The following is a 65,446-nucleotide window of genomic DNA, read 5'->3' as shown; positions in this document are numbered from 1 at the left end:
AGCATGCTTGCTTTTTTTTTTTCCTCCCTTTTCTTTATTCCTGTTTTCTTTATAGGGCCATGTGACCTATGGAAGTTCCCAGACTAGGGGTCAAATCAGAGCTGCAGCCATCAGCCTACGCCACACCCACAGCAACGCCAGATCTGAGCTGCATCTGCAAGCTACACCATGGCTCACGGCAACACCAGATCCTTAACCTACTGAGCAAGGCCAGGGATCGAACCTACAACCTCATGGTTCCTAGTCGGATTTGTTAACCACTGAGCCATGACAGGAACTCCTGAGTTGGGGTTTTAAAGGCCAGTATAGATTACAGAATGGGAGGGGGATATAATAATCATACCAAATCCTTACTGAACTATGTAACACGCGGTGTAGTTCAGCACTTCACGCTCGGTAGCACACGTCATCCCCAAACCCTATGAGACTGATAGATGAATATATTACCCCATTTGACAGATGAAGAAACTGAGACCTAGTAAGATTAAGGGATTGGTTTAGGAGGCTACAGCTACCTACGTGGAGGAATCCAGATGTAACCAGCTGTGAGACAGCAAAGTGAGGGATGAAGACGGTATGGATGGCAGAGCAATGGAAGGCAGAGAGGCACAGGATTTGATCTGTTTGGTGAAGGGGAAGCTGACAGGCTGCTGAGGGCAAGGCAGAGGAGGAAACTGAAGATCAGCTCCAGGGTTTCTGGCTTTCACCGCTAGGTGGGTGCCTGACAATTCTAACAGCCACAGGTCTTTGGGACAGTAGAAGCTGACATTGGAAAGAAAGCTCATTTCATTTTTTTTTTTTTTTTTTTGCTTTCTTTCTTTCTTTTTTTTTTTTTTTGCTTTTTCGGGCCACACTCTCAGCATGTGGAAGTTCCCAGACTGGGGATTGAATCGGAGCTACAGCTGCCAGCCACAGCAATTCAGGATCCGAGTGGAATCTGCAACCTACACCACAGCTCACGGCAATGCTGGATCCTTAATCCACTGAGCGAGGTCAGGGCTCGAACCCGCATTCTCATGGATCCCAGTCGGGTTCATTAACCATTGAGCCACGAATGGGACTCCTAGAAAGTGCTCATTTCTGCTGAAGGAAATAGTTTCATGTGATTCATGTGGAAGCCCCAGTTCAAGAACGAAGGGATGAGAACCAGGAAGGGGTGAGGTGTTTTTACAGATCTATCAGGTCTTGGGGACCTTCCATCTGAAGCTACTCTAATTCTGAGATCTTCTTGGGCTGAAAATGGAAATGCGTGACTTCTCAGGGTCTCACTCTATCCCCCAAGATCAAGTCCGAATTCCCAGAGAGCATGCACGCCCGGTATCTGAGCCATCTTATCTGCCCTTCTCACACGCTTCCCCTTGTAGCCCAACCTGCTGCCCGGCAGGCAATTCCTCCAACAAGTTCTGTTCTTCTTCCTAGTCTTTGTCCCTTTTTCTTGGAAAGCACCTCCCTTGGCCCCTCCTCCCTTCCTCAGGCTCTTTCACCCCTCCGATGACAGATAACTTCCACTTCAGTGCTGTGTTTATATGTCACCCCTTCTGGGATGTCACCCCTGCTGGGAAGCTTCCTCCCACCCACCCCCACCCAAACCCCAGCCCTAAGGCTTTGGATCTTCTCACCTACTTGCTGCATACTTCTCAGAATCAACAAAATTGTGTGTATTTAAGCCTCATCATGCACCAAGCACTATAATTAAGAATCTCCGTATTTCCCTACCTAAGAGGGGCATTTACGCCCCAGGAGGCACATGAAATGTTCTTAGGTGGACTTGAATTTTTACAGCTATGCATTTGTTTTGATGTTCATTAGAGGAAAAAAAAAAAATAGGACTCTCACATCAAAACCACGATTTCACAAATATCACGGCTTCGTAAGCCAAACAGGTGGCAATGTTAATGAAATAATTATAGAGGCTGCAGAGAGATGGAGCAAACACTGTAAAGGAGAGACGGCTAACTCCTGAAGGTTTGGGGGCATCTCCGGTCATCCTGACAACCACCTGTGAAATCCATACCCTCACATTTCAGAAGTCGCCACCCAAAGAGGCTTAGTAACTTGCCTTAGGTCACGGTCTTAAGGAGAGGCGAGAATGTGCTTTGGGGTTGGATTGATTTCTCCCGCCCTGGCAAAGCTCACACCCTGGCTTTGTCTAAGTGTCTGTTCCTCTCTCTGGGCAGCTCGAGTTCCTTGGAAGCAGGAAGGAGGCTTCACCTTGTCGCATTCCCAAGGCCAGCTCTCGCCCAAAGCACAGTAGAATTTACTAAGATTCTGGGCAAAGAACCAAAGGCTGCAGCAGTGACAGCTAGGCACAGTATGCAAAGCACCGGCACAAGTCACAAGCTTTTTCACTTAATTATCCCCACACTTTTTTTTTTTTTTTTTTTTTGGTTTGGTTTTGCTTTTTAGGGCTGCACCTTGGGCATATGGAGGTTCCTAGGCTAGGGGTCCAACTGGAGCTGTAACTGCTGACCACGGCCACAGCAATGCCGGATCCTTAACCCGCTGAGCGAGGCCAGGAATCGAACCCACATCCTCATGGATACTAGCTGGGTTTTTAAACTGCTGAGCCTCAACGGGGACTCCTCAATGGTCTTTTTAAAAAGCATGTTCTCTTCTCTTCTAATTACAGCTTTGTCAGGTCCTGTAGGGCTGCTGTGTGCTATGCTCATCCCTGCTGTTTTCTGTTTTCTTAAAGTTGCATTTTGGTTTCATTTTGATAAAAGAATACCTAGGAAAGAATTCCTATATTTTCATAGAGATAGGTCTTTCTGTTGATCCTAGTTGTAGTATTAATATTGATTTGAGTGCTCGGCATAATTTGTGCTTTGGGGAACTTATTAAAATGTTTTTGTTGAGCATATATAATTACTTTCAAAATTATCTGTGAGTACTAGAAGAGCTTATGTTTGTAGAAAAATATTTATCTATTAAATTGATCTTATTGGTTATAAAATTCAGACTTTTAGGGAGTTCCCACAGTGGTGCTGCAGGAACAGATCTGACCAGTATCCATGAGGATGCAGGTTCGATCCCTGGCCTTGCTCAGTGGATTAAGGATCAGGTGTTGCCATGAGCTGTAGTGTAGGTCGCAGACACAGCTTGAATCTGGCATAGCGGTGTATAGCCTGGCGGCTACAGCTCCGATAGGACCCCTAGCCTGGGAACTTCCATATGCCAAGGGTTTGGCCCAAAAAAGAAAGAAAAGAGCATAAAAACCCTTGTGAAGCGATGCCCACTACCGCGTTTTGGATTGGGACTAGAAAGTGAGTCACTCGTTAGAGGACAACATAATAGTTTGTTTCCTAAAATGCCAACAAGCGTGGGCAGTGTATCCAGTACGACTGCCATGCACATTCCCTCAATACACTTTGAGGCGTAACTCATGCCACGTAGAGTAAACCACGCCCCGGGGCTAAATGTTTACATACATTACCTTGTTTGAATAACATTTGGAAGCCAAGGGTTTCTGTCTCCTATTCCAGGTGAGGAAATTGACATTGAGAAAAGCTAATCGATGTTTTTGTAAGTGACAGAGCCAGGAATGGAACCCAACTTTTCAAATGATCCCAAACCCAAAAGTAGCGGAGTTCCCGTCGTGGCTCAGTGGTTAACGAATCCGACTAGGAACCATGAGGTTGCGGGGTCGATCCCTGGTCTTGCTCAGTGGGCTAAGGATCCAGCATTGCAGTGAGCTGTGGTGTAGGTTGCAGATGCGGCTTGGATCCTGCATTGCTTCTGATGTGGTGCAGGCCGGCGCTGTAGCTCCTATTCAACGCCTAACCTGGGAACCTCCATATACCCCGGGTGTGGCCCTAAAAAGACCAAAAAAAAAAAAAAAAAATCATAAAATTCATGTCACTGTTTTTGGCTGTGCCCATGGTACGGGGAAGTTCCTGGGCCAGTGATCAAACCCAATATGAGCCACAGCAATGACAGCACCCGATTCTTAACTCACTGAGCTACCAGGGAATTCTGCTTAAATTTTAAAATTTCAACTTAGAATAGTATTAAATAGCAGGTTTTGTTTGTTTTGCATTTTAGGGCCACACTTGGGGCATATGGAACTTCTCAGGCTAGGGCTTAAATTGGAGCTACAGCTGCTGGCTACACCACAGCCACAGCAACACAGGATCTGAGTCGATTTTGCAGCTTACACCAGAGCTCACAGCAATGTCAGATCCTTAACCCACTGAGTGAGGCCAGGGATCGAACCCACAACCTCATGGTTCCTAGTCGGATTCACTTCCGCTGAGCCACAATGGAAACTCCACGGACTTTTTTAAAGGACAAGAGACTGTGGAAGAAGGCAAAACTTGATACTTTTAGCACCTATAATGGGCACCTTCCCCACTTTTTGAATGAGGGGCTCCTCAAATTATGTAGCTGGTGCTGCTGGTGAGTAGTATCCTTAAGTGAGGGAAAAGACCTTGAAATTTCAGGAAAAGGGAGTTCCCGTCGTGGCTCAGTGGTTAACGAATCCGAATAGGAACCATGAGGTTGCGGGTTCAATCCCTGGCCTTGCTCAGTGGGCTAAGGATCCGGCATTGCTGTGAGCTGTGGTGTAGGTTGCAGATGCGGCTGGGATCCTGTGTTGCTGTGGCTCTGGCGTAGGCCAGCAGCTACAGCTCCGATTCGACCCCTAACCTGGGAACCTCCATATGCCGTGGGAGCGGCCCAAAAAAATGGCAAAAAAAAAAAAAATTTAGGAAACAGATCCAGAAGGCTGTTATTTCGGCAATTAAGTTTTTGTCACTAGAGGCAACCCACACTTTGTTGAGCTTATCTTTATTTTTCACTTCCCACAACCAGTAAAAAAATACAATAAATGCGGGTACGAAGATATAATTTTTAAAAATCAAGAGTACAAAGAGGGCTATAGCCCTGCCCAGGTTTAACTTACATATTTACAGGCTGTGTGGCATGGGTGTGGCTGCAGAAGCAGAATTACAAAATATACAAAGGTGGTCTTTCTCTTAGAAGGTCCGGGAAGGGTCAGTATCCCCAGCTGTTAAAGTGATGGAGAAGCTAGGAGGGGGGAGCACAGGGGCTTGGAGCACGGCTGCTCTGACCCTTTCCCAGACTCAGCTGAAGCTCACTCTCTTGGGAGAACTGGGTTTGAGGGGGAGCACACCCCTTGGGCCCAGACTCTGCCGTAACCTGATGGCCATGGGGCTGTGAGCAGTCCAGCTGTACCCCGGTTACCACCCTCAGTGAAAAGTTTGGAGCTTTGAAGGCATGGAGAGGACAGAAAATCAAAATTCATCTACCAGTGGGAATCTGGCGAATGTCTGGAAAGAGGTTCTGGCTAGATGGATGGATGGAAGGACAGCTCGGTGGATGTAGGATGGGAGGTGATCACCAAGAGCTGACCCAGACAGGCATCCAGCACAGGGAGGGGAGGGGCAGAGGGAGGCTAGAGCTGTCCCATGTTCAAGTGCTCAGTGGAGGGGACCCAGAGAACCTGCATGTCTTATTCCAAGATTCAACAGGGACGACTGTTATCCTAGCACTAAAAAAAGTGTAGCTCCAGGCTCTTTTAGCCAAAAAGTCTGCCAATCTGGCTTATAAATTAGCCAGATTGGAGTTCCCGTCGGGGCGCAGTGGAAACAAATCCGCCTAGGAACCATGAGGTTGCGGGTTCGATCCCTGGCCTTGCTCAGTGGGTTAAGGATCCAGCGTTGCCATGAACTGTGGTGTAGGTCACAGACACGGCTCGGATCCTGCGTTGCTGTGGCTGTGGTGTAAGCCGGAAGCTGTAGCTCCGATTGGACCCCTAGCCTGGGAACCTCTATATGCCCCAGGTGCAGCCCCCAAAAGCAAAAAAAAACAAAAAACAAAACAAACAAACAAAAAAAAACCCACAAAAAACAAAACACCCTTGGCGGCAAGTGAACCATCTTCCCTAAAGGTTGGTTATTCCCTGGTCTCAGCCTCCATCCATCTGCCCGCTCAGGGTCATCAGGGGTCAGGACCACTCTCTTTTAGGAAGCTGGAAGCACCAGGTGAGCCACTTGGTCTCTTCCGAGTCCAGTGACACCATTTCCCTTGAGCTGGGCTGTTCTGGGGCCAGGACAGCAGGGAGCAAGTACTCTTGGTTGAAGCCAGTGTTTGCTAAGACAGATGACTGAGCTGTATTGCAATAAAGAAAAGAATGTGTGTACGCATGCACCTTTGAGAACCTTCCCTTGGGGCTTTTCCTTTGGAAGAGGATGCATTGAGTCTGGGAAAACATGTCCTATTGACCAACCCGGTCCGTGTGTGCAGGGGCAGGTGTGATTGCCTCTCTGGCCGGGTTTCACTGTCTAATTCTCTTTCGGTGTGTTCTGCACTTTCCCGGGTGTGGGGGACCCAGGGAGCAGGGGACTGAGGTGCAACTACTGCTCAGGCTGGTACACAGGGCTAAGGGAGTGAGAGTCAGGGTGGATGTCATTTCTCAGTGGGGGGGAACCCCCCCTACCAGGTGGAAGGCACACAGAAGCCGGAGGGAGCATGAGGCTGTGGGCTGTGGGGACCTCCTCTGGTCTCTGGGCAGCCCCTTCCTACAAGGGTGTGATGTTGCAAACAGTCTCGGACCTGGGGGCCCCGTCCTGGGCTTCTTTGTCCATGGCCGGGTTATCAAAAGCCTTGGGGGACTTAACGGTGACGTCCTGCACCTCCTCCAGGTCTTCACAGCACTTGCAGCAAGGACAGCACTTGGAGCAGCCACACAGCATACAGCAGACGCGGCAGCAGCAGCAGCAGCGCTTCCCACAGCACCTGCCGAGCGCAGTTATCACCTTGTCCCAGGGCTCCAGCGAGCGCATCCACAAGGGGAGGAATTTCCAGTTCTGGAGCTTCTGGGGCAGGGCGCGTGGGCACCGGGACTGCAGGAGCTTAATGAATAACACCAGGAGGATGAGGAAGACGATGGGCACCCCCACGCCCACCAGCACCGGCCAACCAGCCTGCGAGAGGCCAAACACCGTCAGCGGGGTGAGGAAGAAGAAGAAGCCCAGGTAGACGATGGCGAACCAGCGGTACTTGGATGAGATGTTGCCCAGCCACTTGGCCAGGAAGACGGGCAGCCGGGCAAAGGGGATTGGGTACCACAGCACGATGCCTGTGACGTTGAAGAAGAAGTGGCACAGGGCGATCTGAAACGCAAGAGGTTGGACAGAGAGGTGAACGGTCTGTTGTATAGCGGGGTCAGGGAGCAAAAGGTCTCATAGCTTAGCCCAGAGAGGGAGCCCCATTATCTCAGGGCCTGTGCGTCTGGGCAAGGATGGTGACTGGCTGAATCAGGGCCCGAAGTCCTTTAGGCCAAATTTAACAGTGAACTTCAGGAGTTCCCGGCGTGGCTCAGGGGAAACCAAATCTCACTAGCATCCATGAGGACAAAGGTTCGATCCCTGGCCTTGCTCAGTGGGTTAAGGCTCCGGCATTGCCATGAGCTGTGGTGTAGGTCACCGATGCAGCTCTGATCCGGTGTTGCTGTGGCCGTGGTGTAGGCCAGTGGCTGTAGCTTGGACTTGACCCTTAGCCTGGGAATCTCCATATGTCACCAGTGTGGCCCTAAAAAGTAAAAAACAAAAAAACCCACAAAACACAAAAAAACGGCCACCCCACCTTGGTTCAAACAACCACTGGTGACAGGGGTCTGAGACCACTTAAGGAACAGATGGCTTTGACTATTCAGGTAAGTCTCTCTGGGGCTTCTCCACATAACGGTGTGGACATAAGAAAAGCTTGGCTTGGTTTCTTGGCTTCTAGAAACCACCTGCTTGCAAGACCCTGCATGGGGTTGGATCCCAGCCCACAGAGCCCCTGCCCAATGCAGCATGTCCTGACCTGGAGGGCGCTCTTCAAGGTATCTCCTGGGCTGGCCAGGGCGGCCAGGATGGCGGTGGTGGTGGTGCCGATGTTGGCACCCAGCATGAGTGGATACATCCTCTCGATGGATATCACACCGATACCTGCGGAGGGACAACAAGCCGCCTGTGACATCAGCCCGAGGGAGACAGGAGGTGGTCGTGGTGGCCAGAGGGAGACCCAGGAAGAAACTCACCCGCCAGCGGGGTCAGAGTCGACGAGAACACGGAACTGCTCTGCACGATGAATGTCATGCCTGTTCCCACGAGGATGGCCAGGTAGCCAGTCACCCAGCTGAAGGGATAAGGGAAATCTGGAAGACGGAGGAGGAGAGATGGGTCACAGTCCTTCTAGGAAAGGCGTGGGTGGGAGGCACTTTCCCAGGACCCCCAGGGGGCAGGCTGGGCCAGAGGGTCAGGGCTCTCAAACTAGATTTGTGTGTGTGTGTGTGTGTGTGCATGTGGGATCTGAGCCATGTTTGCAAAGTACACTGCAGTTTGAGGCAATGCTGGGTCCTTAGCCCACTGTGTGGGGCCAGATATGGGACCCACATCCTCATGAATACTAGTTGGGTCCATAACCCGCTGAGCCACAACGGGAACTCCCTCAACCTAGATTTTTAGCATTCTTTTATCTTGCATATTCAGAAGGTGGAACCAAGGATGTGCATATCTATTGCGAAGACTAAAATCTATTCACTGGAAGTCTGAACGCGGAACCCACCTGCTATGGATGGAAGGTGTGCCCCCCCCCACACTCTCAGACTCGTTATGTTGAAACCCCAAGCCCCAGTGTGACTGTTAGGAAGCGAGGCCTTTGGGAGGCAATCGGGTGTGAGGTTGGAGTTGCATGGGTGGATCTGTGCCCTTTTCTAAAAGGAGAGCTTGCTTCCCTCCGCTTTCTCCTCCCGCGAGGATGCAGGGAGAAGGCGGCCATCTGTACACTGAGAAGTGGTCCTCGGCAGAACCCAACTGTCCTGGCCCCCTGACCTCGGACCTCCCGGTCTCCAGGACTGTGAGAAATAAATACTGTTGTGGAGCCCAGCCAGTCCATGAGAATTTGTCACATCAGCTGAATTAAGACATCACCCAAATAACCACCCTCCTCCCCACAAAGCACTTGGAGTGCCCCGACCTCCATCGTTCCTCCTGTCCTGGCCTCCTACACCCCACTTAAAGGAGCACCAAGGACTGCAGCATGCAGAGGTTCCTGGGCCAGGAATCGAACCCACGCCTCAGCAGTGACAATTGTGGATGCCTAACCCACTGAACTGCCAGGGATCTCCAATAGGCAAGTTTGTTTTATTATGCTTTCCTAAACTTCCATTTAGCCTAAGCATAAATTTTACGATCCTAAAAAGATAAATAGCACCACAAGGGAACTGTTTTGGAGGGGGGGTTGTTTTGTTTTTTTCAGGGTGAACTTGTCACCCTTTTCCTAAGGGATCCTGACAGACCCAGTGAAGTCCCGAGCAAGCAAGCAGGAAAACTGCCAGGAAGGGAAGCGTCTCACAGCTCTCTGGATTTGCACTGGCTCTTTCTCAGGGTCTTGCAAACATGTGAAAGCTTGTGCCTTCTCCCCAGGCCCCACCCAAGACGCCAAGGAAGATTTCAAGGGCAGGTGACATCTTACCTTCTGCAATTTATCAGACCCAAGAGACAAACTCCTTGTAGAGACCATTGTTTGGGGAGAATCAGAAGGAGGTGCCCTGGTGGGAGAAGCCCAGGGATGCCCTCCCCTAGGAGGTTCAGGATGCTTACCTGTGTTGATAGTCTTCTTAATGACCACAGCTACCTGCCCTTTGAGCAAAGAGCCTAGGACTTTAACCATTAGGACCAGGCAGCTACAGAGGACCAGCAGGGCAGTTATCACCAGAATGGTACCCACAACCATATCCGGGAGATCGAAATTCACAAAGATGTGTTTGCCTGAAGAGACCGTGGAAAAACTCTTGTTAGGAGGGTGCAGAGTCCCTCTCAGCCACAGTTGTTTATTTCCTGTAATTTATTCCCACACCTCCTTCTGTCTTGAGTAACAAAATCTTGGTCGTCAGCTTGATACACACAATCAAGTAGCCCAGGATAAAGACAACACCTCCCAGCTTCCCTTGAAGCTAAGTGTAGCCCTGAGGGTATGTTCCGGCCAATGGAATCTTGTGAGGGTGAAGGTGAAGTGAAATCCAGGCCTCCAGCCCCATTCTTCTTTTTTTTTTTTTTTTGTCTTTTTTTGTTGTTGTTGTTGTTGCTATTTCTTGGGCCGCTCCTGCGGCATATGGAGGTTCCCAGGCTAGGGGTTGAATCGGAGCTGTAGCCACCGGCCTACGCCAGAGCCACAGCAACGCAGGATCCGAGCCGCGTCTGCGACCTGCACCACAGCTCACGGCAACGCCGGATCATTAACCCACTGAGCAAGGGCAGGGACCGAACCCGCAACCTCATGGTTCCTAGTCGGGATTCGTTAACCACTGCGCCACGACGGGAACTCCCCAGCCCCATTCTTCTATGTCTAAATCCCATGCTGTGCTTTATTCACAAAACCTACAACAAAGCGTTCAAGGTTCAAGGTGGGTAAGATGGGCAGGTCAGAGTGGGAGCTGTTGTTCACTGTAAGACTCCTTGTTATATTACAAAATCCCCGTGTCCCCATGGTGATTCCAGAAAGGCATAGGTTATATCAATGGGTGTATAGCACCGAGAACATGGGAGGTGAAAGTTCACTTGATTCTCTGAGGTACACCACAACTGGAGGATTAAGGTATGCTGCTTAGAATTCACGCAGGGATGCATGAGAGGAGGAGAAACAGAGATATATGAATGAGAATAAGAATAGTTAAAAGGAGTTCCCGTCGTGGCGCAGTGGTTAACGAATCCGACTAGGAACCATGAGGTTGCGGGTTCGGTCCCTGCCCTTGCTCAGTGGGTTAACGATCCGGCGTTGCCGTGAGCTGTGGTGTAGGTCGCAGATGCGGCTCGGATCCCGCGTTGCTGTGGCTCTGGCGTAGGCCGGTGGCTACAGCTCCGATTCGACCCCTAGCCTGGGAACCTCCATATGCCGCAGGAGCGGCCCAAGAAATAGCAACAACAACAACAACAAAAAAGACAAAAGACAAAAAAAAAAAAAAAAAAAAAAAAAAAAGAATAGTTAAAACTCATGTCTGGGCCATAAAAGATTCCAGGGGAATAGCAGAGCTTCTCAAAGAATTGGTGCATTGCATCACGCAGGTTCATGGCTTTGTTGAGTGCTACAGCCCCAGTGCCTGGGGTACATTGGGGATCATGACTCGAGGGTGAATATATCGTTCTGTGTGTGCTCCACCCCTACTTCAAATAGGGCTGTCACCTCCTGAAAGTTACTGCCAAAAGATACCGAAGCACACGGAGGGAGCACTTGGAATCTGTTGATGAGTTCTGAAATCAGTATGGAACTCCAGAACAACTCTGCCTCAAGTCCTAGTTCTGCCCCTTACAGGGGGATCTTGGGCCTGTCTGTTCCCTGTCCCTACGCTTTACTTGCCTCGGCTGGGAAAGCCCAGCTCCTTGGTGTAGGATTGATGCTCAGTAACCCTCATGGCCCTTCCTTCCTTCACTTACGGGGGCTCCACAGATAACAAAGAGCCCAGACGGCCCATCCCAGGGGCTGAGGCTGCATGAGGTCCACTCACACTTGGCAATGTTCTCCTTGTGGCTGATGTTCTTCATGGTCCAGGTGTACAAACCATCCGTCCAACAGAGGGAGGGGGAGGTGCAGTTCTCAGGTGAGGGGACGGTGACATTCTTTTCCATCTGGATGACAAACATGAGAAATGCTATGTATAGTTCACAACCCTCACTTCTGCTGAGGGAGTGGTGGGCACTGCGGGGCATCAGGAGAGCCCTGCATCAATTTGTGCCTCCATCGGTGTGAGGCACGGCTTCCACGGGCCCCTCCATAAACGGAGGTAAGGACCAGTCAGCGATCAGCCAAGAGACATGAAAATAACCAGGGATAAAATGTCCACGATGTGGGCTGGGTCTGTCCGTCCTTCTGCATATGTCTATCCATCTAGCATTCAAGGGTTTCAGGATTCTCACTGGCTAGTTTTGGTTCTCTGGGCATCCTCAACTTTTCTTTCTCCTTATCTTTGATTTGCCCAGCCTTTTGCTTTATCAGCTACACCCACACCCAGCCATTTTCCTAGAAACTTACCACACTGGTGAAAGTTTCACACCAGATCTTGATCATACTCTTGTTTCGGGCTGATTCATCACTTAAGGCAATTTGGTGGAGAACGGTTTTATCCAGCTGAGGAAGGCAATGGACAGAAGAGAGTCGGCAAGTCCTTCGGAATGACGTGGGACCGACAGCAGGGAAGCTGTTAAGAGGGGCTCTGAGGACTGTGAGCCCCTGCAGAGGCGAGCGGGGCGGGGATCACTCTATCTGCATTCGCAGGGCCCGGCACAGCGCCTGGATGTTGGTAGGTGTTGCATAAACACACTGAATGATGGTAGGAACAATGGACCAGTATCTAGGAAGCATGCAGTAGATATTGGAGGACAGAAGGTAAGAGTCAAAGAGCTAAGCTCAAGTTGGCCCCTTCTTCCCAAGGCAACATCTGCAAAGCCATCTTTCATTTATTTCAATAATATGGACAGAGCCTGTAGAGCGGTGGGATGAGATGGAAGCAAAGGCAGGAACCACGTCCTCTTTGGCGGGGAGTAAGGGTACTGTTTCATCAGTGAGCCCCGCCAGTGGTGGGAACAAAGGGCTCCCATGTCCTTGGGTAACCATCCCCCACTCCCACCCCCAAAAAGATGAGACACATGGTTTTTTTTTTTTGGTTTTGTTTTTTTTTGTCTTTTTTTTTTTTTTTTTGCTATTTCTTGGGCCGCTCCCACGGCATATGGAGGTTCCCAGGCTAGGGGTCCAATCGGAGCTGTAGCCACCGGCCTACACCAGAGCCACAGCAACGCAGGATCCAAGCCGGGTCTGCAACCTACACCCCAGCTCACGGCAACGCTGGAACCCACTGAGCAAGGGCAGGGACCGAACCCGCAACCTCATGGTTCCTAGTCGGATTTGTTAACCACTGCGCCACGACGGGAACTCCGAGACACATGTTGAAGTCAAGGAGGCCAATTACTCCGTCCCGCTGAGTGTCAATCTCCCTGGGCTCTTCCAGAGGCAGCCGAAGGGCAGTTCACAGACCCTCACCCATCTCTTCCATCTCTGCTTGGCTAAGCGGGGATGTGGGGCGGGGGTGGGGGAGTTAGCACCTTTCTCTGAAGGAACCCAGGTTACCTGGACGATGAGCTTCGTGAAGGGATCAGTGATAACTTTCAGAAGTTCTGGGGCATCCTCTCCACTCTTGAAGTGGAAGCTCTCCACCACCATGCTGGTCAGGCGCTCCAGGTAACCGGTGGCTGCCTCCAGAGGCAAGAGCACCAACACGGAGAGCCAGTTGAAGAAGTCGTGGACAGTGGCCCCTGCAAAGGCCCTGCAGCAAGGGAAGGAACACCACCCCGAGCCAAATCAGTCAACCAGCCTGTGGGCACCAATCACCTAGGCAAGTCGTCACTTGTATCAACTGCCAGGTGTCACCTCTCTGTGTAGGAACATGCGTACAATCCTTTCATTCTCACAGCAATCCCCAAAGTGGGTGGTCTTAATATTCCCATTTGGCAGATGGGGAAGCTGAGGGTCAGCAAGCGTGAAGGAATTGAAGACCACTGCATGTGCTCTGGTTCCTGGATCCTGGTTTTCCACTGTCTGGCAGAGTCCCTCCCACCAAAGCTGACAGTCCTTAGTTGGCTCCACTTGGGAAAAAGGGAGCTAGAGGTGGTTTGGCTGCAAGAATTAGCTCATCGAGCACTATTTGAAAAAAAAAACTTCAAGACCACTTTTGAATCCGCACATATTGAAGACAACCCAACCCTCCTTTTGGAAAGATGGGGGCCAGTCGTTAACCATCAAAGCCTCCTACACAACTGAATTCTTAACTTTAAGATCTTGAGACTTGTTCAAACATTTAAACAGCCTCCACAGGAAACAAAGCTGACATATACCACAATTTTCAACTGAGAAGGTTCAAAGATGCCCCATGAATTCTGTCTTATCTCCAGCTTAAGAAACTCATTTAAAAAATGGCTCAGTCAGAGTTCCCGTAATGGCGCAGTGGTTAAGGAATCCGATTAGGAACCATGAGGCTGCGGGTTCAATCCCTGGCCTTGCTCAGTGGGTTAAGGATCCGACGTTGCCATGAGCTATGGTGTAGTTGCAGACGAAGCTCGGATCCCGAGTTGCTGTGGCTCTGACGTAGGCTGGCGGCTACAGATCCTATTAGACCCCTAGCCTGGGAACCTCCATGTGCTGCGGGAGCAGCCCTAGAAAAAGCAAAAAAAAAGACCAAAAAAAATAAATAAATAAAATAAAAATAAAAAATGGCTCAGTGGGTTAAGGATCCAGCGTTGCCATAAGTGGCAACAACATAGCTCACAGACGTGGCTTGGATCCAGTGTTGTTGGGACTGTGGCATAGGCCTGTAGGTGCAGATCTGATTCGACCCCGAGCCTGGGAACTTCCATATGCTGCCAAACCAAAGAGGACACAGAACATGAACAAACAGAAGCAAATAAACACATGGGGGAGAAACCCTTGACCTCACTAGTAATAAAAGAAATTTGCAATTTATTTATGTGGAAGCACAAATTTCCACTTACCCTATTAACTAATACGTTACAATGTTAACTTTTTCTTCCTGGAGAGGATGGATTAAGTTTTAGGATTTTTAAGACATTTTCATACACTGCCAACACAAAGTGATACAAATACTTCTTCATAGTTTGGCAAAATATTTAAAGAGCCTTATAGTTGTTTGAGATAGTAATTATTGTTCCAGAAATCTATCTAGGAACAAATTACCTGGATGGAATGATACCTATTTCCCAAGATGTTACTGAAAGCATTCTATTTAAATATCCCAAACAGGGGTGTGTTAGGTCAATTGTATTCCTATGTACAAGCACTCTCAAAGATTTTTAAAGGTTGTATTCCATGTATAGTTATTATAAAATATTGGCTATATTCCCTGTATTGTGTAATACATCCTTATAGCTCATTTTATACCCAGTAGTTATGCACTTACTCCCCTCCCCCATCTGGCCCTTCCCACTGCCCTCTCTCCACTGGTAACCGCTCATATCTGTGAGTTTTGCTTCTTTTGTTTTATTCACTAGTTTGTCGTATTTTTCCGTCTCCACACATAAGTGATATCACATAGTATTTGTTTCTGTCTGACTCATTTCACTTAGCATAATGCCCTGCAAGTCCACTCATGTTGCTGAAAATGGTGAAAATCTCATTCTTTAAGGCTGGGTATAGATCATATGTATATATCACATATAACACATGTACCGCATCCTCTTTATCCATTGCTCTGGGGATAGATATTTCCATAACTTGGCAATTGTAAATAATGTTGCTCTGAATATCGGAGTGCATGTATCTTTTCAAAGAAGTGTTTTTGGGTTTTGGTTTTTTTTTTTTTTTTTGGTTGGGGAGTGCTTCTCTATTTTGACAAACTCTGGAAAAAGCCCAGCACCAGTTAGAAGTGAGCCTGCGAAATGTGCTTAGTTTTCACATTAACATGCTGGAAGAAAAGGGTTCTCTTTGCCTGAATTCACCCCTCTGCGTCCCATTTTCAGATCTCACTCATCCACAATAAAGGCTCCTTTTTGCTTTTTATTGGCATGTGAGTGAAGAACAAAGAAAAAGTGGCATGGGTTGAACCGGCCCCAAATGGAAGCTTTTAGGAGCTTATAATGATTTCTGATTAAGTGAAACTATTCAAACTGGCCTTGTTTTAACTACACCACTCAGTAGGTCAAGCTTCGGGAGGGAGCCGGAGTGTGCAGGGCACCTTGCTAAGAATTTATCTCATGATCGTGTTAATTCCTTTAGACAGCGTGGTGGGTGAGAAATACGTTATCCCGGCTCTGCAGGTTGGGGAGCTTATTTAATCCACGGGTCAAAATGTGATCTCAGTCCCCAGCTGTACCCACCATGGCTTCATCTCACAAGTCTAGGGACAGCGACCCAGCTCCCATTGGCCACTTAACGGCAGTTAGGACAATGTGGTCTTGACACCGATGGGCCTGGTGGTGGCTAAGGCTTAACGTGAGCCTCCTACCTTCTGAACTCATTCCGGTCTCCTGCCTGCAAGAGAGCCACGAGGGTGTTGGTGATGGAGGTTCCGATGTTGGCTCCCATGATGATGGGGATTGCAGAGCGCACGGTCAGCACTGGAGGGAGAAAAGGCTAAGCGAGTTAGCAAGTTTAGGAAGGTCACTTGGCCATGTTTCCGATGTGGCCCAAGGCAAGCTGACATCTTTCGGGCTGGTAATCCACTAAAGCATCAGTTGTTTTTTGTTTTTTTTTGTTTTTTTTTTTTTTTAGGGCCGCACCCAGCAGCACATGGAGGTTCCCAGGCTAGGAGTCAAGTCGCAGCTACAGCTGCCAGTCTACACCACAGCCACAGCCACATGGGATCCGAACCACGTCTTCAACCTGCACCACAGCTCAGGGCAACACCAGCTCCTTAACCCACTGAGCGAGGCCAGGGATGGAACCTGTGTCCTCATGGATGCTAGTCGTTTGTTAACTGCTGAGAACAGTTTTGGGAACTCCCTAAAGCATCAATTCTTGACCTCATTAGGGTCTGCACCTCACTGTGAATCTGACAAAAGCTTGGAAAGCTCATTATAGAAATATGGACACATACAAAAAAAAATTCCAGTTTATAATTTTAGGGAATTCAGACTCCAGGAAGCCCTTCTGTGGACCCTAGTTTTCAAGCTCCTTCGTATCCCTCTGCTCTCCTGCTGCAGGTGCAAGCCTGGCTTAATGGAGACCAGCAAATAATGTGGAAGGACTTGTATGTTATAGCAAATTTGCAGCACTCTAATTTTTTTTCTAACAAAATTAGTATACTGCCACACATTCTAACATATGAAAGTAACGTATTTGAGAAGTGATGAATACTTTTTTTTCTAATCTGGCCAGAAAAGTTCTACTTAGCATTCGGGCTGAAACGTAACTGGTTCAAACCAGTCCTCCTCCCAGAGTGTGTCTCAACTTAGGGCAAATGTTGAGCAGGTTCCAGTTTGGAGTATCAGCTGCCCAAGCACCGCTGCCCTAAAGCTAACGCGTGATGTGATTACGTGGCTTTATTCTTAGCTCTGAGAGCAGTGATAGAAATGTTCTAGATCGACCCGGTCCAGCATGGCAGCCACTAGCCCTTTGTGGGTGCTGATTCCATGAAGTTTAGCTGATGCAACGGGGTAGCTGGATTTGGGGTTAAAAAAAAGAAGAAAGAAAGAAATAGCCATATGTAGGTAATGACATTTTGGACTGGACGGCACAGTTCTAGAGAATTCAGAACTGAATCTTTAGGCTTTAGATGCAGCCATGGGAATGAAAGGGAGGGCTTCCTAGGACCTAAGCGGAGTACATCACAGTTGGACAAGACAGAAAGTAATGGTGACCAGTCTGGACACATTCAGAGGCAGCCCCAGCCTCCCCGGCTGAACAGGGAAATGCCTGGGTCTGGGCTTCTGGGCGCCTGGACTCACGGGAAGAGGCCACCATGCTGACGACGATGGACGTGGAGGTGCTGGAACTCTGAATCAGGACTGTCACCAACACCCCGATCACCATCCCGGACATGGGGTTGGACATAATAGAGTTGCTGGTGAAGAATTTTCCGGCCACCTTTCCTGAAAAACAAACCCGTGGCCACGTGATGGGGGTTAGGTGGGTGCTGAGTGACCGTCAAGGCAGCTGCTGGTCAAGGCAGCTGGCTGGGGGTTGGAAAGCCCAGCCTCCAGCCTGGCTGGTAGCGAGGGCATCTGGCTTCCTCGGGCTTCTCCCCAGGGCTGCTCTGACGCTACGTCTCTGAGTCTGCGACCTAGTCCCCCGCCCACTCCTGCTCCCCTTGTCCCCCTACCCTGCACCTTCCCATCCTTCAACCACATCCACCGGTCAACGATGGCTCCTCTAGGCCCCTCTGATCAGGAATCTGGCCTTAACTCTACTTGGCCCAATGAGTCCCAGTCTATCTCCTGAGGCCCCTCTTGCCTCTGCAATATATACATATACATATATATATATATATATATATATTTTTTTTTGCTTTGTAACAATTTTATTTTCTTGCAATATATTCTTAATTCCGAAGATTGATTCAAGCGAATCCTCCCATTCTTCTCCATCTGGCCCCTGAATCCCAGCCCCTAGTCTCAGCCTGAAACTGACAATTACTGGGAGCATCATGTTTCAAGGTGCCTCTAAGACCATCAAGCCATCTCCTAATTTTTTTTTTTTTTCGGTCTTTCGTCCTTTTAGGGCCGCACCCGTGGCCTACAGAGGTTCCCAGGTTAGGGGTCGAATCAGAACTGTAGCTGCCAGCCTATGCCACAGCCACAGCAACACAGGACCCAAGCCTCGTCTGTGACTTACACGACAGCTCACGGCAATGCCGGATCCTTAACCCAGGGATCGAACTTGGTTCCTAGTCGGATTCAATTCAGCTGCACCACAATGGGAACTCCTAATTTTTTTTTTTTTTTTAAATGGCTTCATCTGCAGAGTATGGAAGTTCCCAGACTAGGGGTTGAATCAGAGCGGCAGCTGCCGGCCTACACCACAGCCACAGCACTGCAGGATCCAAGCCTCGTCTGCCACCTAGACCACAGCTTGCAGCAATGCTGGATCCTTAACCCACTGAGCGAAGCCAGGGATCGAACCCGCATCCTCACAGATACTAATGAGTTTCGTTTCCACTGTGCCACATCGAGAACTCCCAGACTCCACTTCTGGGTCCCCTCACCCTACACAGCCACTCAATTCTGGGAGGTGTTTAGGCAACTTCTGTGGACTCAGAGTCCCCCAGGACAGGGACCCCATTCTTCTCCAGCAAAAGGCCAGCTTTAATTTTGGGTCATTGCTTTAGCCGAAGCACACTGTTATCCAATCCGCTCCTTGGGTGGGGAGGCCCAGAGACAGCAGGGATCGATCTCTCACTTAAGTCTTGAGGTCAAACAGCTTCCTGTCTAGGGTTCATGGGCAAACGCAAGGAGCTGACAGCTTGGCACCGGCTCTAGCCGCCTCAGCCAGCCAGTCCTGGCCCTTTGATAGGGCTTGGCTCTCTCTTCTATAAAACGGGGGCAGGATGTTACAGATGATCGGAGGTGGCTTCCAGTCCTAAACCACTCCTGAGACTGTGGCTGGAGAGGGCTTGCTGAGCTGCGACCTTCGGAACCAAATCCGATGACAACACCTCCCCCCACCAGAGACCTTTGACCTTTCATCCGTACCTCCAACCAGGTGGAAGGCGCTGCTGAGCACATCCAAGGAGCACACGAAAAAGTAGAGAAATACCAGAATCAAGATGAACTTCCCAATCCCTTGGAAGACACAGAAAATCTTCCCTTTGGTGTCTCTCTCTGGGGGAGAGGAAAAGGCAGGAAAGTTTTGAGTGTCTGAAACACTGAGAAGGTGACACTGAGCTCAGAACCGCCCCACCTCCGCCCACCCCACCAGGCGGCTGTCAGCTCTTCTGGGCAGCAAAAGCTAGAGACAGACGGGCTTCATCCACCGGCTCACGTTTCAAAGCAATTACGACTGCAGTCCATCTGGTTGAAAGCTGTGGCGAAATGTCTCGGAGGGACCTGGCTCTGGGAGGAGGGGCTGGTGGGGTCTGGGGACACACAGGCCAAGCAGGTGCCATGCCATGCCCGGCTGAACCAGTGTCACTGATGAGCCGGTTAAGAGCACTTGCCCCCTGCCAAGTGTGGGGTCAGGGATAATGGCTCTTCTAAGCACCTGGAGAACAGCACGGAATATTTCTATAAAGTGGCCACAAGGTAGCAATTACAGCCTCCATCTGGGGAGGGTTCGGGCGCTCATACATCCTGGAAGGTTCAATCCTCGGTCACTGCCTTCTCTACCCACTTTCTGTGTGTGCTGTTTTAGGGCCGCGCCTGCAGCCTATGGAAGTTCCCTGGCTAGGGCTCGAATCAGAGCTGGAGCTGCTGGCCTACACCACAGCCACAGCCACAGCCTCACGGGATCCGACCTGCATCTGCAACCTACACACACCACAGCTCACGGCAACGCTGGATTCCCTATCCACCGAGCGAGGCCAGGGATCAAACCTGCATCCTCATGGATACTAGTGGAATTCATTTCCCCTGCACCCCAACAGGAACCCTTCTACTCACGTCCTCCCTCCCAGCCATCTGACCCTCACACACTGCAGGTAGGAAATGAACAGAGGTGCAGCGTAACGTGTCTTTGTAAGACTTCCCTGATGCCCCCTCCGCTGCTCTTGGGGCCTCATCTGTTTGCTGCGCACCCACAGCACCTGACAGGACCTGACCTGGTCCAGCACCAAATGGATTATGAGGAGCAGCAGAGGGTCTGGTCTGGTTATAACCCCAGCGCTGGCACATCTGTTGAATAAATAAAAGAACAAGAGACGGACCCCAGCCATCAACAGGCGCTTAACTCTTAAGCCTCCAAGACTGGCAGGTGGCATCCCCTAGTGAGGACCTTTGCCTGGACCATGGAAAGGGGAGGAGGACACAGAGGAGGTGACACTGCCTGCCCCGCTGGCCTCATTCTTATTTTTTTTTATTTTTATTTTTTTTTGGTATTTCTTGGGCCGCTCCTGCAGCATATGGAGGTTCCCAGGCTAGGGGTCGAATCGGAGCTGTAGCTGCCGACCTACGCCAGAGCCACAGCAACGCGGGATCCGAGCCGCGTCTGCGACCTACACCACAGCTCACGGCAACGCCAGATCGTTAATCCACTGAGCAAGGGCAGGGATCAAACCCGCAACCTCATGGTTCCTAGTCGGATTCGTTAACCACTGCACCATGACGGGAACTCCAAGGCCTCATTCTTACCTGACCACTTGATCCCTGTGTTCTTAAGCTCGGGCAGGTCCCAGGGATCCTCCACCTTTGGGGGCTCCTCCACCAGAGCCATGGCAGAATGGGACGGCTGGAGTTCAATCTTGGTGCCAGGGGTGCCGGTATCATCTGCCCAAACAAGCAGCAGAGGCCATGAGCAATGTGGAACCAGGCCCAGATCTCCCGGGTCCTCCCTGGGGGCCAGCCCAGGCGGGGAGGGGCGGCACTTACCTTTGTGGGTCTCCTTGCCTTTCGTGGTGCACTCCTCAGAGTTAGGCTGGGCATTTTCCACCTCAGGCCAAGGAGCCATGGTCTGTGGTTGAGAAAAGAGCTTAAAGCAGCAGCTATGGAAAGCGGTACAGTCTTCATGACAAGAAGAGCCAGTGGTTGCAAAAACTTGGGGGGGCTAAGCGTGGACCCTGAAGCACCAAACTTCAGGCCTCCATAGGCCTCCCCCACCACCCACCCAGGCTGTCACCAAATCAAACCACTTCTTCCCACTTCTCCATTCTAGCCTCAAATCCACATAGCAGGTGAGTCTCTTTTGTTTTGTTGTTGTTGTTGTGTCTTTTTAGGGCTGCAGCCTAAAGCTCCCAGGTTAGGGGTCAAATCAGAGCTGCAGCTGCCACCGCCCAGCTCAGCCACAGCAACACCAGATCTGAGCCACATCTGCCGCCTACACTGCAGCTTGCAGCAATACCGGATCCTTAACCCACTGAGCAAGGCCAGCATCCTCTCAGACCCTATGTCAGGTTCTTAACCTGCTGAGCTGCAACAGGAACTCCAGGTGAGCCTCTCGACGGCTTGGCCTGTCTTGACTCTCTCCTTTAGTCACAAAGGGAAGTTGCCCATCAGCTTCATCCACTCAGAGTACGCCAAGTCCCCCCAATTTTCCAGTGGGTTCCCCATCTGCTTCTCATTAAGGGACAAGTTCAACTGCAGATCGGCACTAAACCTCCTTCGCCCCCGTGCTATGTGACTACGTTAGATCTGGTTCAAATCCCACAGACACCACTTATCAATAGATGCAAATCCCTTTATGCCTGAGCTCAAAGCTGAGGGGGGGTTCCCCATCTACAAGCTGGAGAGCATGCTCCATGCTTTGCAGGGTTATGAGATGAATGGTGCTGCCTGCAAAGTGCCTTAGAAACAGCAGCAGGGATCACTGGCCTGGAGTAACGACCCCTTCTTTGTCAGAATCACATTGTCTGCAGCCTTTGGCAGATGTCCTCATTACCCATTTTTCTCAACAAAGCCTTTCTCGGTTCCGCAGAGAGGAAGGAGGAAGCCTGGCTCCCAACACGCCTGCACGTCCCCTACTCGAAGTCCTTGTCCTGGCAGACAATGCAGCCCAGAGGACTGGAAACAAACAACTCACAGAAGAGTTAAGTACAACTGGATAAAATGCTTGTTATGAAATACGAGCCTCGGAGTTCCCACCATGGTGCAGCGGCAACGCATCCAACGAGTATCCATGAGGTTGCGGGTTCGAAGCTTGGCCTTGCTTAGTGGGTTAAGGATCCGGCATTGCTGTGAGCTGTGGTGTAGGTTGCAGATGCAGCGCGGATCTGGCGTGGCAGCTATATAGCTCTGATTCGACCCCTAGCCTGGGAACCTCCCTATGCCGCAGATGGGGCCCTAAAAAGCAAAAACAAACAAAACAAACAACAACAAAACAGGAAATGCTTTAGACGGATTAGGAATAAAAAGCACATTTATGTCCATTCACCACATGCTCTCAATAGGGATCCAGAAAAGTTCCACGGTGTTCAGAATGGATGGCAAACATTGTCTGTGATTTTTATTTTCTTCTATCTGAAATGTCCACATTCTTCTAGGAGATGCAGCCCAGCCCTCAGTCCCACCAGAGTCGGATGATGGTTCTGGGGCCCCTGCACTGTTACTCTTGTTCATATTGACGACGCTGGGAGCTAAAAGAAGCTGATTTTGTGAGTCCCCAACGTAAGATGATTGCGTGAATTTGTCCAGCCCAAGGAACTTTCTCCATGTCCCCTGTGCAACGGCAGAGCATGACAAACCAGCTCTTTCCTTTCTTCTTAAGCAGCACGCACGCGGCCTTCGCTCCTCTAATGCCTCTTACCAATCCTGTAATAAGTTAGTGCTCTTCCCACTGTTCAGATGAGACACCAAAGCACCCAGAGGGATGAAGCCACTTGGCCCAAGGCCACAGGCATGATTTGGGAGTTCCTCTGACTCCAGAGTCCATGCTGGCCGCTCAATTACCCCATGACCTGGACCACTCCTGGAAGGAGTTAGGTCACAGGTTAAAACCATTGAAACTGAGATATTTGATTAATGGCCCAATTCTAGGCACACGGAAAAGAGGCTGACACTCTTGGTGGAGGAAGTCGCCGTCCATTTACTGCACACAGACATCAGGGAGGAGGAACGAGGCTCCCGTGGTCTTGAAGCATTTCCCACCCGGACATCTGTACACAGCCCTCGACCCACATCTGAACCTCCCATCTGCACTGTTCATGGGCTTCTTACAGCCGTCAGCACTCGGACTTCACCACAACCCAAATCCAACTCATCTCCCCAAATCCACGGCTCTGTGGAACTTTGCTGTGCGTGAATCTTGCCATCATCATCCCAGAATCTCCACGTCATCTCTGACAGCCCCCAAGTCTAGCCAATGCCAGGACCTACTGATGCGTCTCCATTCAGGGTGTCTGGTTCCTGAGCCACCTCCCCAAGTGGAGCCTCGGTCTCCTGACTGGACCGACACAGCAGCCTGTTTAACTTGTTTGAGCACCAGCCTCTTTCTACAGGTTCACTTCCCCAGGAGACAGCTGTGATCGCGTGGACTCAACTCCACGCCCCCCCAGGGAGCCCTCTCCGCTGTTCACACCCTCCTAAAATTGGGACCCTGAATCCTCTCTGCTCTCGCCCAGGCAGGCCCTCCCCGCCCCATCTTCCATCCCTTAGGCTCGCCCCACGCCCTCCCTCCCGTTCCTCTGCCTGAGTTGCCCAGGCCTCTCCGGTCTTGCCTCCTCTGAGTGTCCCACACTTGGGACTCATCCGGCTCCATCGCACACCACACCACATCTTTTAGTTGATTCCTGATAACAGCAACTACCATGTAATGAGTGCCAAAGAGATGCCAGGCTCGTGCTGGTGCCCCACACATATTTCATTCAGTTTTTACGTAAGAATGGGGCCATGAGCATGGCCATCTGCAAATGCAAAAACCTGGGGCTCCAAGATACTTAAGCAACATGTTCAAAGTCACTCAACAGGTGAGTGATAGACCAGGTTTTTGTTTTTGTTTTTTTTTTTCCCCCTGTCTTTTTAGGGCCAAACCTTCAGCATATGGAAGTTCCTAGGCTAAGGGGTCAAATCAGAGGTGTGCTGCCGGCCTATGCCACAGCCACAGCAATGCCATATCTGAGCTGTGTCTGTGACCTACACCAGAGCTCACGGCAATGCCAGATCCTTTAACCCACTGAGCAAGGCCAGGGAGGGAACCTGCATCCTCAAGAATCCTAGTCGGGTTTGTTACCGCTGAGCCACAATGGGAAATCCCCAGTGTGTGTGTGTGTTTAATTTTTTCATTTTATTTATTTATTTATTTATTTATTTATTTAGTCTTTTTGCCTTTTCTAGGGCTGCTCCTCCGGCATATGGAAGTTCCCAGGCTAAGGGTCTAATCGGAGCTGCAGCCGCCAGCCTACACTAGGGCCACAGCAACGCAGGATCCGAGCTGCATCTGCAACCTACACCACAGCTCACAGAAACGCCAGATCCTTAACCCACTGAGCAAGGCCAGGGATCGAACCCGCAACCTCGTGGTTCCTAATCGGATTCGTTAACCACTGAGCCACGATGGGAACTCCAACTTTTTCATTTTATTTTTATGTTAATTTTATTTTTTTCTTTTTAGAGCTGCACCTGTGGCATATGGAAGTTCCTGGACTAGGGGTAAACCTCGTGTGATTATCGATGAACATATTAAAACAAGCATGGGCATATTATAGTACACAATGCAAATGCACATATATTACAAATTAAAAAAAGAAAACAGGCCACAAAGAACTGCTTTTAGCTTGCAATCAGCTGTTCTGGGTACAGAACTCCAATGATTCATCTATCTGGCTCACTGCTCTGGAGGGTATTTTGAAGGAAAAATTTAGAAATTGTGACCTTCCCAGTTCCCATCATGGCTCAGCAGAAATGAATCTGACTAGTATCCATGAATCTGACTTGTATCCATAAGGATGCAGGTTTGATTCCTGGCCTCATTCAGTGGGTTAAGGATCTGGCGTTGCCATGAGCTGTGGTGTAGGTCGCAGACATGGCTCGGATCCCGAATTGCTGTGGCTCTGGCATAGGCCGGCAGCTGCAGCTCCAATGAGACCCCTGGCCTTGGAACCTCCATATGCCTCAGCTACAGCCTTAAAAAGACAAAAAAAAAAAAAAAAAAAAAGGAACTTGTGACCTTCTACCAGCTCTCTTCTATAATCTTAATTCACTCTGGAGTTATTCTCCTATTCTTATGTATATTTACACTGTCTTGTCAACTAGAATTCAAGTTTTAGAGGGCAGGAGTCCAGTGCTCAGTAGACCACACAGAAGGCATGAACATTCATGAATGGAAGTCAACACATGGGGTTCGACGAAGGAATGTAATGAATGGAGTTCCCATCATGGCTCAGTGGTTAACGAATCTGACTAGGAACCATGAGGTTTTGGGTTCGATCCCTGGCCTTGCTCAGTGGGTTAAGGATCCAGCGTTGCCGTGAGCTGTGGTGTAGGTCGAAGACTCAGCTCGGATCCCGCATTGCTGTAGCTCTGGCACAGGCCAGTGGCTACAGCTCCAATTCGACCCCTAGCCTGGGAACCTCCACATCTGCGGGAGCAGCCCTAGAAATGGCAAAAAGACAAAAAAAAAAAAAAAAAAAAAAGGGGAAGCTGCAACCTGGACGTTACAGCAGCCCCCGCTTGGGAAATGCCCATTAGCAATAAGATCTAAGAGCGGAGATTATCTGCTTTACTTGTTTATTTACCTCTTTCATTTTTGCTTTTTAAGGATGAACCTGCAGCATAATGGAAACTCCCAGGCTAGGGATTGAGTCGGGAGCTGCAGCTACCAGCCTACGCACCATAGCAATGCCAGATCCTTTAACCCACGGAGCGGGGCCAGGGATCGAACCTGAATCCTCATGGGTATTAGTCAGGTTCATTACTGCTGAGCCACAACGGGAACTCCTCTGCTTATTTCAATTGCCTTCACTGACTGGATTTATTTCCTAGTGAATTGGGAAACACAGTTCCATCTAAGTAACTCATAATGCTAAGCAATGGCATAGACAGACACCCATTTCCACTGATCTGGACAGAAAGGAGTTCGATATGGTCTCAAGGGACCCAACAAGCCAGGATGCCTTGAATACTTCCTCTGTGTAAGGCCTGTGCCAACTTCCTTCCTCTCCAGGTCCTTATTTATTTTTCATCAGCATCTCTGAAGCAAAGACACCTTGGTTTTTTTTTGCCACCCTGTCGCACATGGAGTTCCTAGGCCAGGGATCAGATCCAAGCCAGTTTTTTCTTCTTCTTTTTTTTTTTTTTGGTCTTTTTAGGGCTGGACTAGCAGCATATGGAGGTTCCCAGGCTAGGGGTCTAATCAGAGCTATCGCTGCTGGCCTACACCACAGCCACAGCAACACCAGATCCAAGCTGCATCTGCCACTTACGTGACAGCTCGTGGCAATGCTGGATCCTTAACCCACTGAACAAGGCCAGGGATTGAACTTGCATCCTTATGTGGATACTAGTCAGATTGTTTTCACTGAGCCATGATGGGAACTCCCAAGCCACAGTTTTGACCTGCACTGCAGCTCTGGCCATGCCAGATGCTTTACCTCCCTGTGCAGGGGCCAGGAATCGAACCCTCTGGGTTCTGGCCCTGCAGAGCCACCCCCGATCCCGTTGTGTCACAACAAGGAATCATTCAAGGGCAACTTTCTAATGAAAGTCTCTTCTCCTTCCTGAAAATCTTGCTTCCCCTACTCCAAGTTCAGCTGTTTGTCACGAGCCCCAGCCCCCTTTAGAAATACTTTCCCGATGAAGCAACCATTTCCTCTCCTTCAGTTGAGTAGGCAGGCCCTCCTTATCCTCAACTTCTGCAGCCAAGGATTCAACCAGCCACAGACGGAAAATATTCAGGGGAAAAAAAATATCCCAGCAAGTTCCAAAAAGCAACAGCTGAATTTATGGTATACAGGCAACAATTTCCATAATGTTTGCATTTTATTTATAACTAATTACATAGTATTTACATTATATTAGGCATTATAAATAATCTATCTAGAGATGATTTAAAGTTACACTGGAAGGGACTGGGAATGGGATATGATATTCTCACTGAGGTATGTGCAATGATTGGCCACCGGGGCCCTGCTGTATAGCGCAGGGACCTCTACCCAATATTCTGTGATAACCTATGTGGGAAAAAAATCTGAAAGAGAATGGATGTGTGTGCACGTATAATTAAATCATATTGTTGTACAGCAGAAACTATCACAGTCTTGTAAGTCAACTGTACTTCAATAAAACCTAAAAAAAATGGCAGTTCCCTGGTAGCCTGGGGATCACTGCTTTGGATCAGATTCAATCCCTGGCCCAGGAACTTCCACATGCTGCAGGCATTGCCAAAAAAAAAAAAAAAAAAGGTATACCAGAGGATAGCATTATATGCAAATATTCTCTCCCCCTCTCTCTGTCTCTATATACATATACATATACATGTATTTTATTTTTTTGTTTATTTGTTTATTTATTTATTTATTTTTGGCCACCCCTCAGCATATGGAGTTCCTGGGCCAGGGATCAGATCCCAGCCACAGTTGTGACCCAAGTCACAGCTGTGGCAGGGCCAGATGCTTCTTGGGCCGGGATCGAACCTGCGTCCCAGCACACCCAAGATGCCACCGATCCCTTGTGCCACAGTGGGAGCTCACAGTACTACATTATTTTATACAAGGGACGCTAGCATCCGCAGACTGCTGTGTGGAGAGGCAGACAGGAATAACAATACTTCATTTTCTGGTATATTCTTCTACTCCACCATCATTCATGGGCATTCACTGTGGTAGAAGCTGCAGGTAAGGAGAGGGGTGTGGCTCCACACAGCTAAGGGGCAGGCAGCCAGGACTGTGATCTGACCCATCACAGAGCCCAGCACGGCCCCAGGCCCTGAGTGGGGGGACCCCGCAGATGCGGAGCAAAGGAACACATGGAGCAAACGCCTCGTGATCAGCCCTGAGACCAGGTAGCTGTTCTCTGCTGACCCCATGGCACCTGGCACACAGCACCCAGAGAGAGAACCTCATGGTGGGCGAGGGAGGGCTTTGCAGTGACCCTGAGCCTCGCCAAGCTTCAGTTTCATCATCTCAAAAATAGAGATATTTCTTTCTCATTGAGTGTTTGTAGGACTCAGTAGTGATTAGTGATTAATGTAGTGATTAATGAGCGTAGGCGAGGCCCTGAGCAGAGTGCCTGGCAGAGGAAACTCTCAGAACTTTGTGAAATGAGCCGCGTCAGAACAATGAGCAGCCTCAACTCCACTTTGCCTTCATCTCAGCTTTCATCTCAGTGCGCAACGGAGGGACCTCAGTAAATAATCTGTGCAAAAGGGAATCCAAAGCATGAAGAGAAAAGGATGTGTTTGTTTTGAGATGAGGTTCCTAAGTGATCTGTGACCTCATTTTTTTTGGATATTTTATTTATGTATTTATTTTCATTACAACTGGTTTACAGTTATAAGATAGCTCTTCCCCTTTACGAAGAAACTGAGCACAAAGAAATTAAAGCCTCACAGCTACCTGGTGATGGAGTCAGGGCTTGAACTCAGGGCTGCTTGCTGGCTCCAAAATCTGGGGCCTTTTCCTAGGACTCTTGGCCAGGGAGGAGTTGGTTATCCCCCAGGCCCCAAAGCAGCAAGGCGCCTCAGGCCCTGGCTCTGCGGGGCTCTGAAGGTGCCTGGGAGAGAGGGCTGGGCTCCCATCTCCACAGGGGTCACGCGTGCCTCAGCCAGACAGCTAGAAGTGCCAGCCAAGAATGCTCTAATGACAGCCTGCTGACTCCCCCCACAAGGGCTCAGGCATGTCCTTGGATTTGCCTGGAGGCCTGGATTTCAAAGCCCTAGATTTGCCAAGTGCCAAGACTCTTAGGAGGCTCAGCTGAGCAGGACAGGCTGACACTGAGTGGGCAGGACAGACGACGTAGCCTGAATCTGAAGCCACTACTCTCAGGGGAGTGGCAGATGCTGGCCAGTCTAGAAGCCAATTCCCTTGGGAGGGGACTTTGGAGGCCAGCAGGGGTCCTTGGAGCCCTTGGCCCCCTCCAAAGGTTTTGTCCCATCCCCGTTTCTCAGACCCAGCCATCCCCGTTCCCTCTCCCTGCCCCCCCCCCCCCCCCGGAGGCCCTTGCCCTAAGGCCATATTCGAGCATCCTTTTGCTACCTGCCAGGGAAAATCATGGCTTTCAGCAGTTTGGTACTAATACCCAGGACAATTTTTATTGCCCAGGCCCCAAATTTCCTGCTATGATTGCACATCTGCTCCCTTGCCGCCTCCCCCTCCCCAACCCCAAGCGCCTCCACAGTTGAGCTGACAATGGGGATAACTCTTCTGGGTCAACTTCCTGCATTCACAAGTGTACTCGATGCCAAGAACTCTTGCAGGCCAAGAGAGGGAAAATAAAAAAATGCCCGGTCTTTCTTGGACCTGGGCAGCGAGAAAATAGAGAGCCCCTGGCAGGCATCCAACCCCTACACTCTGCATTGTTTGAGCCTCTCCACCCAGGACCTGTTCTAGGGCTGCCCGCACTCAGTACAACAGCAGTTCAAGGGCATCTGAAGAAGGCGGGGATAGGAGGGGGCATGGGGGTGGGGGCAGCGTCCTGCAGAGAGACCAGGACACGCATGTATTTGCCCACCAGACCGTGACCTCCACAAGCACGGAAAGGCTGACCTCAGGCCGCAGCACGCAGGTCAGGGTCTGCCAGCCAAATGCTTACTGAGCGTCTTGTGCCAGACCCGGTACACAAACTTGTTTAATCTCACGAGTCCTTGATGTATTTGTCAGTTCACTTGAAGTATTCCTACCTCCGTACCAACGTTATCCCCACTCTACAGAAAAGGAAAATGAGGCACAAAGAAACGAATTGCTTCCACCCACACTAAGCCTTCAGACGCAAGGCAGATTCGGGTCGTCTGACTTCCTTGTTCCAAATAGGCTCAAGAGAACATTGCTTGCATTTGGACCCTGGCCCAGGAACTCCACACGCCATGGGACAGCCAAAGAGAAAAAAAAAAATCTGGGGGAGTCCCCACTGTGGCTCAGTGGGTTAAGAACCGACTAGAAAGAAAAAGAAAAAGAAAAGCAATATTTTCTTTCTTTCTTTCTTTTTTTTCCATTTTAGGGCCAAGTCCATGGCATATGGAAGTTCCCAGGGTAGGGGTCCAATCAGAGCTGTAGCTACTGGCCTACACCACAGCCACAGCCATGCAGGATCTGAGCCGCATCTACTAACTACATCACACCTCAAGGCAACGCCGGATCCTTAACCCACTGAGCGAGGCCAGGGATCTCACAATGGGAATTCCTAAGAAATATTTTCTTATACAAAGAATGACCAAGACTTCAAAAATTCCTAAGAGGGCAATAGTTGCTTCCTTCAGCTTCCTTTAGTCAGCACAGAGCACAATAATCCCTGGAGGACATGGTGGTGGAATCAGAGACAAGGAAGCCATTGGCTCAACTTTGTCTTAATGAGTTTAAAGACATGCACTAAGAGGATTTTAAAGACATTTACTCTATGGCTTTAAACTAGGGCCCTATTACCAAACCACATCTGCCCACCCTAATGCCTTTTTCTTTTTTTGCTTTTTAGGGCCCCACCCACGGCATATGGAAGTTCCCAGGCTAGGGGTCCAATCAGCGCTACAGCTGCCAGCCTACACCACAGCCACAGCAACGCCAGATCCGAGCCACGTCTGCAACCTACACCACAGCTCATGGCCACACTGGATCCTGAACCCACTGAGTGAGGCCAGGGGTCGAACCCGAAACCTCATGGTTCCTAGTCGGATTCGTTAACCACTGCGCCACGAACAGGAACTCCTAGTGCACTTTCAATTGGTATTTTTGATACTTTAAAATATATCCTCTAATTAACATATAGCTATATTAATAATTTTGCACTATACCGAGGAGATTAGAAAAGCTAATTTATAAAACCTAAACATCTTAAACATATTGTAATCGTTTTTCTTTTTGTGCTTTTTTGCTTTTTAGGGCCACATCTGCAGCATATATATTAAAGTTCCCAGGCCAGGTGTCAAATTGTTGCTACAGCTGCCAGCCTACACCACAGCCACAGCAGTGCCAGATCTGCACCACACCTATACCATAGCCAGATCCTTAGCCCACTGAGCAAGACCAGGGATCAAACCCGAGTCCTCATGGATACTAGTCAGGTTCATTACCACTGAGCCACAATGGGAACTTCCACTTTTTGCATTTTTTTCACTGGGATGGCCTGACTACTCCCTGCTGATAATACCTTTCTGTCTCCAGGGTGGAGGGAGGGGGAGGAGGAAGGCAGGGTGGAAGGTGGCTAAAAATTAGGCTTATTCCAAATCACTGAGAACCTGTTTTCTTCAAAGTTAATTTAAGCTGAATTCTGTCTGTTGTGTGTCTAAAACAAATAACCCAGATGTCTATCTTCCAACCCCTGAGGACTTGTTTCCATGAGAAGGTTGAGTGACTTGGGGTAGATTTTAAAGGGGGCAGTTTAACACCCAAACCTTTACAAAGCAGGCCCTTCCAGCTACAGTTCCCAGAGTTACAATGCTAGAGACAGATCATTATCGGCTGGTTGGCTGGCAGGGGCCAGAGATTCAAACACGCCCGACAATCTGAAACAATGGTCATTCCTGTTCGGCACAACTTTTTCCAAGAATACCCAACACAGAACAGGATCAAGAATCCCAGCACAAGAGCAGGGGGGAAAGTCACAGAGCTGGAACAAGCAAAATCTCTAACAGAAAAATCTCTCGGTGAACCTAAACTGTGAGGAAGAAGGGATTCTAAGTGATAAAATCTGCAAGCTGCTTTCGTGAAACCAACAAGTTTGAGGAAGTTGCCTCCTCACCAAGAAAAAGGAGGGTTTCTTTTCTTTTTCTTGTCTTTTTGCCTTTTCTAGGGCCGCTTCCATGGCATATGGAGGTTCCCAGGCTAGGGGTTCAATCGGAGCTTGTAGCCACCGGCCTACGCCAGAGCCACAGCAACGCGGGATCCAAGCCACGTCTGCAACCTACACCACAGCTCACGGCAACGCTGGATCCCTAACCCACTGAGCAAGGCCAGGGATCGAACCCGCAACCTCATGGTTCCTAGTCAGATTCGTTAGCCACTGAGCCACAACAGGAACTCCAAAGGAGGGTTTCTTTTCACCTTAGTGCCAGCTGCACAAGGAATCTGAAGACAGAATTACCTCCATTCCACATGCCTTCTTTCTGACCTGCAGATGCTTGGTCCCCCCAACACAACCACACCTGCACACATCTCCCCAGCCTGCCTGCCTGGTACCCTCTGACTCTCTAAGGCAGGCTGATGGTCAGGCTCTTTGCCATTGCTGCTTGCCTTGATGGGACCAGCAAACTGGGACTGTATCTTGCAGTCACTTTAGATAAATAACTCTGCAAACAAGAACACCAGCACGTGGGAATTCTCGTTGTGGCTCAGCGGGTTAAGAACCCAACATAGTATCTGTGAGGACGTGGGTTCAATCCCTGGCCTCACTCAGTGGGCTAAAGGATCCAGCTTTGCCAAAAGCTGCAGTGTAGATTGCAGACTGGAAGCTTGGATCCCGCTTTGCTGCGGCTGTGGGGTAGGCTGGCAGCTGCCACTCTGATTCAACCCCTAGCCCAGGAACCTCCACATGCTGCAGGTCCAACCATAAAAAGGAAAAAAAAAAAAAAAAAAGGAGTTCCCCTCGTGGCTCAGTGGTTAACGATTCCGACTAGGAACCATGAGGTTGTGGGTTCAATCCCTGGCCTTGCTCTGTGGGTTAAGGATCCAGCGTTGCCGTGAGCTGTGGTGTAGGTTGCAGACGTGGCTTGGATCCCGCGTTGCTGTGGCTCTGGCGTAGGCCGGTGGCTACAACTCCGATTGAACCCCTAGCCTGGGAACCTCCATATGCCGAGGGAGCAGCCCAAGAAAAGGCAAAAAGACAAAAAAACAAAAAAGAAAGAAAAAGAAAAAAAAGAAAGAACAGTAGCACGTTGAAGTCACAATGAGGGAGGCACAGCATCCCTGGACAGCCACCCAAACTCTGAACTTTCTGTACAGGAAAGGCTGAGACCCTTCTGTTCCCTTTCTTGTAAAGAGAGGGGAATTGAGGCTTGTGGGCTCACAAAAACCTGCCTCACTCAGTTCACACAGCTAGTTAGTGACCAAAAAGAGCCCAGTCGTGGAGTTCCCTTGAGGCACTCCAGGCTAAGGATCTGGCGTTATCACTGCAGCAGCTTGGGTCGCTGCTGTGGCACGGGCTTGATCCCTCACCTGGGAACTTCCACATGCCATGAGCTGGGCCAAAAGGGGAAAAAGAAAAAATAAGCCTGGTTGTCCTGACTCCTAAGTGACTGGAGTCCCCAAACATTTCTAAGTTTAGAATTCCAAAGCGCCACTACTAGAAGTATATAGTAAGTTGAAATACTAGCAACAGCAGCAACACTAAGGAAAAAAATCTGAAAGTTCGGAAAGGATCAATTATTATTCTTTTTCTTCCGCAGCCCAAGGCCAGCCAAGTTCTCTGAAGTCAGGATGGAGGGAGACCTAGACGAATTCCGTAAATGAAAAGCGAATTGAGGTTCTTTCAAAAGCCAGAGGGGAGGAGGAAGCGCCTGACCCAGGCGTTGGTACTCACCGCGGCGCGGCGCACTCTGGAGCGGAGCAGGCAGCCAGCGGGAGCGCGGAGCCGGGGAATTTATAGCGAAGGTGTTACGCAAAAAGCCCGGCGGCGGCTGCGGCCGTCATCACGCCCCTCGCACATTCCAGGACCGCTTGCTGCCTCCGTCGGGGCACCGCCTACCTGCGGGCTTAGTGAGCCCATCCTGATCTCGCCCGCTGCGCGCGGAGGAAAGAGGCGAACCGGCCGCGGGAGGAAGGCTCCGACGGTCCCTGCGAATGTCCCCGCGCCCTGCGCCCCGGCTGCTGCGCCCCCGCCCCGGCCAGCCGAGATCCCAGCCAGGGTGAGCTAGCGGGGCTCCCCGGCCCCCGCTTTCTCCTGCCCAGGAACCTGGATCTTCTAGTTTAGCTCCGCTGAGGCTGAAGTGGTCAGACATTGAGACAGAGATAGACGCCAACTGGAAACCCAGGGACAAATCCTTCCCAAACAAAGCCAGGATTGTTCTGCCTTATCAGGCTCTGGGATGCTCTGTGCCCTAGTAGTTTGGACTCAGCAGTTGGACACTTGGCCCGCTGGAGCCCTGGGTCTGCGGCAGGATGGGGCTGGATTAGCCAGGCTGAGAAAGGCAAAGGCAGAGGAGGGCAGCTCTCAGCTGGAGAACATCCTGCCTGCCTATCCCAGCTTTGGGTAAACGTGGACTTTATATCACCTTCTGCTCTGCCCCTCGTTTCCTGTGTTCTCACACGTTTCTCCATCCTGGCTTTGAGAAGATCTGCTCCAGGGAGAGCCCATCATGGCCCTTATCAAAGCAGCAACCCTGAGTTCATGTTGTGGCTCAGCAAGTTAAGAACCTGACTAGTGTCCATGAGGATGCGGGTTCGATCCCTGGCCTTGCTCAGTGGGTTAAGAATGCGGCGTTGCCGTGAGCTGTGGTGGAGGATGCAGACTCCACTCGGATCTGGCGTTGCTGTGGCTGTGGCATAAGCTGGCAGCTATAGCTCCGATTCAACCCCTAGCCTGGGAACTTCCATATACCACGGGTTCACCCCCACCCCCCAAAAAAGACACACACACACAAAGCAGGAATCTAGTTATGTGCCTACATACACTGTCTCCAGTGCCCACACTGCACAGTCTTTGGGGTAAGAGGAGCTCCCTTTCCTGCTGAGGCTAGAGGGGTTAGTGGGTGTGACATAGGATTACTTAGAATTGGCTGAGCTGCGATCAAAACTGGGTCTCATTCCAACACCCAGGCCCTTTCCCTCTGCCAAAATGGTCCTGGTTTTACAGCTGAGGAGAGGCTTAGCCAGTTTCCTAGTTGCCCACAACTAATGGTGGAAGCGCCCCATTGGAACTAGGTTGGGTTCATTCCAGAACCAGAGTTCTCCCCACCGTAAGGGGGAAGAAGTCAGAGGTGCTGTTTCCAGGAACCCATGGAACCAGAGGTGAGGAGGTAGAGGCTGCACACACTAACTCCGACTGATTTCCTGCTCCGCTCCATTGCTTTTTCTCTGCCTTCCCTTGCCTGTGTGTCAAAAGGGAATAGTGGCCTCTACGTGTTAGAGGAAAATGAGCTAAAATATTTTTAGCACATAGATTAGTACCTGGCTCGGGACGAGTCCTCAGTACATATTAACTGTTAAAGAGTTTCACTGGGAACCGATGGTGTTCAGAAAAGATGAGTGGGAAGCTTTGATTAGCTTCATCTGGAACCTTGGGACTCTGAGGTCATGCCACCACCACAGCCTCCAATGCTGGTCACGTCAGTCCAAGGGCCAGGACATAACTGCTTGGCAAGAGTGAGCTAAAGAAATCAGATCGGGCCGGGCTGTCCTCATTAGAGGGATAATGATTTTGCTGGTGGGCACTGGACTTAAAAGCCAGCCCTTGGAGATGGTGATCAGCCGGCACCTGTCCAGGGAGTGATTTCTAAAGCAGAGTCCACCGCTGATAGGCATCCACTGTTCATGGGCTCGGCTCCGCCTCCAGCCCTGCTCAGGTGGGCTGCAGACATCCTCTCGGGGTCTGCTGGGCAGGCCTTAATGGGACAGCCATCCTGACGAGCCTCCCCCCTGTAACCGTGGGCTTTACACAGGGTATGGATCTAACCGCGTTCACGCTGCCTTCTTATCACTCCCAACCAGGAAGTGACAGACAGAATGAAGTTTCCAAAACTTGGAGAGAGGGAGAGAAGGTCTCAGGTCTCCCTTTTAGGTTCCAGTGGAAAAGGCATACACTAGTTCAATCAGAAGGCTTTCCTTTTTTTTTTTTTAAATGGGAATGGATTTCGTTTACAGGTCAGGGATGCTGTCTGTTTGATTCTAGTTTGGACTGTAGGATTTTTGTATTACTTTGCACGGGCGAGGAGAGAAGGGTTGATGGCGTGTGTGTAACTCTCGAATCTGTCCCTTTAGGGGAATATATTTTCCTATCTTCCTTCCATCTCTGATAAAGCAGGTCATGGCCGTTTCGCATTTTAAAGTACAGCCTGTGTTTACATATAAACTTCTCAAGTACCTTCCTTCAGCATACTTTTTGGCGGTCTGCTGCTGTCCTAGAAGGTAGAATTGACTGGTTTAGAAAGCATTATTCACATGGATCTGAGGCCCGCCTAGAGCCACAATAGGGTCTTGGCCAAAGCTACTTATCACCTAAGAGAGGTCTGGATCCCTTAGCTAGCCCCAGGGGCCAGATGTATTTCAGAATTTTGAAAGTTGCATTTTTAGAAAGTAAGATGCACACACTCTAGAAGGACTTGGTCAGCACTCTGTAATCAAAGCCACTTGTTGATATTTTTATTGTAAAATTGTACAAAGATTGATTTGATTTGATACGTCAATTCAGGTTAGGGCAGTACATGAGTTTTTAAATTGCAGATTAGAAATGTGACCGCTTTTTTTTTTTTAATTTTTTTTGGTCATAGCCAAAAAAAGTTATTGGGCTATAAACTTTTTACACATGTAGGGTAATTTACATGATATATACATGTGTTCCATTTATCTATATTTTTATTATAAATATTTTTGAATATGTAAAAAAGTGGAAACCTTTTTGCACTGAACACCTCTATACGTCCTACCTAGACTTTGCAATAAACATTTTAGGATACTTCTTGCTTTTCTAACCTATCTATCCATCTAGTAATTCTTCTTTTAATCCACTATTCTTGAGAAACTGCAGCAGCAGGACACGCAGCGGCGGCAGGACACGCAACAGCTCCAGCAGCTCAAGCACCTGGGTCCTTAGTGAAAGAAAATGCCTTAATTAAAGCCCATGATTGGTAGTCTGCTGTTTAGGAGAAAAAGAAGAATTTGATCAAGGCTGTTTGTGTTTGGCTGATGCGGACAATACCGGAACTGGACAAGGAGGAAACCATCCCCTGCTGGTACCCTATGATACACTTACAGCCAAAGAGAAAGCCAAGGATTGGGGAAAAGTATAGGACATGCTCAAGTGCTGAAGATCAATGGCTGTGCTGTATCCAGAGGATTCAAGGCCCTCGAATTGGACACACCCTCTATTGAGAAGTGATTTGCCTCTAGATTCCTTCAGCACCTCTTTCGCTGTGTGGATGAAGCCCATCAGTATCTTCTGGAATTTGGAAATGATGCAACATCGGTGGTCAACTGTCTTCACATTTTGGGTCAGACTTCTGGCACAAGCTGACTCCTGATATGAACACAATAAGAACGAGATACAGAAGTCTCTTGAGACAATGATGGGAAGAATCACACTTGATTTACCAATTTCCCCCCTGCCACCCTCCCCCAACACTGAGCAGATAACTGACCAATCCAGGATGGCAGTTGCTGGCTGGGTTCCAGGCGGAATCTTGGGGTTTGTTGTGCCTGGTGGATCCACGGTAACTGGGCAGAGCCCTGTGCTGGATCAGTGCCATGGAGGGGCTGCCATCCTCTGTGGAGCTTGGCTTTGAGCTGATTCTTGGGCAGCTGAGTGAGGTGCTGGTGTTGCTGCTGCCCAATGGCTTTGGTTCACGGTCCACTTTCCAGAGCTTCCAGTGGGAGACAGTGGTGTGTCTGTATGTCATCATCCCCTTCTTGGTAGGACTCGTCTTTACATTGCGACTGCTTCGGTCTGTTCGAAGTCGACTTTACCTGAGATGTGAAAAGCAGCTCGCAAAAACATTGGCTGCACAGATTGAGGAGAAAGGCCAACTCATTGAGAAGATTTATGCTGCTCAAAAGGAGAATGAAGAGATGGAGACATCATTAGAGAAGGCCAGGCTAGAGAGAGAGTCATTAAATATACCCAGCCTCACGGTCACCTACAGAGAGATGATGAGAATCAACCTGATGTTGATGGAAGAAGTCAATTCTCTGGCTCAAGAACTGGAGAAAGAGAGAGTCATGCAGTCTAAACAAGAAGAGGAGATGGTGGAGATGCTCAAGTTCCTGGAAGATGAGAACCACCACCTCCCAGGGGGTCTTTCCAAAGCATCCTGGAGGCCAAGCACCAAGCCTTGATGGCCCTTTCCCCAAGAGTGAGCCTGGGGAGTAAAGTCATGCCATTCCCTCCCCACCACTCAGGCCTCCCCAGCTGCCAGGTCACATCCATCCCCTCTGATGGCTCCCCACCTGAACTACACTGAGGCCAGTGGATGCAGGATGGCTTGTCCAACTTGACCTGCTGAGCATGGCAGGGAGTTGCTTCCCAGTCATCTTCTCCCATCTAAATGTCTTTCCATTTTAAGAATACACCAAGAAATGTGGGACTTTCTCTATGTTCACAGAATGCTTGGGTTCTCTTTCGTTAGTGGTGAAAGAAATGTCATACTGAAGAGATATTTGTCTCTTTGACTTTTACCTATTTTGAAGCTTCCTTAAGCCACATTTCTCAAAACAGTTTTGTAACTATTATACAGTGATCTTATAAGTGAACTATATATGTATATTATTTTCTGTACAAATTGCTTTATAAGTTTGAACGTATATGCAGTTTATCAATACAGATTTTTAGATGACATAGTAATATTATTTTTCTAGAGTTAAATTCCCAATGATTGTAAGTTGGTGAAAGCAACATTTTTACCTGTGTTTGTATCATTTAAAAAAAACAATCTGTTTTGAAATAGTTAAATGGCATGCTTAGAAATAAATGTTATCATTTAAGATTTATTTTCTAATATAACAACAGTTACCTTTGAAAAATTAAACTTGATAAATTTCAAAAAAAAACCCCACTATTCTTGCTTTATTTTAAAGTCGTATAGGCATCAGTTCATTTTAGCCATAAATACATCAGCACGCATATTATTAACAGAGTTCAATATTTGTTGCTGGTTTATTTTCTAGGTAAAATTTACATAAATGAAAGGCAAATTGTAAAAATATGTGATACATTCTAACAAAAACAGATGCTTGTGAAACTCAAACTCCTAAAGGCATACATAAAATTGCCCAGAAAAGAGCTCAGATGTCCATTTCCATTAATAGAATGAGGTATTAACTGTGAAACACTCCTATAAGGAAATACTATTATGAAATTGCCATTTTTTGGAGGAGTTCCTGTCATGGCGCAGTGGTTGACAAACCCGACTGGGAACCATGAGGTTTCAGGTTCAATCCCTGGCCTCGTTCTGTGGGTTGGGGATCTGGAGTTGCCGTGAGCTGTGGTGTAGGTCACAGACGAGGCTCGGATCCTGCATTGCTGTGGCTCTGGTGTAGGCCAGCGGCTGCAGCTCCGATTGGACCCCTGGCCTGGGAACCTCCATATGCCCAAGAAAAGACAAAAAGAAAGAAAGAAATTGCCATTTTTTTGTAGTCAAAATATGTCAAATAACACACATCAGTGAAAGTGAATGATTTTATTGTTCCATGGAACTAAATGGCTAAGTGTCATCTCACAAACATAATAAGTTAAAGAAGCTAGATCTAAAGGTTCATGCTGTTTGTTTTTCTTTTTTTTTTTTTTTTTTTGTCTTTTGTCTTTATAGGGCTGCTCCCTTGGCATATGGAGGTTCCCAGGCTAGGGGTCCAATCAGAGCTGTAGCCACTGGCCTACACCACAGCCACAGCAATGTGGGATCCGAGCCGCATCTGCAACCTACACCACAGCTCATGGCAACGCTGGATCCTTAACCCACTGAATGAGGCCAGGGATCAAACTTGCAACCTCATGGTTCCTAGTCGGACTCGTTAACCACTGAACCACGATGGGAACTCCGAGGTTGAATCCTTTTGAAGCCAGTAAGTTTGAGCCCCTTACTGGCTATGTCACACAAATGCTTGCTTAATCGTCGGCATAGCTGCTGCTTATTTGTGACTTGTTCCATCCAGGATGCTCGTCCCATTGCTGGTTTGTCAGCTGACCCCGTGCACAGAGGGCAGGGAGAAACGAGAGGAAGAGGGAGCTACTTCAGACTGGTAGGTGGTAGGTTTAATAAGCAGGGAACTCATGGAGCTCATTTTAGGTGGCTACAAGACAAGCAAATTTCTGCATCCACCTGCCAGAATCTTACCAAACGTTTATACGGAAGCCTGAACTAGGCTCAGTAACATAAGCCTCCCAGATGATCTCAGCACCCCCTGACTCTCTGAAGGCGGTGTCCTTGGAACAGCTCCCACTGTGGGAACGGTTGTACATTCCAAGAACAGGGGAGGGGATGAGGAGCCTCCAGTTGCCCAGGTCCAGCTGGTGGGTCACCTGGCGGTCATGTCTCTATTACCTCCTCCAACACCAATTATGTGATAAATCATGGGAGTTCCCGCTGTGGCACAATGGGATTGGCAGCATCTTGGGAGCCCTGGAATGCAGGTTCAACCCCAGCCCGGCACAGTGGGTTAAGGATCCAGCATTGCTGCAGCTGTGGCTTAGATTAAGACTGCAGCTTGGATCTGATCCTTGGCCCGGAAGCTCCATATGCCAAGGGGCGGCCAAAAATGAAAAAGAAAAAAAAAAAAAATAGAACTCACAGACTTTCCTGTTGGGAATAAAACTGAATTAACAACCTCCTGATGATGTACTGACTTATGATCATCGTACAGACTCCAGTGACAATCCTGTAATTCCTAAAGACCTCAGAGCTGTTTTTATATCCTAAATGCACCCAGGCTGCTACGATGTTTTGAAGTTTTTCCTGTGTGTGTATGTGTCTGTGTGTGTATATCTGTGTGTGTGTGTGTACATATGCATACATGTGTAAATATATATACGTACACATGTGTGTCCATATATACATATGTAATTTTTCTGCTTCTTGCTTTGTGCCCTGGTGTTGGCAGTGAGACCATTCAGGCACTTTCTGAGTTACCACTAGAACTGTCTGTAGCAGTTATCCTATCATCATTGTCATCATCCATCATTATTTTTTTATTTTTTTGTCGTTTTCCCTTTTCTAGGGCCACTCCCGCGGCATGTGGAGGTTCCCAGGCTAGGGGTCTAATCGGAGCCAGAGCCACCAGCCTACTCCAGAGCCATAGCAACTCGGGATCCTTAACCCACTGAGCAAGGCCAGGGATCGAACCCGAAACCTCATGGTTCCTAGTGGGATTCGTTAACCACTGCGCCATGACGGGAACTCCCATCCATCATTATTATATTGCTATTTCCAACTGTTGTGGATTAAAAAAGCAGTTCACCTCATTTATATGTCCATTCAACTGACAGTCATTAAAACGCGGTGTGTAGATAAGCCTGGAAGCTTTACTTAAATGCATCTTTTGCTACCCAGACTTGATAACATTTACTAAGGACAATTAGAAAGCTTTTCCTTCCTTGCCTACTGAGCTAGGTTCTAAATAGTTGAGGCCTGGAGTTCCCATTGTGTCTCAGTGGTAAGGAACCTGACTAGTATCCATGGGGACACAGGTTCGATCCCTGGCCTCACTCAGTGGGCTAAAGATCTGGCGTTGCTATGAGCTGTGGTGTAGCTCACAGATGCAGCTCAGATCCCTCATTGCTGTGGCTCTGGCGTAGACCGGCAGCTGTAGCTCCGATTCAACCCTTAACCTCCATGTGCTGAGGGTGGGGCCCTAAAAGGCAAAAATAAATAAATGAATAAATAAATAGTGAAGCCATCGGTACTAAACTCCCATATTAGGAAGACTAACAAGTTGGTGCCAATGTGGACCAGTGTGTGTATGTGTGTGTGTGTGTGTGTGTGTGTGTGTGAGAGAGAGAGAGAGAGATGCATATATATATACATACATACTCTGAATCTCACAGCCTGAGTGGTGGCCAGGAGTCCAGGGCAGAGAGAGAGGTGGCTTCCCTGCCATTCTGGCCTTCTTTCTGTTTCCATCATTCATTCCCACCCCAGGGCCAGCGCTCTTGCCATCCCCTCTGTTGGGAACTTTCTCCCAGATTTTCGCGAGGACACTCCTTACCATTCAGGTGTCAGAGACCTTCTCTGTTCATTTTCTTTGCCCACAACCATTGTCGCCTATTTTTATTTCCTTACCAGATCATCATATGGCTTTTTTTTCTTTCTTTCTTTTTTTAATCAACAATAGACCTCCAAAGAGACAGCTTCTTCCCAGGCTGAGGGACTGGGATTTGGGGTCCCAATTGCTCCCTAAATGTTTCTCTTTCAACTTAAACATTTTTTTTTTTTGGCTGTGCCTGCAACATATGGAAATTCATGGGTCAGGGATTGAATCCAAACTACAGCTGTAACCTGTGCCACAGCTGCAGCAATTCCGGACCCTTAACTAGCAGGAACTTCTACTTAACCTTTTTTTTTCTTTTTTTTTTTTTTAAGGGCCACCCAAAGCATATGGAAGTTCCCAGGCTAGGGGTCAAATCGGAGCTGCAGCTGTTGGCTTACACCACAGCCACAGCATCGCTGGATCCGAGCTGCATCTGTAACCAACACCAAAGTTCAGGGCAACGCCGGATCCTTAACCCAATGAGTGAAGCCAGGGATTGAACCCACATCCTCAAGGATACTATATCAGGTTCTTAACCTGCTGAGCCACAACGGGAACTCATTTAAAACATTTTTATCAGTTCCATGCCCTTTGTTTTACCTGAAAACCTGCTGAAATACTAACACAAGTTCTAGCCATTTGGGCACCTACTCTCATGCGTATACGGATATGAGGTGGGCATAAGGGGAGGCCTGGCCTGGGCCAGGATGACACTGTCCTGTCTTTTCCTCCTGAAACCCTCCCTGCACTCATGTACCACGTCAGCCACCTCACACTCTACCAGCTAACAGAAGGCTTTTAGATTGTTTTTTCCCAAAGACAATGTCTTCTCACACTGCTTCTTTCTCAAAAGATCCATTTTCTGGAAATGCAGCAGGCTGAGGTAGCCTCCCCAAATGGCCCTGCCTTCCGGCAAACCTCTCCCTCCCCAAAGGTCCCTGCCTTTGGAGGAGCAAGACCCACAGAGCTAATACTCCTTATCTTTCTACAGTGCTGCTATTTTTAGAGTTCGGTCCTGCTGAACTGTTAAAGAAAACAGATAAAGTGCCTGAGCTCCACGGGGCAGGAGTCAGTCCCTCAGGGGCAGACCCCAGCAGGGAACGCTTGGGGAAGCCAGGTGGAGAGAAGACGGGTGTGTCCTGTGCTAGTCTGAGCCAGAAACACCCAGTCCGGGCCTCAGCTCCAGATGTTGCAGGGGGACACACTGACCAACAGATGCTCCCAGATCTGTGGACTTTTCTGGAGACTCCAGATACCTAATTTTTCATGTGAAACTTACCACTAAAAAAAAAAAAAAAAAAAAATGGGTGAAGTTCCTGCAGTGGGTTAAGCATTGCTCCAGCTGTGGCGTAGGTTGCAGCTGCAGCTCAGATTCAGTGTCTGGCCCAGGAATTCCATATGCCGTAGGTGTGGCTAAAAAAGAAAAAAAAAGAAAAAAAAAAAAAAAAAAAAGGGCAGGTCAATCAAAGCAGGTCTGTGGACTGCCAATTTGATGCTAGACTATATTCTCAGGTGTTCAGACCCTGGCCCAGTGCAGAAAGGTGTGTGGCTCGTCCTCCGGCCCCCAGTGCTTCTCCTGGCCCCTTCAGTGGACCTGCTGTTCTTTAAAGTAGCAGAGAGAAGCTCCTAAGAGGGGATGGGGGTGCCAGAAGATGACTATGCCAAGAGAGATGGGTACCCAGGAGCCAGGTTCTCATTTCTCTTCCTTGGCCCAGTACCTGTCCTCTGAGTCACCAGGCCTGGGACAACCAAGGCACTCAGACTGTCAGGGGAACCAACCCCTGACCTTGCCCCATCCTTTCCAAGTTCCCCATTCATTCTTGCCAGCAATGGAAACAAGAAAAGGAGGGATGGGAGTTCCCTTAATGGCTCAGTGGGTTAAGTATCTGACTAGTATCCATGAGGATGCAGGTTTGATCCCTGGGCTTGTTCAGTGAGTTAAGGATTTGGCGTTGCCGTGAGATATGGTGTAGGTCACAGGTGCAGCTCAGATTCTGCATTGCTGTGGCCGTGGCGTAGGCCGGCAGCTGCAGCTCTAATTCAACCCCTAGCCTGGGAACCTCCATATGCCATGAGTGCAGCCCTAAAAGAAAAAAGCAAAACAAAGACAAAAACAAAAAACCAAAAAAAACAACAACGAAAAGGAGGGATGACCCCTATGCCTGTTTGATTCTCAGCTGTCAACACCAGGCCCAGAGAGATAGCAGCTGTATTCTAAGTCCTGTCTGCTTGGACCCCCAGCCCCAATGGCAGTGGGCAAGCAGCTTGGTGCTGTACTGGCCGCAGACACTGCAAAGAAAAAAAAAGGTATTAAAGTGGATTGTGCCATAAAAGCTTGAAAAAGTGACTCCAAAAATAACACCTGAACAAAACCACTTAGAACCTCTGCATCCATTAGGGGCTTCTTCAGGGCCTGTGACAGTGTTGATAATTTTAGAATTGCTCAGCCAGGCTCACCGATAGCATATCAGTCCCCTCAGATGTAGCCAGAATTCAGGAAAGGTCAAAGAATGTGTTCCATGGTTGTGCGAAAGCTCTAGACTTCAAAGAATCGGGTTTAAATGGGAAACGGGTAAAGGAACAGAACACAGACTGACATAACTGTAGGCTGTGTTCAACCTTGTTTAAATATGTATAGAAATATGCAAAGAAAAATTCTAGAAAGCACTGCACAAAAAATATTCAGGGTGGTTCTCTCTGGTAGTGGGAATGAGTGAGTTTATTTTCTGTCTATTTGTATGCTGCTCCAAAACGGAGTTAAGGAAACCTACAAATAGACAAAGGAAAATTGATTCAAAGTTAAGTGAGGAAGCAGAAGCACAGAGAAAGGTAGGGAAGTCGGACTGAGGCAGGAGAGGCAGGTGCTCCAACCACCATTTTTGTAGATCAAACCCTTCCCCAGGAGTTCCCCCTGTGGTGCAGTAGATTAATGATCTGGCTTGTTTCCATGGAGCCACGGGTTTGATCCCGGACCCTTGCACTGCGTTAAGGATGCTGCATCTGTGGCGTCACAGGTCGGCTCACATTCGATCCCTGGGGGCAGCGGGAAAGAAGAAACAAACAAACTAACAACAACAACAACAACAAAACACTTCCCCAATCTCATGTGATTCAATTTAACACAAAATGCAGGTCTACACTCACTGGCACTGAGGAACTTAAAAAAATTTTTTTTTTCTTTATTTCTTTTTGAGGCAGAATCTGAGCTGCAGCTGCCACCCTATGCCGCAGCCATAGCAACCCCAGATCTGAGCTGCATCTGTGATCTACACCACAGTTCAGGGCAACACCAGATCCTTAACCCACTGATCAAGGCAGGGATCGAACCTGCATCCTCAAGGATCCTATTCGCCACCATGGAGCCACAGTGGGAACTCCAGAACTTAAGTTCTTAATGACAGTATAGTACATTCTGCATGAAGGCAGAGATTTTTCTCTCACTCCTTGTGTCCCCCAGACCTAGAGGGGTGCCTGGCTCAGAGCGGAACTCAACTGACACTTGGAGAATGAATGCATGACACAGGACAGCCTGACGGCATCAATGTCATGGTCCGCCTTTGTGCCAGTTCCCCCTTTCTCAGAACCTGGCTCATCTCAGGAAGGAAGGCCCCCAAGAGCCCACCTGATCACAGGCATCGCATTCCTGCCCGGACTCTCCAAACTCCCAGCGCTGTCCTCTGATGACGACGCGGCTGCCCTCGGGCTTTTCCCATCACAGCCTGCAGAGGGTGAGGAGGGGCTCCCTGACCTGTGAGGGGTCCAAGTGTGCCCTGGGCAGCTGTCCAGAGGATCTTATGCTGAGGACAGCAGCTAGTTGCCAGGAACAGTAAAGGCCCTTTGTCCTTTCTCAATAAAATTGATACCTTTTCCCTTCCCTGCTAGAGGCTCTATAACCCCTAAGAACAGGCAAGGAGCGTTGCCGTTTTTAATGCTCCCATCAGCTGATGTTTCATTCTTTCTGATCTGCGGTGGCAGGTGGGGGTGGGAAAGACCCTTTGATGTGACTCAGAAAACTGCAGCGGGCAGGCGAGGGGGAGTACACACAGCCTAGTCCTGTTTCAGGAAGTTCGCCTCTCTTCTAATGTTGGGTCACTGCACAGGTCACATAGTCCCTGCCCTTTATGGTAAGCCTGGCCAATTTCAATTCTTTCCCGAAACTTCCAGAGTAACCCCTTTTGATCCGGGCACTGTGATACCCACTGACCCCCTTTCACAGGGCACCTGTCAAAGCACTTTCCACTCCCCCAGGAGTTTAAGGCCCCCTCCTACGCACGTATAACTCTGTGGGAACCTTCATTCAGATTCAAGCTCAGTACTGCCATCATCTCAACAATTTATAGGAAACACAGAAGCACACAATGTTTAAGTTGGAACAAACCTTAGAAATTAAAAAAAAAAAATTTTTTTCTGTGCAAACAGATAAGACAGATAAAAGCAGAAATGGGTGATCTGATACCCCAGCCTCCCTCCCAATCTCCCTTCCAGCCCCGATAACCTGGGGGGAGGGGGGCAGCACAGGGGCAGGGTACAGGTTGGGGTTGGGGAGGGGGGGGGCTCTGTTAAACCCCTGGGAATTCTGAGTTGCGTTTTTTTCTTTCAGCCACACCTGCAGCATAGGGAAGTCCCCTAGGCCAGGGATCAAATCCAAGCTGCAGCTGCGACCTATGCCACAGCTGCAGGCAATGTCAGATCCTTAACCACACTGTGCCAGGCTGGGCTGGGATCAAACCCGTGCTGCCACAGAGACAACACTGATCCTTAACTCGCTGCACCGCCGTGGGACCTCCCTGAGTTACATTTTGAAAAACCTGAATTGGTCCTTATATTTAGAAAAAGAAAAAAGAAAAAAAAAGGTAGTGAAGATTTCTATTAGGAAAGGAATCTACAGGAGTTCCCTGGTGGCCCAGTGGGTTAAGGATCCAGCACTGTCACGGCTGTGGCTTGGGTCACTGCCATGCTGTGGGTTTGATCCCTGGCTCAGCAACTCCCGAATGCCAAAAATAAACAAATAAATAATAAATGAAAGCAATTCATAGTCGTGGGAATTGTGATATTTCAAAAAAAGGGCATTTACTGTCAATGAATAGTCACAATGGCAGTGTCGGTGCATTTCCTTCCAATTTTTTTTTTTTTTTAATTCTCCTACACACAGAGGGGTTTGGTTTGTTTCATTTTTTTGCCTGAGGCCGTGTGCAACCAGAGTGAGGGCACCTTTTCCAGCTCACATGAAAGAGTGAGCCAGTGGCGGGGCCGTGTTGTAGCTGCACAGACCTCATTCCACACGTTCGGCTTCGTGCTGTCGGGAACCACAGTCACCTTGTGGGTGATGACCTCGCTCTTCAGCACGGATGTGGCGGGTCGGGGCTCCCTGGGAGAGATTCTGATGGGGAGGTGGACACTAAGCCTGCACCACGGCAGTGACCCAGCGCTAAAGCCACCCTGCAGAGGACAGCCCAGCATGGGGGCCGCAGGTCAGGGGGAGGAAGGCGGGCGAGCAGGCACGCTCTGCTGGCAGCCTTCCAGACCTCTGGCGGGCATCATTTATCCTTTTGGCTGAGCCCGGGAGCCGGATCACTACCTCCTCCTTCCTCGCTCTCCGCTGATGACTCTGCGTCTAATCTCGCCGAGGAAATGGAAGCTCTGGAAAGAGACCATCCCAGTCTCCCCCAAATGAACTCGTCTTCCTGAATGTGCATCCGTGTCCTCTGCATGCCCTCTTTGTCCGTGGCTGACCTCTCCTGGCTCCAACCCCAGACAACCCCTTACCAGACCTTCTTTGCTCTTCCCTGAGCCGGACAGCGGTGCTGAAAGGGCCCCTCCCCCTCCCCCGACCCCCTCCCCGCGTTATTAACTCTCTGCTCAGCGGGAGGCTTTCTGTTGGTACACAGCTTGCTGGGGGTTCTGCCATCCCCGGAAACCACCCTCTCCTTGACGTCACACCCGTCTCTTAGGTGTCCCATTTCTCTCGTTTCTCTTTTAGCAAAATTCCTTGAAGGAGACATCCAGTGTCCATCTTTACTTCTTCCCTCCATCGCATTCGCATTTCGCTTTGTTTGTTTTTGGCCACGCCCGTGGCACATGGAAATTCTCAGGCCAGGGCTTGGCCATAGCAGTGAACCAAGCCAATGCAGTGACAACACTGGATCCTTAACCCGTGGGGCCACAAAGGAACTCCCTGTGTTTTTTTTTTTGGGGGGGGGTTGCTTTTTAGGGCTGCACCCATGGCATATGGAGGTTCCCAGGCTAGGGGGTCAAATCGGAGCTGCAGCTGCTGGCCTACACCACAGCCACAGCAACGCCAGATCCAAGCTGCATCTGCAACTTACATCAGAGCTCAAAGCAACACCAGATCTGTAACCCACTGAGCAGAGCCAGGGATCGAACCCGAGTCCTCATGGATACTAGTCAGGATCATTACTGCTGAGCCACCATGGGAACTCCTCCCTTTGTGTTTTTAACAACTTGGGGGGCGGGTGGCACACCTGCGTTGTGTGGAAGTTCCCAGGCTAGGGATCGAAACTGCGCCCCAGGTGAAGCAGCACTGGATCCTTAACCTGCTGCACTGCAGGGGAACTTCCATCCCATTCTCTCTTGAACCCACTCCAGCCAGGCTTTGGCCCCCTCTATGCCACTAAAGGAGCTTGTATCAAGGTCACCACTGTCTTGGTCAGGGCTTGGTCATCTTGCTCAACCTCATGACAGCCTGTGAGGTGTGTGAGCTGTCTCCCTGACTTGAACGCTCGTTCATCGCTCCGCTTCTCTCTTACCTTTTTTTTTTTTTTTTTGCCATTTCTTGGGCCGTTCCAGCGGCATATGGACGTTCCCAGGCTAGGGGTATATCGGAGCTGCAGCTACCGGCCACAGCAACACAGGATCCGAGCCTCATCTGCGACCAACACCACAGCTCACCACACCACAGCTCACTGCAACGCCAGATTCTTTAACCCACTGAGCAAGGCCAGGGATCGAACCCGCAACCTCATGGTTCCTAGTCGGATTCGTTAACCACTGAGCCACGACGGGAACTCCCTCCGCTTCTCTCTTAATGTTCCTCCTCCACCACGGCCAGTCACGTCTCACGAGTCCCTTGTTGGATTCCTTCCTGATTCTTACATGTCATAGTGCCTCAGGGGTCAGTCCTCAGTTCTTTTCCACTCAGTCTTTAGATCAGTGACCTTCAAACTTTTTTTTTTTTTGCTTTTTATGGCCACACCCGAGACATATGGAGGTTCCCAGGCTAGAGGTTCCCAGCTACAGCTGCCAGCCTGCACCACAGCCACGGGATCTGAGCCGTTTCTGCGACCTACACTGCAGCTCACGGCAACACCAGATCCTTAACCCACTGGCGAGGCCAGCGATTAAATCCTTATGGATACTAGTCAGGTTCATTAACCACTGAGCCACAAAGGGAACTCCCAACCTTCAAACTTTTGATCGTGACTCACAGTAAGAAATACCTTTTACATCCTGACGCAGTTTGTGCATGTACACAAACACAATGGGAATAAAATGTTCCACAGAAAATGACCAACCTTACTATGTAAAACACACTCTGAAATTTTCTATTTTATTTTCCTTCTTTTTAAAAAAAAAATGCTGGTCAGAACTACCACTGAGTCAGGTCCTTGGTCTGTAAATGCCTTTAAATGCCATCTCCATGCTGACAACTCTTAAATAGATTATCTCTAGCCTGGACCTACCTGAGCTTCAAACGGGAATTTCCAACTGCCTCTCAGCAGTTCCCTTCATGGGCATATCCCATAATATCCACCGGCCTTGCAAACTGGACATGACATAACTCCACTCCTGACCCCCCAGCCTTCCTCATCTAAGTAATGAGTCACTTAGTTACTTAGATCAAAATCTTTAGAGCAAGCATTTAAAAAGAGATAATACCTATCCTTTCCAAACTATTTTTTTTTTCTTTTTATGATCGCACCTGTGGCAGATGGAGGTTCCCAGGCTAGGGGTTGAATCAGGGCTGCAGCTGCTGGCCTACACCACAGCCACAGGCACACCAGATCTGAGCCATATCTTCAACTGATGCCATGATTTTCAGCAATGCCAGATCCTTAAGCCATTGAGGCCAGGATTGAACCCACATCCTCACAGGCATTATGTCAGGTTCTTAACCTGCTAAGCCACAAATGGAACTCTCCAAATTTGTTTTTAAAAACTAAAGAGGAAAGAATGCTTCCCAACTCATTCTATGAGGCCAGCATTGCCCTCATACCAAAATCAAAGACACCACAAGAAAAGAAAATTGCAGGCCAATATCCCTGATAAAAATAGATGCAAAAATCCTCAACAAGGAGTTTCTGTTGTGGCTCAGCAGTAATGAACCCAGCTAGTATCTACGAGGACTCAGGTTCCTTCCCTGGCTTCACTCATTGGGTTAGGGTTAGGGTTAGAATCTGGTATTACCATGAACTGCAGTGTAGGTCGCAGATGCGGCTCAGACCCGAGATGCTGTGGCTGTGGCATAGGCCAGCAGCTGTAGCTCTGATTCGACCCCTAGCCTGGGAATTTCCATATGCTGCAGGTGCGGCCCTAAAAAGATAAATAAATAAATAAATAAATAATGGACTTATCATATAATCCAGGATTTAACTTCTGGGTACTTGCCTAAAGAAAATTATAACATTAATTCAAAAAGATATATGCACATCAATGTCCATTGCAGCATTTTTTTTCTTTTTAGGACCACATCTATGGCATATGGAAGTTCCTGGGCTAGGGGTCCAATCAGAGCTGCATCTGCCAACCTACAACACAGCCACAGCAATGCCGGATCTGAGCCATGTCTGTGACCTATACCACAGTTCATGGCAATGCTGGATCCTTAGCCCACTGAGCAAGGCCAGGGATTGAACCCAAATCCTCAAAGACACTACGCCGTGTCCTTAACTCACTGAGCCACAACGCGAACTTCAATTGTAGCATTGTTTATAATAGCCAAGATGTGGAAGGAGTCTAAGTGCTCACAGATGACAAATAGATAAAGAAGATGTGGTGTATGTTTACAATGAAATACCACTTAACCATAAAAAAGAATGAAAGCTTGCCATTTTCAACAACACAGACAGACCTGGAGGGTATAATGCTAAGTAAAATAAGTCAGACTGAGAAAGACAAATACCATAGATCCCACTGATATGTGCAATCTAAAAAAAAACAAAGGAAATGAACTAAAAAACCCAAAACAGAAGCAGACTCAACCATACAGAGAACAAACTAGTGTCTGCCAGAGGGGAAGGGAGTGGGGTTTGGGTGAAACACGTGAAGGGATTAAGAGGCACAAACTTCCAGTTATAAAATTACTAAGTTATAGGAATGTAATGTACCGCATGAGGAAAGCAGTCCGTAAGTACAGCATGAGGAAAGCAGTCCGTAAGATCGTATGAACTCTGTATGGTGACTGATATTAACCAGATTTGCAGTGATCATTTCATCATATATAAACACACTGAATCACTATGTTGTACACCTGAGGCTAATATAATATTGGAAGTCAATCATACTTCAATCCTTTCTCAGTCTTCCACCTAATGTATCATAAAATGCTTCAGATGGCTCTACCTTCAAAAGATACCTCCAAGCAACCGCTTATCATTTCTTTTACCATGCTAGCCTGGCCACATTTTTCTCTCCCAGCTTATTTCCAGTGCCTTAACACACTTTCTGCGTGCAATCCAATCCCTCTACAGTCTGTTCTCCAATACAGCAGCCAAAGGAAGCTCTGAAATAAATTGAATCATGCCCTTTTCTACTCAAGTCTCCCCATCCCACTTACAACACAATCTAAAGTCTTTCCAGGCCCTCAACAGGTGGCTGATCTAACCTCATGGCCTTCAGGCCAGCCACATCAGCCCTCCTGCAGTTTCACACACTTAGCAAGGAGGTTCCCATCTCAGGGTCATTGGCCTCGCTGATCCCTCTTCCTGGAGGGCCTGGGTATTGCACAACTTGCTTCCTTGCTTCCACAAATACTATCTTATCTGAGAAAGCTTCCCTAACCACTGGGGGACTATTGAACCCATTCTTCTGTCTTGTTTTCCTTTTCTTCACACTCATCACCACCTAACATTATTGTATATTTTTCACTCTTTCCATTTTCTGTAGACCATAATAAGTTCCTTGAGGAGGGGTTGAATCTTTATCTTGGGCCTAGTAAATTCCTGTTGTACAACAGCTATGTGATGAATTTTATTGAAACAAATGGTACTCAAATTGGCTTCATTCCAAGCAGGTCAAGGTAGGCGTGGCCTCTGGAGGATGATTAGGGAGGAGACAGGCTTCGGGCACAATGGATAGAGCTCGCCCTGCCCTAATCATTCAAGTTTAGGTGCAAAACAGACCTAATCTAACAAAAAATGCCACTGTGTTGACACAACCAAAATCCTTCAAGAGCCTACCAAAGGGGGGGGGGCTAAATTTTTTCATTTCTTCTCTTTTTCTTTTTCGGGCTGCCCTTGTGGCATATGGAGGTTCCCAGATGAGGGGTCAAATTGGAGCTGCAGCCTCCGGCCTACACAACAGCCACAGCAACATCAGATCCGAGCCGTGTCTGTGACCTACACCACAGCTCACGGCAACACCACTGAGTGAGGCCAGGGGTCGAACCTGTGTCCTCATGGATACTAGTCAGATTTGTTACTTCTGAGCCACGACAGTAACTCTCAGATTTTTTGTTTCTTTTCTTTTCTTTCTTTTTTTTAAATTTTAAAACTCAGAGAACATTACCATTGGGATCTTTAAGGTTTTGGGTTTTTTTTTTTTTGGTCTCTTGTCTTTTTAGAACCTCTGCTGTATATGGAGGTTCCCAGGCTAGGAATCTAATCGGAGCTGTTGCTGCTGGCCTACACCAGAGGCACGGCAACGCCAAATCCGAGCCTCATCTTCGAGCTACACCACAGCTCATGGCAACGCCGGATCCTCAACCCATTGAGTGAGGTCAGGGATTGAACCCACAACCTCATGGCTCCAGTCAGATTTGTTTCCGCTGCACCAAGACAGGAACTCCGGATCTTTAAGATTTTCAAGAACTTCCTCATTAAACAAATTAGTAACTTGATGTTCAGAACTTTAATGACTTGTCCAGGGTCGCTGCCATTTGGGATAAAGCCAGGGAAGGCCGAGGATCTTCTGAGGCCAGTACAAGGGTCGTCTTCCTACCTGCAATGGGAATTCTTTATGAGGGTTTGTACAGGCTGCATGGAGTCACTGAATTCTTAAAACACAGAAAAAGCACTTGGCAATCCATTCCCTGGAGGAGTATCTGCCCAGGCAGGGTAATTGTGGAGAAGAGCAGATCTGGAGGAAACATCAATCAGAAAGGTGTAGCGAGGATACAGCACTTGGCTTACCCCCCACCCCCCACCCCACCCCCCGCCCCGGGTGGTGTGTTAATACAAATCCTCTCCTCTGAATCAAAGCTGGCTTTTGTTAAGATTTAGGTGCCTGAAGGCAAGTCAACGCTGTAACTCCAGATTCAAGGCGGCTGCCTAGTCTCCAGCTGCCCTCTGCAACCTAGGGGATTCTGAGCTGACAGAGAACTTGAATATGGCGCTGGACCTTGCAAACAAAGCTTACTTGGGCACCACTGGCATGGAAATGAGGTGGCCTACAGAAATGTTAATAGAACAGTTACTGTCTACAGAAGTTTGATTTCCTTTATTGTGTTGTGAGCATTTCTTTTTGTTGCCTTTCTTTCTTTCTTTTTTTTTTTTGCTTTTCAGGGCTGCACCCGTGGCACGTGGAAGTTCCCAGGCTAGGAGTCCAATCGGAGCTGCAGCTGCCAGCCTACACCACAGCTTCAGCAGCACAGGATCCTAGCCACACCTGCGACCTACACCACAGCTCGTGGCAACGCTGGATCCTTAAATCCACTGATCAAGGACAGGGATGGAACCTGCATCTTCATGGATACTAGTCAGATTCATTTCCACTGCGCCCCAACGGGAACTCCAGTGTGAGTGCCAACGAACTCCTTGTCATTAAATTTGTCTTTGAAGTCTTTTTTTTGCACCTCCTGCAGCATATGAAATTTCCGGGGCCAGAGGTGAAATCTAAGCCTCAGCTGTGACCCACGCCACAGCTGCAGCAATGGGAATCGAAACCACGCCTCAGCAGCCACTCAAGCTGCCAGAGACAACAATGGATGCTTAACCACTGAGCCACCGTGGGAACTTCTCTTTGAATTTATTGAGGCCACAATTTACAAATGCCTCTTCCCAATCTTGGTGAGAGGTCCTGCTAGAGGACCTGCATCTTCACCCTCATCCTTCCCCAGACTGTCCTGCATCCTTTTTTTTAAGTTTTGTCTTTTTAGGGCTGTACCAGTGGCCATATGGACATTCCCAGGCTAGAGGTCAAATCAGAGCTATAGTTGCCGGCCCACGCCACAGCCACAGCCACAGACACCCGGGATCCAAGCTGCATCTGTAACCTACGCCGCACCCTGCAGCAATGCCGGATCCTCAATCTACTGAGCAAAGCCAGGGGTAAAACCTGCATCCTCATGGATGTTAGCTGGGTTCTTAACCCACTGAACCACACAGTTACTCCAAAGAGAGAGTTGTTGTATGGGGACCCCTGAACGAGGTGGTTCCGTCCTGCATTGAGATCTTGTGGTACCTCCTTAAGGATGACGTGGCCCCAGCCACCCTCAGGAGGTGAGCCTCCCCTCCTACCCTAAATCTCCAAAAGCAAGCAGGTGGGGTTGGGGGAGGGAGGCCATGTAAGTCTGGAGGCAAGGCCGGGGGCACCCCCAAGTTGCCACCTCCTCCCGCTTCACACACTTTGCCTGGGGGAAGTGGAGCAGGATACATCCCCCTGGGGCTCTGGAATCACAGCTTGTGCCAAGAGCTGAGTAACTTGAGACAGCCTAGGGTTAAACCTTGATGGGTTTGGGTTTATCTCATTTAATCTTTATAATCGCCTTATCAACTTGATCCCATCCGCATTCTGCTGACTACCTCCAATCACACGCCTGGTAAGTAGCAAGGCACAAGAACCCAGGACACCAAGAAAGTTTTCATCTGTACACACGGTGACAAAACTCAAGACTCATCAGTTAATTATCATAACAATCCTAAGCAGCCTGGCCATTTAATATCCATTTTCTGGATGAAGAGCCTGGGCTCAGAGGCATCAATATTTTACCCAAGGTTAAAAGTTAGTTTCTGGTCCAATCAGGATTCAAACCCAGATTAGCTACTGCTCTGTACATTCCCTCACAGGTCTAAGCATGAATCTGAATGATGCGTCAGAGTTCCCATCATGGATCAGCAGCTAATGAATCTGACTAGCATCCCTGAGGACACAGGTTCAATCCCTGGCCCTGCTCAGTGGGTTAAGGATCCAGCGACGTAGCAGTGGGGTAGGTCAAAGATGCGGCCCGAATCTGGCCCAGATCCTGTGTTGCTGGGCTGTGGTGTAGGCTGGTGGCTACAGCTCCATCTCAACCCCCAGCCTGGGAACTTCCACATGCCATAGAGGCGACCCTTAAAAAAAAAAAGAATCTGAATGATGTGGACCTAACTACTAAGGGGACATAAGCTCTAGAATAAGTGTCCCCCTGTTCAAGTGATAGATGACACACCTCCTTTATTCTGGGCCCTTCCTCTGGACTTCCTTCATCACTCCCTGCCAAGCACGGCCACCTGACATCCTACCAGTCACAGAGACCAGCTCTGTTCACCCAGGACTCAAGGAAACCAATACACTGTGGTCTGAGGTCCCTTGGACCCCATAGCAGTCTTCATGCAGGGGAAGGATGCAACTGGAAAGAACTGGAAACTCACAGGGTAAGCTTAGCCCGCTCTTGCCTTCAGCCTCCCTAAATCGACTCTAGCCACCCCCCACCTCAGGGCGAACAGCCCCACCCATGCCAGCTCCCTCCCTAAACACACCCGGAGGAGGGGACCCTATGGGCATTGAGCGGGGAGGGTCTAGGTTTGCGGCTAAACAGCCTGCACTGCACAGGACACCCCCTGCAATGAGGGATCCAGCCAAAAACATCATTAGTGCCAAGGCTGAGAAATTCCAAGCTGGGATGTTTTTGTTCAAGGCAGACAGAGGCGGCCACTCCACAATTTATGCCCTAAATCTGTGTTCCGTCTACTGTGTGGCACTGGTCTCTACTCCTGTTTAGGAGGCTCTTAGTGTAAAGGATAATGAGTTCCTCTTTTCAAGAGACTCAGGAAAGTGACCTGAACGGACGTCAAATGATGAATTTCTTCTCCAGAACCCGGATGAACAGATGCAGGGAGTTCAACAGAAATTCGAAATGCCTGATGAGGACAATATGGAGCATGCGTGAACACATGCAGGTGCCTCTTGGACTCTAGCCCAGGACCCGGGACTTTGACAGCCTAACACATTTTAACTTCCTCCGAAGGAGGCTGGCCTCGTACCTGGGGCTAGAGAGGCTTCAGCAAACAGTCGGGCTTGGAAAGCAAACTCTTATAATTCAAGTGCTTTCTGGTCTTTGGAGTCTTCTTCCATCTCAACCTTTCTAGTTGTTTTGATAGTTTTGAAAAATGTTCCTTTCTTGAGATTCCTTCCACTGGTGGCTTCTGTGACACTGCATTGTTCTGGTTCAATTTGTGTCGCCTCTGATGGTTGGCTCCCCCCTCTACCCCCACCCCCCGGCTCTCTGCCCCTTCGAACAAGATCTCTTTTTCTCTTTCTCTAAACTCAACTGTGAACACCGCCTGCCCGGGGGTCATAACTTGGGGTCAGTGAGCCTCTTCCAGCCTCGCTGCCGCCATGGGCGTGGCCCAGGAGGGCTGTGGACTCAGGCAGCGCCTGGAGGCATCCCATCCGACCTTCTGGAACTAGCTTCTAGCATTACCTGGTGGACCACATAAAAGAAAAGAATTCCATCAAGTTCAAGGTTTTCCCAGTTAAACAGAAAAGACATTTAAATATCCTAAGACCTCCAAACCAAAATCCAATCCAATTTTTTTTTGTCTTTTTGCCTTTTCTAGGGCCGCTCCCAGGGCATATGGGGGTTCCCAGGTTAGGGGTCTAATTGGGGCTGTAGCTGCCAGCCTACACCACAGCCACAGCAACTCGGGATCCGAGGTGCGTCTGCCAACTACACCACAGCTCATGGCAATGCCAGATCCTTAACCCACTGAGCAAGGCCAGGGATCATACCCGAAACCTCATGGTTCCTCGTCGGATTCGTTAACCACTGAGCCATGACCAGAACTCCCAATCCAATCCAATTTTTAAAAAATGTCATCTTACTTAAAGTAGCAGCCTGAGTGGAGCTAAGGATTCCTAGGATTACTCCTTCCAGAGTTTGGGAATCCTTGAGATAACAACTCTGAAAAAGGCTCAGGACTGGAGTGATAAGGATTTTTGTCTATTGACGGGTAAACAAAATTAACCCTGGGGGAGGTCCAGAATTAAGATCTACAAAGTAAATCAAGCCTAGAATATCGAAACTTTTGTGATAAATTTAGGCATAACCTGTACAAATCCCTTATTTTAATTTCTTGAACTCTTAAGCATATTAGTACTTGTAATAGGTTAACCCTGAGATTTTAATTTAAAATAGGCAATTTCATTGATTTAGACTTGATAATTTAATTGAAATTTTATTCCCTTTGTAAACCATATTGGAACACAAGAGTACTTGAAATCCATCATTTTTAGGTTTAATTTGTTAGATTTATAAAAATGAGGTATCTGGGGAGTTCTAATGTGGCTCAGCAGTAATGAATCTACGTATTCATGAGGACATGGGTTTGATTCCTGGCCTCACTCAATAGGTTAAGGATCCAGAGTTGCCATGACCTGTGGTATGGGTGGCAGACGAGGCACGGATCCTGCGTTGTGGCTGTGGTGTAGGCTGGCAGCTGCAGCTGTGATTCGTCCCCTAGCCTGGGAACTTCCATATGCCGTAAGTGCGGCCCTAAAAAGGCCAAAAAAAAAAAAGAGCTGTCTGGGAAGTTCTGTTATAGTCAACAATTGCAATAACTGAAAGAAACCAAATATACTGAAAGTATAAATGAAGTTTAAAACGTAAAGTGATTTTAAAATTACTTGTTTGTGTTGTACAACTATAAATGTAATCAAATTTATTGAGTTAAAAAATAACTTGTTTAAACTGGTAGATTTATATATAAATAGCGCAAAGATATTTATAAAATGAATTTAAAAAGATGGAGTAGAGTTTTTTAAAATTGAAACTTGAATGAATTTAAAATTTAAAACATTGAAATACTGGAATTCCTGTCATGACTCAGGGGGTTAAGAACCCAACATAGTGTCCATGAGGATATGGGGTTGATCCCTGGCCTCGCTCAGTGGGTTAAGGATCCAGCATTGCTGTGAGCTATGGTGTAGGTCAAAGATGTGGCTTGGATCTGGCGTTGCTGTGGCTATGGTGTAGGCCAGCAGCTGCAGCTACCCTAAGTCTGGAATTTCCATAGGCCGCTGGTGCAGACCTAAAAAGCAAAATCAAAAAAATTAAAACTGAAATATTTTCAGGAAAATCCTTTCCATACACAAAAGCCAATCTCAAGGGCACACAAAAGATAAACAAACGAAGAAGTTCCCTGGTTGGCTCATCAGGTTAAGGATCTGGTATTGCCACTGCTGTGGCATGGGTTTGATCCACAGTGGGGGATCTTCCACTGTGGGTGCAGCCAACCTCCCCTAAATCCCCCCCAAAAAAGATTAACAAGCAAACGAACAAAAAGCACCAGTTGGACAACTGGGTTGAACTTGAAGAGTATGGGGATCTGTGCATTTTTCTAGGGAGTGGATTCAGATCTTTATTCATATCCAAAGAGTCCCTGACCCAAAAAGTTTAAGAACCTCTTCCTGTGGAGGGAGTGACTTGTACATTAGCCAGGTCCTAATGGCAGCCCTAGAGAATCCCCGGGGTGCCCCCCAGCACCCCACATGCAACAGTCTACAAAACCATTTTCTTAGAGGGACCCTCCCAAACCCGTCCCCCCGGCAGAGATGCCTCTCCACCCAGCAACCCAGATGCCATCAGCCCTCTCCTTTGTCCCCGAATCCAACCAGTTACCCAATTCTATTGATCTCTCTATTGGGTTTCCCAAGTCTATTGATCCCTGCAATTGCTGAATCTAGTATCAATTCTAATTGATTTAATCAAATCAGAATGAGTAGAAATCAGTAGAATTAGGGTGGCTAATTCCTTCCCCTTTGCCACAAAGATCCAAACTGCCCCCAAACCCTAGGGATTTTTCCCTCTGAGCGTTCCCTGCATTTTCCTTTCTCCCAGTCCCCGCATGAGCCTCAGGGCTGCAGGAGATGATGGTTCTCCCTGCGATCCTGATTGACTCTCCCCCAAATAGCCTCCAGTGTGTTGCTCCAGAGCTTTCCGTGGCTCTCTACTACTCCCGTGGGGATTTCATCACCCAGGCATGGATGACTTTATGCGAACTCTGAAAGCCACGCCAAGGGTTGACCCGTGTGCAGCTGTTCCTGCCTCCATCCTCTCCATGGGGAGAACGCCCTTGAAGTGCCCTTAGCTTAACCTCTGGAAATCCCATTTTCCTTCAGGACTCAACCTACTCAACGACTCTCTTTTCCTTTGAACAATTCAAATCATCACTGATCACAGGACCCACTTCTGCTACTGCGTCCTCCAGCCCTTGAGTCCTCAAAGCTCCTGGAGGAAGGAAACCATTTCCTCTGCAGGTTTGGAACCCATGAAGGGAGACCCTGCTTCCATTCATTTTATTAAGCACCGACTGTGTGCCGGGCACTGATCCAGGTGTTGAGGAGAATGAGGGAAAGAAGCTTCCTGCTGTCAAATTTACAACCTCAGGGGAGCAAAGAGGAGATGAAAGGCAATAAACAAATAAAAAAAACCCACACGCAATTGTTTTAGTAGTGGCACATACACAAGGAGAATAAAAGAGTTGGGGATAAAGTGTGACAGTTTGGGGGAGGCTATTTTCTTCTTCTTTTTTTTTTTTTTTTTTTTTTTGTCTTTTTTTGCTATTTCTTGTGCCATATGGAGGTTCCCAGGCTAGGGGCTGAATCGGAGCTGCAGCCACCGGCCTACGCTAGAGCCACAGCAGCACGGGATCCGAGCCGCGTCTGCAACCTACATCACAGCTCAAGGCAACGCCGGATCGTTAACCCACTGAGCAAGGGCAGGGACCGAACCCGCAACCTCATGGTTCCTAGTCGGATTCATTAACCACTGCACCACGACGGGAACTCCGGAGGCTATTTTCTTTACCTATTTATTTATTTTTCTTTTTACAGCTGTACCTGTGGCATAAGGAAGTTCCCAGGCCAGGGGTCAAATCAGAGCTTCAGCTGAGGCCTAAGACACAACCACAGAAGCACAAGATCCGAGCCACATCTGCGACCCACACCGCAGCTAACAGCAAGACCTGATCCTTAACCCACTGAGTGAGGTGAGGGATCGAACCTGAGTCCTCACAGACACAATATCAGGTCCTTATCCCACTGAGCCACAACTACTCTGGGGAGGCTACTTTAGATCTAGGTGGCAGGAAAGCCCTTTCTGAGATGGTGACATTTGCGCTAAGACCTGAATGATGAGAAGCAGGCTCCAAGGGGAGATCTGGGGACAGTATCCCAGGAAGAGGGGACAGTGGGGGCAGATGTGGGGTGAGGGGACGTGTCATAATGAGGTGGTGGTTCCAGTGGAGTGAGTGAGGAAGTGCTGCTCCAGAGAGTGAGGCCGGAGCCCATCCTATAGGGCCTTGAGAAGATCTGGCTGGGTTCAAGTGCACTGGAGGGTCTCAAGCAGAAGGTGTTAGCCCCGGAGTCAGTGATCTAAAAACTCCCGCTGCTGCTGTGTGGTGCATGGCTGTGGGTCCAGATCGAAGCAGGAAGGCCAGTTAGGAGGGTGTGCAGTGATGCAAATTGGACTGGTGTGGCCATAGCCGATTGGGGTGACCGACCACCCCAGCTGGCCTGGGACTAAGGAGTTTCCTGGGATATGGGACCGTAAGTGCTAAAACAGGAAGGTCCTGGCCAGCCTGAGTGGTTGGTCATCCTCGGCCACCACGCATCGAGGCCAAGAACACCTGACTCACCTATGGATGAGATGGAAGGAAAAGGAAAAAACCCTATGGGGACCGCCAGGAATGAGCTTGAACAGCGAGGTAAACAGATGGTGCTGGGGTGCCATGTACTGGGATGGAGTGGAGGAGAGAGAAGTTCAGGGGTAAAGTCAAAGCTGTGGCTTTCTGAGAGGCCCAAATGAGCCCCATAAATCTCTACCACATGGCAAAGCCACTGTAATAGCACGTGGAAGAGACTTACTGCTATTCCAGATCTACAGAGAAGGCAAGTGGGTACAAAAATAGGCATCCCGGGAGTTCCCACTGTGGCTCAGCAGTAACAAACCCAACTAGTATCCATGAGGACGCAGGTCTGACCCCAGCCTCACTCAGTGGGTTAAGGCTCTGGCGTTGCTGTGGCTGTGGTGTAGGCCAGCAGCTGCAGCTCTGATTAGACCCCCTAGCCCAGGAACTTGCACATGCAGTGGGTGAGGTCCGAAAAAGATAAAAATAAATAAACAAACAAATAAAACACTAGCAGTGGGAGTTCCCTGGTGCTCTAGTGGTTAGAACTTGACACTTTCACCTCTGTGGCCTGGGTTCAGTCCCTGGTCTTGGGACGCAATATCCACATCAAGCTGCTGCTCACTATGGCCAGTGTGTGTGTGTGTGTGTGTGTGTGTGTATGAGTGTGTGTGTGTGTGTGTAGTGATGGTGATTTATTGTCTGTCATGTGCTGATCTTTGTGCCAGAGATGGGGTATCCGGGGTGCTGGTGATGAGCACGGCCTTGCCCTTCAGGGGCCCATGTTCTAGCAGGGAAGTCAGACCATGAACAGATCACATCAAGAATTATTTGTGGGAGTTCCCGTCGTGGCTCAGTGGTTAACGAATCCGACTAGGAACCAAGAGGTTGCGGGTTCGGTCCCTGCCCTTGCTCAGTGGGTTAACCATCCGGTGTTGCTGTGAGCTGTGGTGTAGCTCGCAGACGCGGCTCGGATCCCGCGTTGCTATGGCTCTGGCGTAGGCCGGCAGCTCTAGCTGCGATTAGACTCCTAGCCTGGGAACCTCCATATGCCACGGGAGTGGCCCAAGAAATGGCAAAAAAAAAGACAAAAAAAAAAAAAAAGAATTATTTGTGGGAGTTTCCTTGTGGCACAGCAGGTTAAGCTGGGCCAGGGACTGAATCTGGCATTGTCACTGCAGCGGCTCGGGTCACTGCTGTACCACAGGTTCCATCCCTGGCCTGAGAATTCTATACATTGCAGGTGCAGCCCCCACCCCCAAAAGAATTGTGTAGCATATGCGCCTGAGAATGCACCAGGGACACGTGTGGTGTCATATCACACTCTCAAGCCCTCTGTAAGGGGGTTCTTTCACTCCTCCGGCTTTTGTAGCCGAGGCCAATCAGCGTGGGACCAGGACTTGGCTGAGATCCCTCGAAGGAGTGAAAGACAGCTTAGGGATTCTACACCTGGCCTCAGAGTGGTTATTCTGCTCACTGCCTCTTGGCAGCTCTGGAAGGTGCCCGGAGCAACTAGGATTCAGGAGGAATGAACTCCAGCTAATGCTTTGTCTGCCAGAAAATTCTTGACAGCACCACCAACTAGTGTTCACCAGGCAGGTTCTTCCCCAGAGGAGGCAAATTACCAATGACCACTGGTTGCTTTGACGTGGTGATGGAGCTGGACGCCTGGGAAAAAGAACACCATTTTTTTTTTTTTTTTGGCTGCGTCCATGGCACGTGAAAGTTCCTGGGCCAGGGACTGAACCTGTACCACAGCAGACACCACCAGATCCTTAACCCACTGCACCACAGGGGAACTCCAAGGGAAACATTTTTGCTGCATGTTCTTTTCCACTTTTGAACTTTGAGCCGTCTGAATATAATTATTAGCTACTCAAAAATAAATGCTAATATTAAAGTTCAAAAAGAGAAAAAAAGAACAGAAAGACTTACGAATTATCTTCAGGAGAATCCCAGAGTGAATTAGCTCCTAAAGACGTTCGGTTTCAGCAAACTCTCCGTGGGTCCCCCGGATCAGTCTCCCCTGGCTGCGGAGGGGAGGCAGCCTCTCCTGGGTTAATTCCCCCTTGGGGCTGCCTTCCAGATTCCCCAGATCTATGACTTTCTGTTCCTCTCAGTTAGACCTGGAGCGACACTTCGCCTACAAGGCTTTCCTCCGGGTCCCCAAATGATCCAGAACAAGCGTTCACATGACAGCTCCCAAGAATCCAGAGAAGTCGTCCTCCGCCTGCCCGCTTTCTCGGTTCATTGGAGGGAAAAAAAAAGGAACATCGCAGTGCACAGCTCACATCTGGGATTAACTATGGAACCTAAGGTGACACCAAACCCACCACGCCCTTCTGAGTGATCATCAGGTCCTTCCTTCTGGTTGGGGGAGAAGCTCGGAATCAAGCATTATTCTAAAATAGGGCGCAGGGCCGGCGGCCCCTCCTAGCAGCTCCTCTTCCTGCCTCCGCCCCCCCGCCCCTTTAGCGACACCAACGAGAGGACACTGCCTGCATCTAGAGCAGCCCGACCAGGAACGTAATCGGGTGACGCGCAAACGTGGGAGGAAAGCCGTTAGCGGCTGCGCTTTCCCGCCCCTGAGCCGTTCTCGTCGTGGGCAAAAATGCTTCCTGAAAGCATTTCATTTTTGAAGGGTGTAATGCTCGGAAGCATTTGCTGTGCCTTGATCACTGTGCTAGGACACATGAGGATTGGTCATGGAAATAGACTGCACCGCCACGAGCACCATCACCTACAAGCTCCCAATGAAGAAGAGATCTTGAAAATTTCAGGGGATGAACGCATGGAGCTCGGGAAGAGCTTTCGGGTATACTGTCTCATCCCTGTAAAACCCAAAGATGTGAGTCTCTGGGCTGCAGTGAAAGAGACGTGGACAAAACACTGCGACAAAGCAGAGTTCTTCAGTTCTGAAAATGTGCCGGTGTTTGAGTCAATTAACATGGAAACAAACGACATGTGGTTGATAATGAGAAAAGCTTACAAATACGCCTTTGATAAATATAGAGAGCAATACCACTGGTTCTTCCTTGCACGCCCTGCGACGTTTGCTATTATTGAAAACTTAAAGTACTTTTTGTTAAAAAAGGATCCATCACAGCCTTTCTATCTCGGCCACACTGTGAAACCTGGAGACCTCGAATATGTGAGTGTGGAAGGAGGAATTGTCTTAAGCAGAGAATCAATGAAACGACTTCACAGGCTTCTCAATATTCCTGAAAAGTGTCCTGAACAGGGAGGGATGATTTGGAAGATATCTGAAGATAAGCAGCTAGCCATCTGCCTGAAATATGCCGGTGTGTTTGCAGAAAATGCAGAAGACGCTGAAGGAAAAGATGTATTTAATACCAAAGCTGCTGGGCTTTTTATCAAAGAGGCAATGACCAATCACCCCAACCAGGTGGTCGAAGGGTGTTGTTCAGATATGGCTGTTACTTTCTATGGACTGACGCCTAATCAGATGCATGTGATGATGTATGGGGTATACCGTCTTAGGGCGTTTGGGCATATTTTCAATGATGCATTGATTTTCCTGCCTCCAAATGGTTCTGACAATGACTAAGCAGTGAAGTGAGAGCATGAGTCTGATTGCTATGTAGGCCATGTGCCATGTGTTGTCATCATTTGTAGTAGCAACTACATATCCAACATGGTATGTTTCTTTTCTTTGTTTTTTCTCCTTCTTCAGTTTGGTGGCACTGGTTCATTTGCACACTGAAGTTTAGCAGTATATTTTTAAATAGGATGCGTTAGGTTATTTTTTCTTAAATCACATATGAACATTTCAAGTGTGTTGGAAAGAAATGTTTAAGAATAATAATTTTACAAATAAAGCTTAAATTTATAAATAATATACTTATGTGATAAATCTAAATTATGAACATTAAAAGTCTGGCACACATTTTTGCCGATTGGTTAAAAATAGAACTTTTTAGCTCTCTAAGATATGCAAATGAAATCTCTCTGCGTATTTGTGATTAAAGTACAACTTTAAAATAAATAAAATAAAACAAAACACAGCAGGTGGTGTCACGAGGTGAGGAGCCACCCAGTCAAAGAATCCAGAGACCAAGGGCAGGTCCCGGCTCTGACACCAACCCACCGCCCTGGGCGAAGCTCTGTAGCCCTGAACCTCTGGGTCCGTGGACTGTTGCCTCAGACCCTCCTGAGTTCTAGCCCCTCATTCTGGGCTTGTCTTCTGAGTCTCTCCTCCATCCCTGGATTCAGTGTCAGACCCCCAGAGACAGGTCGTGGGCAGGGC

The 65,446-nt window shown here is 48.7% G+C and overlaps 3 protein-coding genes and 1 long non-coding RNA gene across 5 annotated transcripts; 2 read left to right on the top strand and 2 right to left on the bottom strand.

The window, feature by feature from the left end:
* Positions 1-4,769: 4,769 nt before the first annotated feature.
* Positions 4,770-33,785, bottom strand: SLC34A2 (solute carrier family 34 member 2). Of its 2 annotated transcripts, XM_005666562.4 has the most exons (13): positions 33,750-33,785; positions 21,027-21,108; positions 20,790-20,924; positions 19,197-19,325; positions 17,454-17,597; positions 16,013-16,124; positions 13,126-13,321; positions 12,034-12,129; positions 11,510-11,630; positions 9,609-9,776; positions 8,045-8,161; positions 7,828-7,952; positions 4,770-7,133 (listed from the first exon to the last, which is right to left on the bottom strand). In XM_005666562.4, exons 2-13 carry the CDS (start codon positions 21,103-21,105, stop codon positions 6,540-6,542), a joined length of 2,016 nt encoding a protein of 671 aa, XP_005666619.3. In that variant the 5' UTR covers positions 21,106-21,108; positions 33,750-33,785; the 3' UTR covers positions 4,770-6,539.
* On the top strand, positions 14,063-38,926 carry LOC146400354 (uncharacterized). The gene is made up of 4 exons (XM_084971716.1): positions 14,063-14,139; positions 31,293-32,047; positions 33,032-34,074; positions 36,912-38,926. The coding sequence occupies exons 3-4, from the start codon at positions 33,676-33,678 to the stop codon at positions 36,975-36,977; spliced, it is 465 nt and encodes a 154-aa protein (XP_084827842.1). The 5' UTR covers positions 14,063-14,139; positions 31,293-32,047; positions 33,032-33,675; the 3' UTR covers positions 36,978-38,926.
* A 14,257-nt stretch (positions 38,927-53,183) lies between these two features.
* On the bottom strand, positions 53,184-63,652 carry LOC146400353 (uncharacterized). Its single transcript, XR_014812278.1, has 2 exons — positions 63,115-63,652; positions 53,184-53,293 (listed from the first exon to the last, which is right to left on the bottom strand). It is a non-coding gene; the product is annotated as an uncharacterized LOC146400353 (long non-coding RNA).
* Positions 63,653-63,736: 84 nt separating this feature from the next.
* LOC100622121 (C1GALT1-specific chaperone 1-like) lies at positions 63,737-65,033 on the top strand. Its single transcript, XM_005666565.3, has one exon. It carries the CDS (start codon positions 63,791-63,793, stop codon positions 64,745-64,747), a length of 957 nt encoding a protein of 318 aa, XP_005666622.1. The 5' UTR covers positions 63,737-63,790; the 3' UTR covers positions 64,748-65,033.
* Positions 65,034-65,446: the final 413 nt, after the last annotated feature.

This window comes from Sus scrofa, chromosome 8, assembly GCF_054392235.1.
Source record: "Sus scrofa isolate SSC_HxYL_T2T_F1_AM1 chromosome 8, Sscrofa_HxYL_maternal_Yorkshire_Landrace_v2.0, whole genome shotgun sequence".
Lineage (NCBI taxonomy): Eukaryota > Metazoa > Chordata > Mammalia > Artiodactyla > Suidae > Sus > Sus scrofa.
The sequence above is the reverse complement of the archived record's forward strand: the minus strand, read 5'-3'. Positions and strand labels throughout refer to the sequence as shown.

What these genes read in the sequence shown, in the direction of transcription:
- LOC100622121 (XM_005666565.3), top strand. Translation starts at nt 63,791, where the DNA reads ATGCTTCCTGAAAGCATTTCATTTTTGAAGGGTGTAATGCTCGGAAGC.
- LOC146400354 (XM_084971716.1), top strand. Translation starts at nt 33,676, where the DNA reads ATGAAAAGCGAATTGAGGTTCTTTCAAAAGCCAGAGGGGAGGAGGAAG. An exon ending in CAGCCGAGATCCCAGCCAGG is followed by an intron (nt 34,075 to 36,911) that starts GTGAGCTAGCGG and finishes GAGAAACTGCAG; the next exon opens with CAGCAGGACACGCAGCGGCG.
- SLC34A2 (XM_005666562.4), bottom strand. Translation starts at nt 21,105, where the DNA reads ATGGCTCCTTGGCCTGAGGTGGAAAATGCCCAGCCTAACTCTGAGGAG. An exon ending in CACAGGGATCAAGTGGTCAG is followed by an intron (nt 19,326 to 20,789) that starts GTAAGAATGAGG and finishes CCTCTCCCCCAG; the next exon opens with AGAGAGACACCAAAGGGAAG. An exon ending in TCACGAAGCTCATCGTCCAG is followed by an intron (nt 12,130 to 13,125) that starts GTAACCTGGGTT and finishes TGCCTTCCTCAG; the next exon opens with CTGGATAAAACCGTTCTCCA.